The sequence below is a fragment of the Triturus cristatus genome, chromosome 5_2, assembly GCF_964204655.1.
Source record: "Triturus cristatus chromosome 5_2, aTriCri1.1, whole genome shotgun sequence".
Classification (NCBI taxonomy): domain Eukaryota; kingdom Metazoa; phylum Chordata; class Amphibia; order Caudata; family Salamandridae; genus Triturus; species Triturus cristatus.
Window position 1 is genome coordinate 1005612043 of NC_140588.1, and position 72089 is coordinate 1005684131.

Below are 72089 nucleotides of genomic sequence, written 5' to 3' on the forward strand. Positions count from 1 at the left end.
TCCATGCATTCGAGGTGAGGGTACGGGTCGTACTTACACTGTTGGGGTGGGGGTACGCTCTATGCTTTCGAGGTGAGGGTACGTGTCGTACTTACACTGTTGGGGTGGGGGTACGCTCCATACGTACGCGGCTGAGGGTACGTGTCGTACTTACACTGTTGGGGTGGGGGTACGCTCCATACGTACGCGCCTGAGGGTACGTGTCGTACTTACACTGTTGGGGTGGGGGTACGCTCCATACGTACGCGGCTGAGGGTACGTGTCATACTTACACTGTTGGGGTGGGGGTACGCTCCATGCATTCGAGGTGAGGGTACGTGTCGTACTTACACTGTTGGGGTGGGGGTACGCTCCATGCATACGGGGTGGGGGTACGGTCCGTACATGTCCGTCCCCACGCTATGTGATGCTTGTGCGGCCCGTACCCAGGCCTTTGCCACGTGGGTACGAGCCGTCCCGCCATTGTTGGGGTGACGTGGGTGTGGGCGTGGTACGACTCGTACCCACGCTCTTCAGGCGTGGGTATGGGACGTACATGTCTGGTTGTGTTGCCGGTTCGCGTCGTGACGGACTTCCGTAGTGGCGGTCGCTGGCTTAGCTGGACACGCCCCCACCCCCTCGTAGTGACCAGTGCCTTGGAGTCAGGTATGTCCAGGGCATGTGTGCTGTGTGACTTTGGTGGGGGGTTTGTGGCCTGCCCTGGTCCTGCCACCCCCCCCCACCCCCCTTTCCCCCCTCCCTTAGTTGTTCTGACCTTCTGCGGCGTCTGCGTCGGAACCTGTAGAGGAGGTCCAGTGCTATGAGGGCCGGGATGACACGTAGGTTCGGGTCCATGTCTGTCCGTCGCGTACGGGTCCTCCTTGTTCGCGTCGTCCTGTGTGTCCGTCGTGTACTGGTCCTCCTTGTTCGCGTCGTCCTGTGTGTCCGTCGCGTACTGGTCCTCCTTGTTCGCGTCGTCCTGTCTGTCCGTCGCGCACTGGTCCTCCTTGTTGGCGTCGTCCTGTCTGTCCGTCGCGTACTGGTGGTCCTTGTTCGCGTCGTCCTGATTTCCCTGCAGTTTTTGGCAGCCGGAAAATATTCACCGTGCGGGATGACGTCGGTGCGAATCGTAATTCCTGGTTCGTGAATGGCAGGCTGCGAGCGTCCCGACGTCAAGTTGGCGCTTTCCCGGATCGCATTTGTAGGTTTATTTTGTTCGGTGGGGGTTTTTTACGATTCGTACGGAAATGGTGTTTCCGTGCGAATCGTAATTCCAGGTTGGTAGATTTTGTCGACCGGGTACGCGTTGGACGGAGAATATGCTCCGTCCGACGGTTCGTACCCGGTTTTTACAGGATCGTAATTGGCACCTAGGTCTGTTCCCAGAATTTCTGTACACAGTCATTTAGCCAATCCCAGTGCCAGCTGCCTCATGGTAAGAGTTTCAAAAAGTGCATTCTAGATAAAGATTTGTTAGGGCCGTCCTAGTAATTCCTATATGCATTTGCAAACTACAAGTAAGCCGCAAAGTCAAGTTAAATTTTGAGAGAGAGTATGGAGGCTCGGGGATTGGTATTTGCTGGGCTTGAGAAACTTGGTTTTCTATGGATTTCTGTGCAGCAATCTCATCTGAGATCGAGGGGTTCTGACAGGACAGGAGATGGCATGCGCCCGGACAGGCGATGTGCACGCGCACCGCTGTCTCAGGGCTCGTAAGCAGCGCCCCTCCTATCGCAACTTGGCTGTTGTAGTCGTGAGGAGAGACTGCCTGTTGTTGGCTCGAGCCGTGCAGCTGACGTGACGTGCTGTCTATTCACTGCAGAGCAACACGTGTATTGTGGGCAAAACTCCTCAATTTGGCAAACCGACATTGGCTCCAAACTTTTAAACAGCATAATGGTAGGCTCAGATTGACTATTCTTTTAGGAGTACTCTAGCGCGACACAAAGCAGAACAAACACCAATTGTCAAACAAAAGAGAGGTTTTGCGCTGATAATTTGAAGCAAAATGTCTGGCTCTGTATTGCATAGCAGCAAGCCCCCTCTTAATGTAATGCAGTGGGGGCATATCAGGGCGGGAACAGCGTTTACATGCAGAGGCAGATCTACTAACCTAGCACAACGTGGCTTTGCGTGAAATCCTAGCAATAATAAAAAGCAGTTGCATAAAATGGCAAAAGAAAAATCCTAGAGGTTTTAAAAGCGCTTGACTGCTAAAGTAGCACAGAACGGGGGTGATGCCTTTGGTGTAAACAGCTTAGTTTAACAACAACAAACCAGCAACAGAGGAGCCCGCGAAAGTGAAAGTGATCGTGATTACGATCGCTACGGAGGAAAGACACATGGCGCTGCGCGCGTGCACGTTCACGTGCACTGTAGCTTTAGGCCACGGCAGCACTTTGAAAAGCCCAGATATAAAATGTCTCTTCGAGCCTTTGGCTCGTGAGACCTAAAAAATATAAATCCTACCAGAGGTACGATCACATAGTTTGATCAGCCGATGACCCTGGGATGAGTAGAAACAGATTCACCAAGAAAACGGGTCTTCAGCACACGACCCTGGGATGAGTAGAAACAGATCCACCAAGAAAACGGGTCTTCAGCACAACGCAAGCAAGCGCAAAATCTTGGTGAATGCTGCCTTCTTTTCACCTTCTCCCGCTCGTCGCCAAATTTATGTAGTGAACAGGAAGACAGCAGTGGATCCGATAAGTAGATTTATTGCAGGAAAAGAAGACAGCTTAAACAGCCACCAGCAGGACCAGACACCAAGGCATCCGTCTTCTTCAGCACAGTGTACAAACTCCCCAAGATTCCCCTCATGACAGCCCTACATTCTAACATTACATACTTACATTATAATATCACTACATACTAACATTGTACCATGACTTACATTGAAATAGTACACAGAGCACATCACTTTACAGCAATGAGCTCACGGTTTAATCCCCGAGTCTTCAGACCAGTAGGGGTGAGTAATTCGCTTCCCACTCCCTGTATAGTATAAACGCATACTAACACTACTTACAGTTATACTACAGCGGCCAGTATGCTACAGCGCCCACAGCCCGTCACTTTACAACAATCAACTCGGTTTGATCCCTGAGTCTTCACACAGGTAGGTGTAGTACTTCGCTTCCCACTTCCGGTATAGTATAAACGCAGGTAGAGCTCAGTAGTTCGCTTCCCACTCCCTGTATGGTATAAACGCCTACTAACAATACTTCCACAGGTATCCTACAAACACCATAGCACATCACTTTACAGCAATGACCTCCCGGTTTAGGCTCTAGGTTCCATACCCGACTGTAGCAGCATCTCATCTCAGCACCATGTCACTCTGAGCAACTCCGCACTTTCAGACCGGTAGGTGTGACTACTTCGCTTCGCACTCCCCCACAGATGTTACAGTGCTCCTATCCTTCTGTTTCCTACTTTTTTTTCCTTTTTTCCCCCTTACTCGCTTCAATGGAATCACAAAATGGCGGCCAACACTTCCCAGTGGCAACCGCTCGCAGCGCTCACAACCAATAAGCAGCAAGCTTGTGCTCGTAACGCCTCAGCCAATCAGATGGCAGAATTCCCAAACATCAATATCTGTTTCTCCAAAAACCACTGAATGGATTTACACCAAATAAACAAAAGCGTGCTTTCTGGACTAAGACCCTTCTCCCTGCCTCATTTGGAGCAATTCCGTTCACCTGTTCGTCCTGTAGCCTTGTCTAAAGTTTCCTATGGAAATTAACATGGAGAAAACACGTTTTGGGACCCCCCTTTTTTCTCGGCCCCCCCTTGACAAATCACCCGTAAACTTCCCACATAGGAGCTGATATGAACAAAGAATTAGTTTGGAAACTTTCATGTAGATTCATCAAACGACGCCAAAGTTAAAAGCAAAACAAACAATGCTCTTCCTATGGAAACTTGGCCCTAACTATAACTACCTACTGGCGACCGCCAGTAGGTGAAATATATATATATATACGTATATATATCCACACGTTAAGGTGTTATATCCGAAGATAACCATAATTTCGCTTGAACCTTTTATTCTTCCAATGATTATCTTTTTATTTTTATCATCTACAACATCCAAGAGCTCTTCCCTGCACCCAACTCTGTGGATCACCAACACACACAGTACACATCCTTCAGCCATGTACAGTGTGAGTAGCCAACACTCCGTGGGTGGTCAAGCCTCACTGCACATGGTTGATCACTTGACTGGGGGTGAATTTTTTGATTTGTTCTGCATTCCGTCCATCAATTGTGTGTCTTTTGCTTTCTTGCCCTAAGTGCACCGGGTATGCCCAGACGTGGGTCCCGGGCTCACTGTGCCACTGGATTCAAGCTATCCTGGCTGATGAGAGGTGAAACACCAAAACCAGTACTAAGATGCTTTTTCCGGTCCAGGGAGGACTTGGCTTGGCAGTTTGGACTGGACTGTTCCCATGAGGCACAGGGTCAAGACTGATTTGCATATGGCCAGGTCTAAAATGGGGTGGCATGGTGAGCAAAAGAATGATGGATTTAACCCAGATCTCTTGACTGGGGTGAATTTTTTGATTTGTTCTGCATTCCGTCCATCAGTTGTGTGTCTTTTGCTTCTTTGCAATAAGTGTGCCAGGTAGGCCCAGACGTGGGTCCCAGGCTCACTGTGCCACTGGAATTAAGCTATCCCAACTGATGAGAGGTGAAACACCAAAACCAGTACTAAGATGCTTTTTTCCGGTCAGGGAGGACTTGGCTTGGCAGTTTCGACTGGACTGTTCCCATGAGGCACAGGGTCAAAACTGAATTGCATATGGCTGGGTCTAAACTGGGGTGGCATGGTGAGCAAAAGAATGATGGATTTAACCCAGATCTCTTGACTGGGGGTGAATTATTTTATTTGTTCTGCATCCCGTCCATCAATTGTGTGTCTTTTGCACATGGTTGATGGCCATGTACTGCATGGTTGGCCATAGGACCTGCCCTCCAGGCCCTTTGAACCCACACTCCATAGACTGATACCTACAGCTGCACACATCCTTCTGCTATATGCAGAGGAATTGGCGAAGGACCAGGCCTGTGGCCAGTTCCTACACCAACTCCTTGTGGATGGTCAGTGCCTGCAGTGCACGGCTTTCAGTATTGTGCCGCTATGTTTGGTTACAGTACCTGAGCTCTGGCCAGGCCCTGTGCCCAACCATTTGTAAGTGGCGAACCTCAGCAGTTCATGGCCTTTAACCACATGCAGCAGGGATTGACAGTAGGCATTGGCCTCTGCCCAGGCCAGGTACCCAACACTCTGTGGGTAGCCAAACCTGCTGCTCATAGCCGTGTGCAGTGGGGCTGCCCACAGGGCTGACCTCAGACCTTTGGCTGTTTGCAGTGGGGTTAAGCACAGGGCCTGGCTTTTGGACTGGCCCTATACACAACCCTTCGGGGGAGGCCAACACCCACAGCCGACAGCTTTTGGCCATGCACAGCCTGAGTTTGCTGCAGGTCCTGGCGTCTGCCAGGCCCTGTGCCCTACCCTGTGTGGGTAGCCAATGCACACTGCACATCAGAGCGCTGGTAAAAGTTGACTGCAGGGCTTGAAATGTGGCTAGAGAAGTCTCCCACCTTGCCAATTGCAGCCAACCACAACAGGTACCTTCTGACCAAGTGCATCACTAGAGCTATAAACACATTTTTTTTTAAAGGTGTAGAGATTCTATGCTTGATTCACAAATCCTGAGGCCCAGAATGGTCCAGGGCCTAGGGAAAATCTGGGACCTAACGATCCATCAAAGGAATTGCACATTCTACAATAAATATCACTTTTTATTTTTATTTTAATACCAGGCGTCCCTTTGACATTGATGCCCACCCTTTCAAAGGAGGTGCCAGTGACTGGTAATGAGGTCAGGAGGCCCTTTGCTTTTTCCCTGATTTTCCACTGGCCTGGAAGGTGGGACAGTACCTACAGAATGTATCTGAAGCTGACTTCATTATGGGCCACTAGAAGTGGGAGACAAGCCTGGCGAAGGTCTAGTCTTACCCTAAATGTCCAGCCAGGGATGAGGCAAACCCAGCAGGAAGGTTGTGTAACACTAGGGGACGGCCAGTACACGGGCTTCCTTAGGCTCACCATATAGGAGTCTATTCTCCTAGTAGATTAGGTGATTCCCAGAGGCTTCACATTTAAAAATTGGGACACTCATTCTGCATCCTGCAGAATTCCTAACTGGTGGGCTCACCCTCAACTTGCCAGTCAACAAGTTCAGGTAGGTCACCTAGGGCAAAAATGTCTTCCCTGTTTGGCTCGGGGTCTCTTCCTCAAAGACCCTGTCAAGCTCCACAACTGGAACTTCAGAGGCTGGTTTCCCAAACCCCTTGCCCCTCTCCTTGGTTGTAGTCTGGGCTATTGTACCAGGCTCCAGACACCCTTGGCTCCATTCGAGGGCAGCCATAGACCGTTTGGTCATATAGACCCACTCAGGCAATCCCATCATGCGTGACAGGGCACACAGCAACTTTCAGAGAACCTGACCCCCACTCAAAGGGAAGCAGAGCCACCAGTAGATTGCTCTCTTGATTGTAGATGACTATAACTTGGTGGAATGTGTTTGGCAAGACCTGCTCTGCTGACATCAGCTAACACTTGACAGTTGTCATGCTGGTTCCTGTGTCACGCAGAGCCTCCACCCATTGATTTTTAGTGACCCACTGCCTATTCTTGGAAGTTAAGGAAGGCACGCGGCCTCTAAGCACCATTTCTCTATCCCCTAGGGAAACTAGTGTCATTTCCGTCTATTCCTCAAAACTTACTAGGTCCATCTCCTCCCCAAGCACTACACTCACCAACCCGAGTGCCCTCTTGGGGCATTTGGAGTAGCCCTGTACGCACTCAAATTTGTAGCACTCAGTACATTGGGGTACAAACCTCCCTGTCTTATGGTCGAAGAAACCCTTCTTTTGACACCCTCTCTTTATCCCCCAGGCAAACTAGGGTTACCTCTATCTGCTCCCCAAAGCTATCTGGGACTACCTATTCACAGAGAACTACACTCTCCAACCCAGGTGTCTTCCTACCAGTGGGGGGCTGTGCCTTCTTGGGGCACTTGGATTGGCCTTTGGAGTCCTCAAACTTGTAGCACTCCGTATATTGGGGAAAAAACCTCCCTGTCTTGTGTTCATAGAAGCCCTTGTTCTCAGGATCAGACTGGTAATTGTTACTACTGCTCCCTTGGGAATTATTTGGGGGGCATTTTGAGAACTCCTAACTTTTAAGTTTTTCTCCCCCCTCTTTCTTCTGTTGGGAACCATGTCCACCCTTGTGGGAGTTCCCCCAGATACCTTTTTGGACATGCTGGTGCTAGCCCAGAAGTCCTCTTCCTCAGCAAGGTTCCTGAGGTCAGGCAGCTTACTATCAACTAGGTGCTGGCGCAACCACTGTAATGCAAATACTGAGCATGTGCTCTCTTATGATTAAACCCAACATTATCATTTACTTTGCTGTCTGCACCCAGTCATTCAGTGCCTTGTTGGAGTAGATTCACAAAATCTACCCAGGATTGGTTGGGGAGCTTCTGGCTGTCACTGAATCTTTGGCGATACTTCTCAAGGGTCAGCCCAAATTTGGCAATTAAAATGGCCTTCATAGAGGTATACATTGTTTGTTTCCCAACCTCTAGTATAAGTGTGTCCCTTTCCAAAGAAGGCATGTGTTTCCACAGACCACCCCCAGTGAGCCCCTAGAACCTTCAGTGCAACTTCATAAGCAGAAAACCACTTATCAGTGTCATCTCATATCATTAGGTATGTAAACTCTTTTTTCACCTTCGAGTACTGCATGTATGCTGCCACCATCACTGCTGAAATCTGCCTGCCTTGATATCCTGCTCCTTCATACTCAGTTCATGACCCAGTAAGATTTTCCTTTTGTTAAGGCTCTCTCTGTCTCAGCCTTCTTTGCCTTCTTTGCCTCCAAAGCCCTTTCAGCCGTTTTCTACCCAGCGGCCATCTTTAATTTAGCCATCTGTAGCTTGACTTCCGTCTCCTCCCTCCTCTCGGCCAGATCCTCTGGGAAGAAGCTGAGGGAAGATACACTGCTCCCTGCCCTGATAGGGAGCTCAAATTCAGTGTTCTAACCCTCAACCACTGCAGGTAGTTCCTCAGAAGAGCCATTCTCAGTCTCCCCTAATCCATCATTCTCCTCAGGGCAGGCTTCTGCCCAGGCCCTCAGCGCCTCCTGTAATTACACCTTTTTGGTAGCACTCCTGTCAGGAAGTCCAGTCTCCTTGCAAAAGTCTTTAAGCTGAGCCACTGTGTAGGTTTCCAAGTTAGCAAGTTCAATTTCCATGGTTCCAGTTGTAGAACCTGCAGCCAGAGACATGACTACTAGGAAAAAAATGTAAATGCCAATCAGGAAACTTTAACATTTAAAATAGTCTTGGATGTGGATTGGTAGAGTACACCAAGTTACTGTATGGCACTGAACAAACACAAGCCCTATCCTCATCTCTGATCACTAATGTTAGAAATTGGGTTGTAGATTGACAGGGATATAAGCCGTAGTCAAGCAGCAACCACAATCCTGGTCAGAGTAAGAAGTAGGCAAACCCTAAATTAGCCTGGGCTCATTCTCTGTTAGCTTGGCACGGAGCAGTATGGCTTAACTTAGAGGCAATGTGTAAAGTATTTGTGCAACACTTCAAACAGTACAACAGTGAAGCACCACTCAAAGCATTCCACACCAGGTTAGAAAAATAGTACTTACCTTAATTAATAAAACAATAAGACTTTGAGATGTGAAATTTTAAAGAATAAACTGTAAAATAGTGTTTTATAGCAATAAGCTGCTTACGTGTGATATCTTGTTGTACCATACCGGGATGGAGCGCGGGCCGGATACATGGACAAAAGTACCTTGAACCTTCTGATCAAACAAGATGGCTGTTGGAACTGGTATTTTGTAGTTGGCTGAGGCGGTGCCCGAGCCAGGCAGAACCTACCACTCCTGTCACGGTTAGGTGATTACACTCACTGCACTGAGCAGTGAGGCATATCACAGAGGCACTGTGTAAAGCACTGGCATAGCACTCACACACTTTTGCTTGCAACACGCAAATTGCTTACTCAAATCGATCTGATAAATCAGTCCACGGCCTGAAGAGAATCCCATAAGCTACCCTGGGAATCGAAATGCGTCTGCATTACACAACACGGGGACTGTTGTATTTGATTACCATTTTTCTGCCGAGTTGAAATGTTTTTTGAATTGTCTCACTACTGGGTTTGATTGTTTTGTTCCCTGTGATAGCAGCTACTTAACTCAGTTACTCAAAGTGGATGTTAAAGGATATCCAAGTAGCTGCTTTGTTTGTGAATGAAGACTGGTGACATAATGTTTGTATAATTTGTTGTTCTGTATCACTTGTTTTTTACATCACACTACTTCACCACGAAGTTTGTATGTTTTTGTTTGGTGTAAATAAGTGTAATTTGTTCTAGACTGAAACGTACCCAACTTCTCTGACCCATGGTTCAAATGTGGAGTAAAGTACATAGAAATGAGCAGCAAATACAAGCCTCAAGCCAACATCAATTCAATTGTTTGTTCATAGTCTGTTAAATTAATGTAGCAGCATTTAAAAGGTGACAGCTAGGACACTTCTTGCTCTTAATTTTCTAGAAGTAGCATTTCTAAGCTATTAATGACATAGCTACCTTTACCACAAGGGAGGGTTTATCATTGTGTATCCATTGATAGGAAATACAATGAGGTTGCTCCACTGTAAACCACCACTGCAGCTTAAAGTAATCTCAGCCACTCCCCCATGTTAACCTAAAGTGAGAGCCAACCTCATAGGTAGAGAAAACACACATGGGGGTTATTCACTACCTGGGCACGGAACATACATGTGTACCTGCCCTGCCTTTCACCTATCACTTGCTCCACACCCCTATCCCCCACAGGGCTCACCCTCGGGGTGCCCTAGTGTTAGTGAAAGGCACCCTCAGCATTGACCAATGATTTAGAAAGGCCAACCTGAGCATAAGTGCAAATGCGCACACACAGGCCTGGAATGGCAGGCTGGAGATACGTTTGAAATAACCATGTAAGCACCACTTCCTAACATGTGTAGGAAGGACGTATGCACTTTCACACTGCATTACAGTCGGACAGTACACATAGTCCAAAGGCCACAAAAAGAGAATCAACGAAACTCATGAGGAAAAAGTACAAAATTTAGGGAAACGCTATCTCAAGAGTATCAGGTCTAACATGTCCCCCCCAGCCGAAAGTGGGGGGTCTACCCGGCTTCTAGGTAGTCCTACTCACCAAGGCAGAAAAATCATTATTGATTTTGTTCCACCTCTGTTCCTGGGGAGTAACCGCCGGGAGATGAAGGCTACAGGCTTGTCTAGGCCCTTCTCGTTCAGCTGAGACACTATTGAGACGGTGTTTGGAGGCATCCGTCCGAACTATGAAATCCTGAGAGAAGTCAGGTGCCCAGAGCACAGGAGCTGTGCACATGGCCTGTTTGAGCGAATCAAATGCAGTTTGGCATGCTTTTGTTCTTATTACCTTGCTAGGCTGCTTCTTGGAAGTCAGCAACCGTCAAGGGGGCCACAAAGGTGCTATATCCCTTAATGAATCTCTGGTAGTACCCGTTGATGCCCAAGAAAGCTCTGAGTCCCATTTGGGTTGTGGGGGCTCCCAGGCCAGGATGGCTTCAACATTGGCCTTTAGTGGTTGCACGTTACCCTGGCCCAACAGGTCTCAAATACACCACTGATCCTTGCCCTATCTAGCACTTACTGTCCTTGATAGTCAGGCCAGCTTACAGCAGGGCCTGAAGTACTTCCTGGAGGTGAAAGAGATGATCCTCCCAACTGTTACTGAAGACGGCAATATTGTCTTAATAAGCAACTGAGAAGGCCTCCATACCAGCAAGGACCTAGCTCACCAGCCTCTGGAAGGTGGCGGGGGCATTCTTGAGCCGGAAGGGCATGACCCTTATTTGGTAATGCCCTTCCGGAGTGGAGAAGGCAGTTTTCTCATTGGCACCCTCGTTGAGGGCAATCTGCCAGTACCCAGAGGCGAGGTCAAAGGTACTTAAATACTGCGCCGTGCCAAACCTGTTGATCAACTCATCCACCTGCAGAATTGGATGGGCATGTGTCCGGGTCACTGAGTTCAGCCCCCTATAGTCCACACAAAACCTTAGTTTAGGTGTGGTGCCCGTCGGAGCGGCTTTTGGTACCAGAAACACCGGACTGGTCATGGGGCTACTGGAGAGTTCTATGACCCCCAATTCTAGCATCTTAGACACCTCCGCCTTGATGCTAGGCCTCACCTTATCCGACAACCTGTAAGATTTGCTCTTTGCATGAAGGATGTCACCTGTGTCCACATCATGGGTACACAGGTGGGAAGGCCCTGGGATAAAAGAGAACAGGGAAGGAAACTGCCCCAACATTCAGTGACATTCTTTCTGCTGGTCGGAAGTTAGGATGGGGGACAGGATTTCTCCTTCCATCGACCCATCCAACTCCTTTGAGTCCAAGAGGTCCCGAAGAGGTTCACTCTCCTCTTCCTCCTCTCCTCCCATCACCAATAGCCTGGTGACCACGGACCTCTCAAAGTGTGGCTTGAGACGATTGATGTGTAGTATCCGGAGGGTCTGCCTCGGGGTCTCGAAATCCACCAGGTAGGTAGTCTCCCTTTTCCTCTCACAGTCAAACATGAAAACCTGATTGATTTTCTTGAATAAAGGATAGGGTGATAGGGCCTTGTCTTAAATTGGTTTGCTTGGTTCCTACATAATAGAAAGCAAAGAATCAAAGTCAACCATTTACTCGCTGAGAGTACGCCGCTCTAAATTGGAGTGCCTCAAGCTTCCACACTTTCTCCCATGCTTTTCAAATTGTTCATGGAACCCATCTCTGAAATTCTGAACCGCTCAAACATACAATATCACATGTACGCTGATGACACTCAATTGTCAAAGAAAATTACTTCACCAGATGACATCAAAAATCTTAACTGTGAGCTTCTGAAAAAGTAACAATAGTTAACTCACAATAAGCTTATGCTAAATACACTCAAGACGGCATTCCTCCTGATTGCCCCCCACCCCCACAATCATTCTGCACAGATTCAAGACTAGCTCAAACAACTTACGGCTCTCAACTGCACGCCACATGTTGTAGACTCCACAAGATCTTTAGGCATAACTCTTGACAAATACCTGAAAATGCCAGACCACATCAGTTCAACAACCAGGTGAGCCGATCACCATCTCAACACATTCTGGAAAACCAGGCCGTTGCTGCCTCCTGAGGACATGCAGTTAGCAGTCCAATACCTAGTTATCTCCCTCTTAGACTATGGATTATGGAATTGTGACCCTGGCAATGTTACCCAAAACTAGACTGACCCCTTTAATCCCTTCGCTGCTAGGCCTTCCCCCCTCCCCCCACTGGTGCTAAGCCTTTTTTGGCTATTTATTTTCTTTATTTATTTTAAAGGTTTTATATAGCGCTGGCTAGACCCGGAGGTATCAGAGCGCTTTACATGAGTATCAGATCATAATTGCAGGTTACATCGTTACAAAGGTTACACAGTTATTAGAGCCTGGTAACATAGTGACAAGTAAGGTCAAGACAAACAAAAAGGACATATACGTAAGGGAGAAAGCAGGCAAGGGGAGAGATTCAGGGAAGGGGGGGTGAGAGCAGGGGAAGTAGACAGAGAATGGAGGAGGGAAAGAGGAGGGGAGGGTGAGAGACACAGCATGGAAATAGGAGGGGGAGGGTGACGGGGACACAAACCGGTAGACGAGTCAGAACTGCGTCCAAAGTCCAGTAAGCTGTGATCCCAGGGGAAGTGGTATCATTTCCCCATCTCTGTTGCGAGAGTTTTCCTATACGCAGTGGACTCTCTCAGAGGGATCTCTGAGACTCCAAGGCCTATGTACTGGATCCTTCCCCAAAAAGGGGAGAGGGAGTGCTTTGGCAAGGGGTGCCATACCATACCTCAACTCTGAGTGGCTGCCTAGGCGCTGTGGACTCTCTCAGCGGGTTCGCTGAGACTCCAGAGTATAAATATTGGATCTTTCCCCAACAAGGGGAGAAGGAGTGCTTAGTCAAAGGGCACAAAAGGACAGGGGGCTAGGCGAAGTAGCGGGCAGGGGGAAAGATTTAGGTGAGGGAATAGGAGCAAAGGAAGTAAGACAAAGAAAGAAAGAGTGCTAAATGGGAACAGATAGATAGATAGATAGGAGACAAGGAAAAAGCAGAGTTACAGAAATACGATGGGGGGTGGGCGAGACAGGGAGACGGGGAGAAAAACTGTGCCCAAAGTCCGGCTGGGTAGGTGACGGTGAGTGGATGAATCAAGGCCGATCTATTCAATAACTGAACAAAGCGGCTAGATCCAAAGGTATCAGATCGCTTTACATAAGGTTCCACATAGTTGCAAACTTACATCAGTTACAAGTTACCAATGATACCAGTAAACACATTTAAGGAGCATAGAAGAAAAGGAAAGTGGAGTGAGAAGGGAAAGGGGGTAAGGGGAAAAAGGGGTAGGGTATAGATACGACGGAGAGACGAAGGGAAAGTCTGCCCAAGGTCCGGCTGGGTAGGTGACGGCCGAGGGGAAATCCGCCGCCCGTCTCCTCTTCAGCTATCAGGTAGCTCCACCGGGCATTGGTCAAATAGCTAGGTACTTCGCGTTTAGTCCCCTATAACTTTTTGACCACATAAGGTATCCATGCCAAATTTGCGCTCTTTTCTTCCAACATCATGGGGATTTTAAAGGTACCCAGGGTTTGTTGATTCCACTGGAGGGGATCCAGAAATTAGCCAAAATACAGCTACATTTTGAGTTTTTGGGGGGAAAATGGGGAAAAAGTACTACAGAAGAAAGCGTCTGTTATTTTCCCTGCAAATGGCATGTGGTGCATTTGTCAGAAAATCAAAACTTTTTTTACACAGTTTTGGCATTTTACTGGGACATAGCCTATTTTTGTTCTATTTTTTTGAGCTTTCACCCTCTTTACAGTTAGTGGTAGAAATGGGTATGAAAGCAATAATCGATCCTAGAAAACCTATACATTTTAGACAGGTAGACAAAACTCCAAATTCAGCAAGGAGTCAATTGTGTAGATCCATCAAGGTTTCTTTATAGAAACTAACAGTTGGAAATAAGAAAAATTGAAAATGAGTTGAAAAAAACCAGCCATTTGTGCTAACATTTTCACCTGTAACGTCTTCTAAGTATGACAGATATTTTAAAGCAATATACCGTTACATCCACTGGACCCTTCTGGTTGTGGGGATATAAAGGACTTGTAGGTTTACCAAGAACCCGAGGAACCCAGAGCCAGTAACTGAGCAGCGTCTTGCAATGGATTTTTATTGTGTACCATTTATATAGCAATTCATTTGGTAAAATATAAAGAGTGAAAAATAGGTATCAAAGACACCTATGTATTTCCGAAATGGGAAGAAAATATAGAGTTTAGAAACAGTAGCTATTTGCACATCTCTGAAATTGCGCGCACCCATACTAGCATGTGAATAATAGGACATTTTTGAAAATGACTTCTTTTTTAAACATTGTCTTTCATTTGGTAGGCATAAATGCATCGAAAGTCAATAGGTAATAACATTTGCTCTACAATTCTGTGCTCCCCAAAGCCTCGCTATAAAAATGGGACCTCAATTGTGTGGCAAGAAAAGGCCCAAAACACAACGTGGACACACCACATTTTTTACAGTGAAAACTGACCCTTTTTTTAAAGTGCCTAGCTGTGGATTTTGTACCCTAGCTCTGCCGACAACTAGGGAAACCTATATATTTTTGAAAACTAGACATCCAGAGGAATACAGGAGGGGTGACTTGTTTGGTCCTCACCAGGTTCTGTTACCCAGAATCCCTTGCAAATCTCAAACTTCGTCAAAAAACACAAATATTCCTCACATTTCTGTAATGGAAAGTTCTGCGTGGATCCACAAAATTCCACCCACCCAGCATTCCCCAAAGTCTTCCGATAAAAATGGTACCTTACTTCTGTGGGTAGGTGTTGTATTGACAAGTTGGCCTTGTTCCTTTAAGGACAACTTGTCAGTTCCTCACGCCGGCTCTCGGGCACAATTGTTATTTAATATGTCACTCATTCTGGAGTTCTCGCTCCAACTCTGCTGCTTCTTTAGGTTTGGCAGTTGCAGCGGGAACACCAGGATGAGCGGTAGTGGGTTTTTCTTTCTCCCACACAGGTTAACCAATAACGGTCTTCAAACTAAATCTTCGAATTAAGAATCCATCATTTCAACAGTAGGCCTAGTGCCCGCAACAGGAAGAGGCCCAAAACGCAAAGTGGACACACCTCATTTTTACAGTGAAAACTGACCCTTTTTTTGCAAAGTGCCTAGCTGTGGATTTTGAACACTAGCTCTGCCGGCACCTAGGGAAACCTGGCAAACCTACACATTTTTTAAAGCTAGACACCCCGGGAAATCCAGGATGGGGTGACTTGTGTGGCTTTCACTAGGTTCTGTTACCCACAATCCCTAGCAAACCTCAAACTTTGTAAAAATAAAAACTATTCCTCACGTTTCCGTGATGCAAAGTTCTGGAATCTGCATGGGTCCACAATATTCCACCCACCCTGCATTCCCCAAAGTCTTCCAATAACAATAGTACCTCACTTGTGTGGGTAGGCCTAGTGCCCACAACAGGTAACGGCCCAAACCGCAACGTGGACACACCACATTTTTACAGTAAAAACGGACCCTTTTTTGCAAAGTGCCTAGCTCTAGATTTTGAACCCCAGCTTTGCCGGCACCTAGTGAAACCTAGCAAACCTATACATTTTTTAAAACTAGACACTCAGAGGAATCTAGGAGGGGTGACTTGTCTGGCTCTCACCAGGTTCTGTTACCCAGAATCCCTTGCAGACCTCAAACTTTGTAAAGAAAACACATTTTCTTCACATTTCTGTGATGGAAAGTTCTGGAATCTGTGTGGATCCCAAAACTTCCACCCACCTCGCATTCCCCAAAGTCTTCCAATAAAAATGGTACCTCACTTGTGTGGGTAGGCCTAGTGCCCACAACAGGTAACGGCCCAAAACGCAACATGGACACACCACATTTTTACAGTAAAAACTGACCCTTTTTTGCAAAGTGTCTAGCTCTGGATTTTGAACCCTAGCTTTGCCGGCACCTAGGGAACGCTAGCAAACCTATACTTTTTTGAAAACTAGACACCAGGGGAAATCCAAGAGGGGGTGACTTGTCTGGCTCTCACCAGGTTTTGTTACCCAGAATCCCTTGCAGACCTCAACCTTTGTGGGGAAAAAACACATTTTCCCACATTTCTGTGATGGAAGGTTCAGGAATCTGCCTGGGTCCACAAACTTCCATGCACCCCGCATTCTGCAAAATCTCCCGATAAAAATGGTACCTCGCTCGTGTGGGTGGGTCAAGTACCCGCGACAGGCAAGGGCCCAAAACGTATTGTGGAGACTTCAAAATTACCTATCAAAGCGACCTGCTTTTGCAAGGGAGCAACTGGTTTTTGGGCCTGGGATTGTTGCCATCTAGGGAAACCTACCAAACCGACACATTTCTGAAAACTAGACACCCGGAGGAGTCCTGGGAGGTGTGGCTTGCGTGGACTCCCCAACGTTTTCCTACCCAGAATCCCCTGCAAACCTCAAATTTAGCTGAAACAAAATAACTTTTTTTCTCATATTTCTGTGTGGGAAAGTTGTGGGATCACCGGGCTGACACAAATTTCCTACCACCCAGCGTTTCCCCAGATCTCCCGATAAAAATGGTGCCTCACTCATGTAGGTGGGTCAAATACTCGCGACAGGCAAAGGCCCAAAACGTATTGTGGAGACTTCAAAATGACCTATCATAAAACAACCTGTTTTTGCTGTGGTGGGCACCTGTGTTTTTTAATGATTGGCACACATTGACTATTTGGCTGCTTTTCAAAGCAACAAAACAAAACAGAAATTAGACAATTCACCCAAAGTTCTCATAAAGATCAACCACTATATGCAAAGCATCGGGGGGATACCAGTGCCCACAGAAGGACAGACGCCAGAGTTTGTGCTGCGGCCAACGCCATTTAAACCATTGTATAAAGTGATGGTTACTCTTTATTCATATTGATTTCTACACTTGGGATGCATTTAAAACTGGCAGACCAGATGCAACTTGTGGTAGTTCTCACTTCTTTCACCTAAAGCTATGCTGCCATCATATTTTACTGCTGATGCTCACACTTCCAAACTTATTCCATGGGAGAAAGCAAGTTTGCAAAAAGAATACAAAATGAATGTGGAGACCCACCTCCAAAACAACAGCTCTGCATACAGAGTCGAAAACAAGATAAAGAAACTGAAAACTAAGTACATTGGAAATATCTCAGCATGACTTATTGGTATATAGACACCCATATTGTCCATTCTTGATCAATAATGAGATCATTATAGTGGCAATTTAATTCTGGTTAATCCAAGAGCCATTTATATACATGTTCAAGGGGTGTCGAGTAGCGGCTGATTACATGTGGGTCTTATATTTAGATCCTGGTAGTCCAAGTATGAGTGACGTTTGAATGAGTTATGTGTTTTAATTGGTCAGTGGGGGTGAAAAGAGTATTTATGTCTTTATTGACTTGTATGATTAAATCATGATGTTCTAAATTTGTTAATGTCAGTTAACCAATAAATAAAACAGAGATATTTCTAATGTACTCAGTTTTTGGTTGAATATCTCATTTTCGAGTCTGTTGTTTTGGAGGTGGGTTTCTACATTCTTTTTCTGTTCAAGTTCCCCATCCCGCTCCAATATCTGCTTTTTTAGGGTACCCCGCTTTTCAGTTGAAAAGCCAGTTTGCAACAATATTTTTAATTTTGGTTTCACAAACATTTTCCTGGGAGCTGCAAAGTTTGGTCTATGGTGTGACCGAGGGCCGTACTGATGCCAGCGGGGGGTGTATAGTGGCTGTAGGGGAAGCAAAGCATGTATATCTAGTGGCTGTCTTTAAAAATGAAGGTGTTAGTTAAGGGCCTAGTTACTTCCTTTCCCTAACTGCAATTAACCTTTAAATGAGTGCTTGCTGTATATTTAACATTTTTTTCATGTTAGTGCTGAGTCAAGTAAATAACAGCCCAGTGCTGCTGCTGCCCAGGGGACCGCATGTAAAGGTCAAGAGGGCCGCATGCAGCCCCCGGGCCGTACTTTGAGTATCACTGGTACTGGGTAACAAACCGTCCGTAAATTTCACGGACTGTCCGTAATATGGACCTCACGTCCGTTGTCCATGAGGATCCCTTTTACGGACGCCTTTTGTTTGTAATTATGGCCATTACAGGGAGCAGCACTGCTCCCCTGCAAGAAGCCTTAGCACCTCGCTAAGGCTTCTCGCACTCCTCCTCGAGCACAAGAGCAGCCCCCACCCCCCCCCCCCATTGTCATTCTGTATGCTGGCTAATTGCCACATACAGAATGACAATGGGGCTGTCTGGGCTGTTAAAGCACGTGGTGGCCTCCTCCTGCCTCAGTGTACAGCAGGGCATTCTTTTAGCTGGATACAAGGTAAACCGCCCATGCTGCAACGCGAGAATGCAGTTTATATAAAGAAGCCTGTGAATCAAGTTAAAAAGAACGGATTATAGCTCTTTCACTGCCTCATCATTTTAGAACTGACGCATTTTCAATATTATATTCAACAGCCATGGTTGCTGCTTTTTTATTTTAAGCAACTAACCACCATTGACAAAGCCAATAGTTCTGGCTTGTTGTTGGTGTAATGATACTTCCTGTATTATATATCTGCATGCAATGACAGAAACAACATAATACCAGTTGGGCGGAACACTATGCTAAGCACATATCTTTAGCCTAGGTGTTTTAAGCCACACCCTTAATTACATCGAACACCCCCTTTGAAGAGACCCCCCAGTTTTTTTACCCCACTTAAGGCCCTGGAAACAACACCATGTCACAGTCACGTCACGTCCTGGCACTGTGCATCATGCATGACTCATGACTTCTACGTTTTCAGATTTCCTATGTGCAGGGGCATAGTGAACCCTCCCCCACCCCACCCCTTGCTTTAGGAACTACAGCGAGGTGAAGTTCTTGATGGGCCTCTTCTGTCTGCAACTCTGCAGACAAAGGCTCAGCTCATAATGTGAAAAGGTGGGTGAGTAAATAAGTGAAGGAATGTGTGAATGGCTGGAGGGATTAGTGAAAGGATGAATGAATGAATGAAAGGGTGAACGGATAGATAATGAAAGAAAGGATGGATGAGTGAGTGAGTGAGTGAGTGAGTGAGTGAGTGAGTGGAAGGATGGATGAGAGAAAAGGTAAATTGATGGATGGATGAGTGAAAGGATGGATGGATGAGTGAAAGGGTAGAAGATGGGCGATTGAATTGGTGGATGGATGAGTGAAAGGACGGATGGATTGATGAATTGATAAGTGAAAGGGTGAATGGATGGATGAGTGAAAGGGTGAATGTAAGTGAAAGGGGGGTAGTGGATGGATAGATGAGTGAAGAAGTGAAAGGGTGGATGGATCAGAGAATGGATGGATGGATGAGTGAAAGGATGGATGAGTAATAGGGTCAATGGATGGATTCATGAATGGATGAGTAGAAGGGTGGGTGGTAGGATGGATGGATAAGTGAAAGGGGATGAAGAGAGGGAAAGGGAGGATGAATGACTGAAATGGTGAATGGGTTGAAGGATAAGTGACTGGGTGGATGGATGAGTAAGTGAAAGGATGGCTGGATGGGTGAAAGGGTAAATGGCTGGATGGATGAGTGAATAGAAGGATGGGTGTAAGAGTGGATAGATGAGTGTACGGATGGATGGGGTGAAATGATGGATGGAATGATACTTGGTGGATAGGTTTGCAAATGGTTGAATATGTTTGGATATAGATGGGCACACAGATGGAAGGACAGAATGAATGGTGAAAGATGAATGATAGATAAAAGAATGATTACACCTTGTAGCACCCATTATCTTAAGTAATATTTCCTATACATTAACTTTCACGTTTATTTGAGTCATTTTCTCTATATGATGTGTGTGTGATGTAATGCACTGACACCCTGCCCTACATACTTGGGATGAGTAGCACTATAAAAAAAATTAAATACACATTTGAGACAATCTATGTGAAGATGAGGGGCACCATTGCAGGGTGGTAGCAAGGCCGGACTGACATCGGGTGTTTCCCTGGGAGGATGGAAAGGGGGGAGGTGGGGGATTTGTGACTGGGGGCTGGCACTGCAAAGTTCCTTGTATATCCAGTAGTTTTCAATCAACAATAAAAGCAAAAAATCAAACTCAGACCTATTTATTTATTTATTTATTTTTAGAGTTTTCTATAGCGCGGACCAGACGCAGGGAAGGGTATCAGAGCGCTTTACACTGAGGGCAGAATACGAATAAAACAATTTGCAAGAAAAGAATAGCATACATAAGATCAACTTTTTTACAGAGTTCGTAAGTTCGCAGGCGTGAGAGTGTTTCTAAGCAACAGGTCGAGAGCAGCGAAGGTGTCTTTCGGGGGACAGCAGGGGCAAGTTTAGGGTGTACATCTGGAATGGTCCATGAGATAGTTTACGGGAGGAATTTGCACATAAGGAATGATTTTGCTTCTTTTTTGAACAGAAGAGTAGAGGAGATTTTTCTGATGTAGGGAGGAAGCGAGTTCCATATTCTTGGTGCTGCTCCGGAGAATGCTCTGTCAGAAGTTTTTTTCTTTCTAAAGCATGAGGGTTTCAGGAGTATATTATCAGCACTCCTTGAATGTCTGATTCCTCCAGATAAGGTCAGTTTTTGGGATAGGTACTGGGGAGTATTGTGGTGAAGCACTTTGTGAGTGATGCATGCCATTTTTAGGTGGATTCGAGCTTCAAAAGGAAGCCAGTCAAGCGCTTTCAGGTGTGGCGATATGTGGTCAAATTTCCTGGATCCTGTTAGGAGTCTTGCTGCGGCGTTGAGACAGGCTTTTAATGGGGCGGTTGAGATTTTGGGCAGTCCCGCGAGGGTGGTGCATCCGTACTCCAGCCTTGAGATGACTAAGGATTGAACTGCAGTTTTGAGGTCCTGGTTATCGATGAAAGGTTTCATTTTCCTGAGATAGCTGAGGTGAAAGCGTGCGTTTTTAGCAAGCAGGTTGATGTGTGTTTGCATGTTAAGGTTCTTATCTAGAGTAATTCCAAGAAACAAGCCGAAGTTATTCCCATTTTTAAGAAAGGTGACCGCCAAGTTCCTGCCAACTACAGGCCTATCAGCCTTGTAGATTTTATGCAAAAAGTGGTAGGACATACTCTTCTTAACAGAATTCACCTTTGGATGGAGGAAGGGGAAATTTTATCCAAATGTCAAGCGGGTTTCAGGAAAGCTACTAGTACTATAGACCAAGTTTTCCGACTATTACTACTATATTGGAAAGTGGTTGTTATTGCAAAGGGGAGTTTATATCTCGCTTTTATCGACCTCAAGACGGCATTTGACCTAGTTCCACGTGCTAAGCTGTGGGCCATCTTGCAGGAATTGGGTTTACCCCCCTATATTTTATCCCTTTTAGTTTGCCTCCATGACGGTACCTCCGCAAGAATTAGATGGGGAGACCAAGGTCAGACTACTGAGAGTATTCCAGTGAAGAGAGGGGTCCGCCAGGGCTGTGTTCTGGCTCCCACACTTTTCTCGCTCTATGTGAATGGTGTGGTGGACTTTTTGAGCCACTTTCCAGCTGACGCACCAGCCCTGGCGGGGGGAAAAATAGCTACACTTCCCTTTGCTGACGATACTCTCTTGATCTCCAAATCCCCCATGGGTCTCCAATTACTACTTACCCGTTTCCAGGAGTTTTGTACTCAAAGGGGCCTTATTATTAACATTACTAAAACAAAATTTATGGCCTTTAACCCTGGAAAACAGTTTAGACCGAAACTCATCTTTAATGGTTCTTATCTTGAGCAAGTTCATTGCTTTGATTACTTGGGGATGAGGCTATCGGACCAATTGTCATGGAGGCCACACTTGAATAAAATGCTACTAAGTCATAAAAGGGCAGCAGGGGCAATTGTAAGAGAACAACGTCTGTCTATTTCTAGACTAGTCTCCCCTGCATTGGTCGTTTACGAGGGCAAGGCAGTTAGCGCGGCAACTTATGGAGCAGAACTTTGGGGGTTCGAAAAAATAGATGAAATACAAAAGTCAGAGAATAAGTTTTTAAGAGATATCCTCTCTGTCCCCCAATGTACTCCATTAACTCCCTTATTCCTCGATACAGGGAAGCGCAGGGTGAGCGATACTATTAGACTACGCCCCCTTTTATACTGGGCAAGATTAAGACCCACCCCGGAATTATCGCATTATGCGGCAGGTCTCAGTGAACTGATTTCTCTGGATATGGGTAAAAGGGTAAAATGGCTCACTGATCTGAAGGAACTCCTGGTCTCGTTGGGCTTAGCTGACGCATGGAGGAACCAAGCCCAGCCCTCCAAGGCCAAGTTAAAAAAGATCTACTGGAATTGGATACTCCACCGTCACCTATCCTATCTGAGGCACGGGAAACTCACAGAAGAATTTCTATTGTTTAAACATGTTGGCCATCTGGAACCCTATCTTGATTTCATACGAGTCCCTATGGATAGAAAGCTATATATACTTTTCCGGTTTGGGTCACTGTATCTTAATGTTTCAGCTGCTCAGAGGTATCCAGCAAAAAATCTCTCCCCTAGTTGCCAGTGTTGCGAAGCTCCCCACGAAACAATAGCTCATTGCCTATTTGCATGCCCGGCCTATCAGCAGGCCAGGAATAAATGGCTAAAACCTATTTGTGTTCAGCTAGGAACAAGGAACCATCTAGCTGCACTACGCATCTTGAGATCAGATGCGTCTAGGCCAGTAATTGTGTGCGGAGTTGCAAAATTCCTGGGTCGGGCTTGGATCATTCGCACGAAAGCCATTTCCAAAGCCACTAAATTAGCCAATGCTGCCATTGATTAAATTCTGAACCCACTTTTTAGTGTAAAGAGGTCTAAAGGAATGAATTGTGATTTTGAGACCCCTTGTTGATTGTAGCAAGTTGTTTTCAAAGGGAATTTTTATGAATCGCCATTTACTTTTATTGTTGTCATACCATGTTCTCTTAAACATTTTATCTTTTTTAACCATTACAAAATTTGATGTATATAGTATTGACTGTACTGTATGAAAGCTTTTATGATATGAATTATCGAATAAAGCGAACAAGAAAGAAAGAAAGAATTCCAAGTGATTTGGTGGAGTCCACCAGAGTTGGCGTGCAGTTAAGTGCAGTGATCAAGTTGGACCATTCCTTTGTCTCCTGGGAGTTATTAGGGGGGGAGACCTATTTCCAACCTTCTGTTCCTAGCGAAAACATTAGAGAAGTGTGTTCTCCAACAACTCAACAAACATATTGATGACTTCAACCTCCTTGACACCCTTCAATCGGGTTTCAGGAAAGGTTGTAGCACTGAAACTGCGATGGTCAATATGATATCCACAGAGCCTTAGATGAAGGTGAGGCCTGTCTCCTCATCCTTATTGACTTATCAGCGGCATTCGACATAATACACCATCCAGCTCTACTTGAGACTCTGAAGAGGCGCTCTGGCATTAATGACACAGTACAATAGAGGTCTTCAAACTTTATTGCTCTGAGCCCCCCTAAGCAAAATGTTTTCAGGTCAGGGCCCCCCTCCAAATCTTAATGGCAAAGATTGGGGGAGTAGGAGGGAGATGGTTGTATGCAAGTGGCAGGCCTTATGAGTTGATTTAAGGAGTACTTTTTGTATAGCTTATAAACTGCACTAAATATGAGACTTATAAAACAGCAAATGCATCAAACAAAAACATGCTTTACCCCAAACATACATATCCCCATAATTGGGGTGGTGTGAGCCTCTCACACTCTTGGACCCCAAAGCAACTACACCTGCTGTGCTAATGATAACTGTAGTCCTGAGTAGCAGGCTACTCCTCTGCATCTTTTACCTCTTCCCCACCATGACAGACCATCACCTCGGTCCTAATACTAGAAAGGAAAATAAGCTGCCATGCCCCTTTTTTATAGGTAGACAGTCATAATTGTGATGCTGTGGGCCCCCCAAACCCCTGGGCCCAGTCCTGCAGCATCTGCTTCCTTAATGATAATGACCAGTGGCCTCTTACACTCCTGGCAGCAGCGTCCAGCTTCACTAATGAATGAACCTTTAAAAAAAAAAATTTAAATACACTTATATTGTCCCCTTCTTTGGGGTATCTCTCTGAAAATCATGTCTCTGGCCATTTTTAACATAAAAATGAGTCCCCATACAGTGCTCCCTATTCTGTGCCTTCTCTTTGACAATATCTATGAATCTCACTCCTTTCATCTGTCTCTTAGACCATTACTGTGAGGCCCCAGGGGTCAAGAGGATTAGGGCTCTGCATCTGAATGTAATACTGCTGGCCTTCTACCTTCCACCCCATGGACTCAGTTTTCACACAATAACTGCCCCTGAATGGTTAATGCTGAATATGAGGTGCCTCTGCCTGAAAGCGAAGGGTGCGGAGGTAGTGCAGAAAGTTAAAAAAGAAACCAGCCGTTAATTGATTGAGTCGCTTAAAGCCAGGGCCACTGGAATTATGAGTTTCTGCAGCAGCAGCATTTTCCCCATAATTCAGTTTACCGCATTTGCTACATAATCCATAATCTGCAGATTCCAACAAAAGAAACTTGATTCTACCTCACACGGAACACAATTTACGTAAAACGTGGCAAAGTGATCCAGAGCAGTGGAAGGCCCTTTGCAAAGATTGACTGGTAATCTTGTAGTTGCTTACTGCTGTATTTAGGTGTTTAATATATTTGACACATAATCCACCATCTGCTGCTTCATCTGCTGATATTACCAAAAACAAAAAAATGGTTCTCGGTCAAACGGTACCAAAGTTAGTAAAAATGCTATGACACATGGTGCCGTGTGGTGGAAGGCACTTTGCAAAGCTGGCCTGGTCTTCTTTCTGGTGCTTATAGTTATATTTCGGTATTAAACTGGTCCTAATGAGGTGCAATCAATGCCCAGACAGTGTTACCAAGTTTTAAAATGGAAAAATAATGAAGCAATATTATTTCAAAAAGAGCCGCATAATTTGCATATTCTTGCCGCATCATTTACTCAACTCTGTCTCATAATTTGTCCCTCTTCTGTCACATAATTCCAGTGGCCTTGCTTATACCCTCGACCTCAAGCTAAGCATTCTAGGTTCCTGTGAGGTACAGGCGCTCACTAAGTCTAGAACTAAGCCCGGTAGCTCTCATGCACCTATGACATGCCTACCGCATGTTAGAACTACCCACTCTTTGATGTGAGCATTTTAAATGTTAATAAAGTTTTGGAAACAAAAAATTATTAACTCTTCATCCCATAATATAATATGACAACCGTGAACCGAGACAAGTGAAAGCAGCAATCCCTCCTCGTGCTCAAAACCAAGACACTGACCAGCAAGACTCATCCTCGTGAAACACAACCAAAAGCATCAAAAAATTAACGATGGAAAATGCAAAGTACAAAAGTTGTATTTATTACTGCACAGTTAAAACGCATATTCAAACAAACTCTCAAACAAATATAGTTTTCACCAGGACAAACACACCACGAACTGATTTCACATTAAGTATTTGTGCAGCCTTTACTTATTGAAACATAGAGAAAATACATGTTTCAGACAAAATAAGTCTGTCCATTCATAATTACAAACAACGCAAAATTGGTTCCTCTGTTTTTGTTGAGGGTTGCTCATTGACCAGAGCTTCTTTGATAATAGATCTATAACTCACTTAAAATTATGTACAGGGGTCAATAAACACGCTCATGCGGTTTCAGACCCGTTTCTTTATTTCTCCCTGGCGCAAAAACCTTTATGTAACATGGACTTATGAATACCTTTTCCTCTATGCAGCATTAGAGGAGCAGAAAGATGAACAACGGTGGAGGTAGATTTGACATGTTTCTGCACCAGTGAAAATGTTCCGTGTCCCAGCCCCTGTTGGGTTTCACTTGTGTTGTGCTTAATACAATGATATTCCAATTGGGGACATTTATGTGCACCCGAGAGTTATTCTACCATGTCTGTTTAATAAAACACATGCATTATTTCAAGGGAGTTTCAAAGTCTATTCACTAACAGTCTTTAAAGGCAAATTGTTAACATTAAGCGCTGCAACGCCCAGGTTTCCTGGCGACACCCTCCATTGCAGCATACATTTTAGCACCCCCCCCAACCAAGTAACTGCATTTTTAAGTAAACCTTAATTGAAATTAGTGCCGTGAATAATAGAGGAAATCTCAACGTGAAGAAATAACGAGCAGTTGCAATGCACTAGGTCTCGCATTTATGCGAGTTTGAGTACTGGCATTGTAAATGGCAATGCCTTTTATTTATGTTTTGGTTTTTAAAACATAAATAAAAGGCATTGTCATTCACAATGCCAGTAGCTTAAATTCCGGCAAATGCAACACCTATTGCATTCCAAATGCTTGTTAGTAATCTCTTTGACCCTGCCAGCCACACTCAGTGCCCCCTGCCCCCAGGGCACTCAAATCACAGCTCGGAATAAATGAAAACAGCCTGGAAATGGAGCAAATAAACATTGCTCGCACTTCCAGGCCATCTTCATTTACATATACTTGCAGAGGCATTCGTGCCCCCCTGGTAACCCATCCACGCCCCCCCAGGGGGGCGCGTCCCACAGTTTGAAGACCTCTGCAGTACAACAATGGTTCACTTCCTTCCTTCAGCACCGTTCGCAAAAAATTAAAATCAACTCCTGCCTCTCAGTACCAACACGAGTCAAACTTGGAGTCTCGCAAGGATCGATCCTCTCACCTTCCCTCTTCAATCTCTTCATGGAACCCCTTGCAATTATTCTGAAACAAGCAGGGGTTTAATACCACCTTTATGCAGATGACACACAAATATACTACAAAATCAAATCACCCAGTGACGTCCAACACCTCGATTCCACGCTAACCAAGATCCAAACCTGGTTTGACGCAAACCACTTAAAACTGAACCAGGACAAAACGGAATTAATACTGTTCTCTCCGAAAAGTAACCACCGACCTATTCAAGACTGGCTCAAGAATCTTGATGCTCTAAACTGCTCCCTCGTCCTGTCCGACTCGGTAAAGTCACTAGGCATTTCCCTGGATAAGAACCTGTCAATGAAAGACCACATCAAGAACTCTGCAAAAGGTGCGCTTTACTCTCTAAAACACCTCAAGAAAATTAAACCTTTCATTCCCCAGGATGATCTCAAGACAATTGTACAATCCCTAGTCCTTTCTAAACTAGACTACGGTAACGCCATCCTAACAGGTTCAGCAAAATCTCACATAGCACCACTAAGGTCAGTCCTTAACATGGTAGCTCGACTCATAACTGGTGTAAAAAGATTTGAACACATCTCACCAACCCTCAGCTCACTCAACTGGCTTCCCATAGAAGGTAGATGTATTTACAAACTGGCCGGCATCACACACAAGGCCCTTCACGCCCAATCCCCCAACTACCTATACAGCAAACTGGTAAAAGCAGGAAAATCCAGAACTCTGAGAAGCACCAACTCACTTCTTCTCATCCCCCGAAACTGAAAAGGAAAACATCCCAATGCCGATCCTTCTCTGGCTACGTTCCCAGGATGTGGAACGCACTCCCTATTGACCTCAGATGCAACCCCTCCTTTTTTTGCTTCAAAAAGGACCTGAAACTCCTGCTCCTTAACCAATACGTTACTGACCAAGTCAACCAACCTAGGCATCAATAACCTAATGGACTCCCCTCTCAGTCTGACCTTCAAGGATGATGGTTATCTGACTGTTTCACCCACCTGCGTTTTCTCCCCTTCACTGTATACATAAGTATGATGTCTTTGCTTATATCTTTATGCATCCTCATGTCCTGCGATGTAGTGCAATGTTTCTTTTCCTTTGTGTATGTAAAGCACTCTGATACCCACGGGTCTAGAAGCGCTATATAAAACTTTATAAATAAAAAGCGGCCCCACTTGTCTTTAGGTGTGGTTCACCATTGTCTGGTAACCAATACCTGCTGGAGCGAGATGCGCGTTTTGAATCGTCTAAGGTAGCAAGCTGCGAGCATACTGAAAAACTGTGAAGTGCACGATTGTCTCAACCTAATATAAACTTATTTTGACTTATACTTAAGTGGTTGTCGATTTGCTTAACTTTATACTATTGTGCGACCTCCTCTGATGTCTCTGTAAAACTTACCTTTTGTACCGAAGTTTGTCCTGAATTTTGACCTCCTGTCCTGAATTTTTGTTCTGAATTTTGACCCTTTGTCCTGAATTTTTACACTCACCGTACTGAAATTGCACCCATGCCAGTTGGCCACCCTACCTCAGTAATAAAAACCAGAAGCCGTAGCACATGGTATGCAGCGCTTCTATATTGAAATGCGGTGCTCATTTGCATGGGGGTCAGCCCACCCCACCATGAATTAGTTTATCCTGGAATGTTAGGAGTACTTTAGGCCCTTTCTTCACTTGTGAGGTGAGGCTGCAAAATACAACTCTTTTCATTAAATGCATAGGATCATAGAATGGTATTTCTAGTCTCCCTCCCACACTTTAAAATGGAGGCATAGAAATGCAGCTAAGCACACAAATATGGTACTCAACACTATTCTGTGCCTCCCCTTGAATCATAAAATATGGCTGTTGGAAAACGAGGCAGCATCTGTGAGGCCTGCACAAATAACATGACTACATTTGTCCTTCACTGGGAACCAAACACCCAATTGTAGCGCCTTACTCTCAGAGGGTAGCGTTGCAGAGCAGTCTGAGGCTTACTCAAGGGAGGTGGTGTGGGCTAGTAATCGCCGAAATAACACTCAATAATTGATTGTCCAGTCTGTACTTTGCTTTATAAAAGTAAGAGTACATTTATTAAACACACACACCACTCAATACTATGCACCAATTTACAAATATACATAAGCTGTTGGAATTACTTTGTGACATTGCATAACATCTCCACCCCTCCCGCAGGGGGGGGTGGGGTCTAGTGCCACCACTCCCATGTATGCACATCAACTTGCCCCCAATGCAGTTAGTTGAACATAACCTGGAGCAAGGGCCCTGCGCACTGGCACCATCCCAGTGGCGACCCACCCCATTACCTCAACAAGCATTAAAAAGGGGTAATCCTGCCTTGGTGACACATGACCCTGACTGAGCATCTCCTACTGACCATAAAGTATGCACCTCTATATCTTAAGGGCTAGCAGACTGGGGTCTTCACCTAAGCGCAGCAGCAAGAATCCATGTTTACGCACACTTTAGAATGACAGTACTCATAACCTTGGTTGATCATTTGAATGCATTGCAATTACAGCCCCTAAAGGCATCACAGATGAAATTACTGGATTGCGCATATACAGCCAGACACCCAAGCAGGACTGTCTGGCAACATAGCCCCACTTGGCTTATGACATCTCCTTACACATGTGACTTACAGTCCCTTCCAAAGAAGTACTCCTGGCAACTACACTTCTCCTGCAGTGTGCCTCTTCACTTTAAAAGGAATCACAGGTAAAAGCATGGGATTACGTAAATACAGCCAGACCCCCTAGCAGGAAGGTCCAGCAACATAACTCCATTTAGCTTAACATCACCTTACACAGGTACTTCACTTTACACATGTGAATTTCAGTCCACCTAAAAAGAAATAACCAATAGTAAATGCATTTCGGTGCAATTACACCACTTCACCTCCAGGGGATGCCCTTCTCCAGACATCCCCCAACTCAGCCCTTCACTCCGTGATGCACTTCATAGTACACCCTCAGCTGTAGAACATAAGTTCCAGCCTAGAAGGTGTTAAAGGCTGGCTGAGCCCTTGAGAGGTTATTCTTTCAGATGCCCCGTGACACTTAGGGGTGGACTGTTCTTCTTTATGCTGGGGGAGACTGCGGTGCTCCTGCAGCCCCCCTGCACCTCTTTTCACACGTGAGGGTGACCCCCTCCCCTGGGGGCCACCAGGCACCAAAATGGCAGATTTCTTCGTGCTGGGGGGGGGGGAGACTGGGCCTCTCCAGCAGCTCCCCCAGCACCTTTTCACCAGTGAGGGTGACCCCCCTCCTCTGGGGGCCACAAAGCACCAAAATAGTAGATTTCCAAATGCCTGGCGACGCATTATGGGGCGCTTCATGCTCCTCTTTACCAGCTCCCGCCACTGGGAACACTCTCCTCTGCCCTCTGAGAGCGTAGATTCAGCAGTGTGCTGTCTTCACTGGCTCCCTGCGCCAGCCTTTCGCCAGGATCTCTTTCTGGGCCCCTCTTGTCCCTGTGCAGAGACCCCTGTTTCTGTGCACCAGTCCTGGGCTCTTCTTCTGGTGCTGATAGGGTCCTGGGGGCAGTCAGGGGGTCTCTCCTTCCAACTGCCCATTGCGCCAGGCTCCAGCACCTTCAGCCTCAGCCGAGCACACACCCCAGAGAGCTTCTCTTCCTGTGCAGGCACTTTTTAAAAGTTGAGTAGGGGGCTGGCAGGAAGTCTCTGTTGGTCCTATCAAACAGCGACACATCACGTCCCTGCCCCTGCTGCCTCCTTCTTGTCCAGCCTCTGGGTATGTTAAAAATGGTGTCATCCAGTGTCTCTGAAACCCCTTTCGCCCACGCTGCCTTCCCTCCTTGGTGCAGCCTGGTGCCTGGCACCCAGTGACAGCTGCTGATGGATGAGCCTGTAGCCCCTCCCATCTTCTCTTCCTGGAGAGGAGGCCCTCGCTTGTGGAAGAAAGGTTATCAATCCATCCAGCTGAGGTCAGCCCTCAGCCTGGGTCTGGTCCTGGCTGGCTCACAGAAATATGACAGTTCTGGATGACCCAAAAGCAGTACAAATATGACTTTGGACTCTGCAGAATACTTATTTTCACATTTGCTACATTAAGTGCGTGTCTGGAATCTGTGGGCCTAATTGAAGTTAATCTAGCCCCTGGCTCCACATTCCCATAGGGGAATAATGAAGTAAAAAAACAGTAAGACACACTGACTTTCCCTGGCATGTTTCCAGTGTATATTCCACCCAATACTGCATAATTCCTGCCACACCATTCACTTTGTAGCTGCTCCTGGAGTGCACACGCTAGGAATCTCCCCTGAGCTGCCCGTACACGTGTGCACACGCATGTACACATGTGTCTGCATGTAACCAGCCCGGTGTCCCTTACTCCAGCTGCTGCGCAGTGGCCTGGTCAAGCCAGGAGAACACCAGTAAAATCCCCATGCAGTCTCTTACATCCTGAGTTCACTGTGGGTGAGTCCCAACTTATGAGGCTCCCCCACAGTAAAAGCTCCACAATTAGGTGCTCAAAAAGCGAAACATCTGGGCGGGCCATAGTGTCAGAACCACCTTCTAACAATGGCATACAACGGTATTTCTTTGCTTCCTCCTCAACACTAGAAGGAGCAAAAATACAAGTAAGGCGACCACCTCACTCCATACCTTTAATGACCCTCCCTCCAGTCACAACCTTTTCAACTACAAAAAAAAAGATTCCAGTTGTGTAGTCCAATTAGTTGAATGGAAGAAAAAGCAGGACTACAGCACCCAGAATGCATTAGGTTTGGTTATCACCCTAAGTCTGGGCCTGAAAACCGTGTCCAGAGTGACCTGGTAGGAGGAGGACCCCTAAATATAAGGGATCTCAAACTCTTTTAAAAATCAGAGGCCCCTTACCAGTCCGCTGCACGTTCTGTAGGGCGGTTTCAAAGTTGTGCTGCCGGACCCGGGTAGTGGATGGGGCCAGGGTTCTGTAGTAGCTTGGTAGGTCTATGCCCCCAGTGTTTGGTGCCACAGTGTGTTGCATGAATACTTTATCCAGCTGTCTTTAGTTTGATACACATACTTTTTTGCCTTGAGGGGCACCCTCCAGGAACCACTTGCCCTGATACAAATGTGCAACTTGTCAACCCTTTCTTAAAAATACTTGGGGATTTTTTCAACTTTCCCAAACATAGTCTAGACTGGAGTTAGAATAGTAAATAAGCCTCGTGCACTGTTTTGGCGGAAACCAGCACTTTCCATTCCAGGACTGGAGTTAGAAAAGTAAACTAGCCTTTCCATCGTCCATAAAGACCAATCAATTCTGGAACTAGTGGTTCAGTTTTACATCCTTGCCTTCAAGAAACGAACGTGCTGAGAAAAACAAACAACCGCAGGAGCAAGTTGTAAACGGTGTGTAATAAAAACGAGGGACAGACCTTTAAAACACCGACGTGTTGCCAGCTTGAAAAGACTACACGGCGTAGTAACATGTGCATGCGTGTTTCTACCCAAAACGCGCCATTCAGCCCGCGCCCCTCTGCACCCCATGCATTCTCCGCGCCCAGCGTGGAATATTTTTCGCCCATTCACTCGCCACAATGCCAGGCTGGCTTGCAGTGTCACTCAGCACATGCACAATTACACGCCCAGGCGCGTAAACGGCTGCCCCTTTTCACTCCGAGCAGCCAATTAAAGGATTACGCAGAAATTGTGCAAGGTTGTGGCAAAGCGCAACACAATGCGGAGAGAAGCCCCCTGAATGCAAACAGGGATGTGTTTTTAATTGGGCGGGGAGCTGGCTGTGCTCATTAGCAGGGGCCTATCCCGGTGAGCAGAGGGTGGGGGGCTGTGAGGGGATTTAGGCAGGGCAGTGGGGGCGGGTCCACGTGGAGTTCTGCGTCTCATTCAATCCTCTGGACTTTCCTGAGACAGTGGCCGGTTTGTCCGGAGTCTTTCCCGAGCAGCCCAGGGACCGGAGCAGGACTGGGGGGGAAGAGAGGCTTGGCTCCCCAACACTTTGGAATCTTTGTTCACGGAAAACTGCAGAGCCCGTCTTTTTCCCCCCTCAAGAGTTTGTGTTTTGCATCAGCTCTACGCTTTTTCTGTATATGGAGTAGATTTTTTTTGGTTTTTTGTAAACTCTAGTTTCTTTTTTCAGCTACTCCTCTGATTTAACCCTTCTCGTTTTTTTTTCTTCTAATTTACCTTTAACCAGTCTTTTAGTGGGTTTCCATTTAGGTTAGTTTAATAGTCACTTTGAATTGTGTTACACTTTGTTATTGTTGAAGTTACTTTTTGCGTTGTTTACCACCGGTCCTTTTAAACTCGCCCCGGGTACTGTTAGTTTTAAACTTTTAGTCCCATCACTTGAGAGGGGAGATTAAAGCAAGTTTTAGTTTTGCCTGGGGCTTTGTTCTGCGGTGCCCTCATGGAGGGAACCCTCCTGCTTCTGCTCCCCCTACTGCGGCTTGTCGCCGGGGAGTACTGCCACCCCTGGGCGGACGGGGGCCCGCAGGGGGAGCGGCGCGGGGGCTTCCAGTGCCCCGAGAGGTACGACGCGCCCGAGGCCTCCTTCTGCTGTGGGACCTGCGGCCTGCGCTACTGCTGCTCGGCCCCGGAGGCCCGGTTGGACCAGGGCCTGTGCAGCAACGACTACTCCGAGGGCCCCCCCGAGGACCTGGAGGAGATTGGGAGCACCTACCCGCCCGCAGGTGAGTGCGCAGTGGCGTCATGGTCGCGGGGGAGGGGCGGAGGTAGCGCTTCAGAGAGGGTACATACTTGAGACGGAGGGGTGTTAGTAAATGTGGGGTGACGGATATAGAGATTTGGGGCACTGTGGGAGCGAGCATTGACTTGAGATATGGGGTCAGTGAGGGAGATGCGCCCAGAAGGGTCCAGGTGGGGGCAGTGAGTGAGAGGGGTACAGAAGGGTCCAGGTGGGGCAGTGAGTGAGAGGGGTACAGAAGGGTCCAGGTGGGGCAGTGAGTGAGAGGGGTTCAGAAGGGTCCAGGTGGGGCAGTGAGTGAGAGGGGTTCAGAAGGGTCTAGGTGGTGCAGTGAGGAAAACGGGTTCAGAAGGGTCTAGGTGGTGCAGTGAGGGAAACGGGTGCAGAAGGGTCCAGGTGGGGGCAGTGAGGGAGAGGGGTTCAGAAGGGTCCAGGTGGGGGCAGTGAGGGAGAGGGGTGCAGAAGGGTCCAGGTGGGGGCAGTGAGGGAGAGGGGTGCAGAAGGGTCCAGGTGGGGGCAGTGAGGGAGAGGGGTGCAGAAGGGTCCAGGTGGGGGCAGTGAGGGAGAGGGGTGCAGAAGGGTCCAGGTGGGGGCAGTGAGGGAGAGGGGTACAGGAGGGTCCAGGTGGGGGCAGTGAGGGAGAGGGGCACAGGAGGGTCCAATTGGAAGTGAGGAAGAGGTACAAATGGCGTTTATTAATTAATAACACACTGGAGGAGGGAAGGCGGGCATCAGAACAGATGATAGACGCAGGTGGGACGCTGGTGACGGTTTCTGATGAGATGTGTTAAGTGAGGGCTTTGAGGGGTAGGACCCAAGTGAGGCTGTGATGAATACATTATTTGGGGGGGGTTGATGGATTAAAGGTATATATGAGGCAGGGTAAGATAGTGTGTAACTGAGCACCCCCTTCAAAAAATATTGTGATGGGCAATGAGACCATTACAAAACGCGTAGTTATTGTAACGCAGGAGAAGCCCACAGGTGGGCCGCCGTACTCCGGCGTGGCGCCATTAAAATGTTCTGTTGTAAGAAATGTGGGCGACCCTGAGCAACATGGCATCGCCCACGAGTTTGAAGGGGCCTACAGGGGTTAAGATGCGGGCACTTGGAGGAGTATGCGGAATGCATTAGTAGTACTTGTTCCTGAAAGTGTGTAGGGGGGTGCAGCTCTGGTGGCTGCTGGGAGTGTGTTGGGGGGATGCAGCGTCTGCTGGGAGCTTAGCAGCTGTGCCTGCTTGGAGTGTGTGGGGAGTGCATTAGCAGTGCCGTAAGTGTGAGTATGGTTGCCCTGGTATCTGTAAGTGTGTGGGGAATGGGAGTCTGGTGGCTGCTGGGAGTGTGGTGGGGATACAGCAGGGGAGTGAGCACATGGCCTATGTGGTAAATACATTAGCAGTGCTGGGACTGTGGGAATGGTTACACTGGTATCTGGAATGTGTGAGAAATGTAGCTCCGGTGGCTGCTGGGAGTCTGGTGAGAAATATAGCTCTGATGGCTGCTAGGAGAGCATGGGGCAGCGCTGCGCTGGTGCCTTCTGAGATGCTGGGAATGTGGTGGGTATGCAGCTCTGGTGGCTGCTAGGAGGGGGCAGCGATGCCTGCATGGAGTTATGTGGTGAATGCATTAGTGGGGCTGGTTGCTCTGGTATCCGGAAGTGTGTGAGGGCTGTTGAGAGCCTAGTGGGAATGGAGCTGGTGGCTGCTGGGATAGCAGTGTGAATGAAGCTCTGGGGGCTACACGCTGTTGGCTACTAGAGTGAGTGTTGGGGTACATTTCTGGAGCTTTATTGGGGAATGCGTCACTGGTGCCCACTACCAGCCAGTGGGATGAGGCCATGCGGCTCTGGTGTCTGGAGGTGGCGCGCCACTGTTGCATACTGGGGGTCTGCAATAGCACGTTTTTGTGACACCATCTGTTTGGTCCTATGAGAAGGAGATGGTTGGGGGGAGGGGTGGAAGGGGGGTGTCGCCCCCACCCACTCTTCCTCCGTTGAAGCATCCTGGGTTGACAGTCTCACGAAGTTGGTTGAAAACGAGCTGCTTTATCTCAGAGGACCTCGGGTGTACGATTTCATGTCCGTGTTTTCCTTTGGGGGGGTTCAGTCGTGGTAGACATTCCAGACTTGGATGGCGCTTGGTGCTCCCTTTGATGGAGGTGTCTCTCGCCAAGGGTCGGGCAGTAGGTTATCTACCCAGGTGCGGGGGTACTTGGGTTTCCTTGTGGCCCCTAGGGTCAGTTGTTGAGACACTCGACGTCTCTTGTGCTGTGAAGGCCGATATCCGGAGGGCAAGTTCCCCCCCGGTGCCGGTGCTTCCCACCTGTTCGTGTACTCTCAGTGCACGTGTCGTTTGTGCATGGCTCGAATCACACACAAACTTCCGTTTTGGGTCTAAAAATAGACACCCGTATGCCATGGCTGTATCTTATTAACATTTACTTACCTTTGGAATTCCCAAAAAATGCTATTCCCAGGCGTGTTTAGGGGAACCAGCATGTATGCATCCAGAAGTGTGGCCATCCTACAATGCCCGTGCCTGGTTGTAACAATTTCCGCCAGCCCTGTGGATAATATTTGAATATGTGGTGAAATCCCCCCCCCCCCCCCCCGCGCAACTTTTTTTGTGCGTGATATTCTGCATTCCACTGAAGTCGGATTTACTCCTGCCCTTCAGGTGTACATGTACACCAGTTTCTGGGGGGAAACCTGCACAAGTTTGTCGAGTACCAGTAAAAGGATGTAAGCACCCTCACATTTACTAATGTTAATTATTTTCGGTGCCCGCCCTCCACGTTTGTGAGCAGGCTTGCTCACAAGTAAAACAAAATCACTCTGTGAATACTCTCAGTGAGTAGATCTATTTATTCACAACTGAGAGAATGCGAGCACCCTAAATAAATGAGTTAATTAATTTTTTTTTTCTTTTCTTTTTTTCTTATACGAGGGCTGGGTCACTGTTGAGGTACAGCACGCACAATGCACACAGGTGGGCTGCAAAAGTTCTGTACATGTGATGTAATGTGTGAAAAACGTCTGATTTTATGTCTTTAAAATTCACATTGATACGGCCCGTGTCTCGTATGACTGATTTTTATCCGAGTAACACTGCTCGTTAAACCACGGATGGTGGGTTATTATTTAAAAAGAATACTGATATAGTGTGAACTGTCACCTTGGAAGGCATCCTGGCGCCAGCTATCGATAGCAAAACACACAAGATGATGGACGGAATGTTGCACATTGGCAAAACATTCACCCCCAGTCACAGATCTGGGTTTAATCCATCGTTAATTTGCTCACCACGCCACACAGATCAGACATGGCCATATTCAAATCAGTCTTGACCCTGTGCCTCTTGGGAACAGTCCAGCCCGAACTGCCAAACCAGGTCTTCCCTGGACCGGAATCAAGCATCCTAGGACCGGTTTCGGGGTTTCACCCCTCTTCAGCCAGGATAGCTTGACTCCAGTGGCATAGTGAGCATGGGATCCACGTCTGGGCATACCCTTCCCACATAGGGCGAACAGCAAAACACACAAGATGATGGACGGAATGTTGCACATTGCCAAAACATTCACCCCCGGTCACAGATCTGGGTTTAATCCATCGTTATTTTGCTCATCACACCACCCCAGTTCAGACATGGCCATATGCAAATCAGTCTTGACCCTGCGCCTCATGGGAACTGCCATGCCATGTCTTCCCAGCTATCAATAACCACACCCACACACATGCAGAAACCTGGAGAGAATAACGCCAGGGTTTTCAGGCTTTCCTGAAGGCTTAAGGTTGCTGGTGGAATGGGGTGAGATGCAGACTTCTCCAGAGACTGGTCGCATGCACAGAACATGGTCCGGCCCTACATTTGGGAAGCAACCAGGATCCGCATTAGCTGAACCTGGAGCTCTAGGCACAGTGCAGCCTTGTAGTTTGTGTCTGAGCTGGTGAGGCCCAATGAGATGACGGCCCTATGATCGGCGATTTTGAGCTGAATCCTATTGGCTGCCAGGAGTCAACAGTCCAGAGAAGTGGAAGTAGAGGGCTAGCCTGGCGAATGAAGCTCACATTTTTGTTGCCTTGGTCTGCGTATGATACAGGGTAGCCTGCTGCACCTACAAACAAGGCAGTGCCTTCATCCAGTCTGCTCAGAATGATGCTTTGCCCCAAGGGAGGGTGAAAACGAGTTGGCAGCAAAGGTAATATTTGCGACGTGCCCACGTTCAGTCAAGGCAAATGGTAAGAGACCATAAATACATAAAGTGGTCACAAATTCCATTTCTCAGGGTAGTGGAAACTAATCCCGGATCTACCGTATCTAAACACTATGCTGTCATCCAAGATTTGGTATTTCACAGTAGTTGATACATTTGTATTTACTAAAATCTGCATGCAGCATATATAATTATAATAATTTCAGCCTTGAAGAAGCCCAGACTGTCGAGCCTCAGGGGGTGAAACGCATGGTGGGTGTTCCTGGCGGAAATGATGTCCTTGTTGGTAGGAACACGTTCTGCATAAACAGAATGCGACGGAGAACAGTACAAGTGCCTTCACATCCTGATGGCACGCTGAAAGAAAGGGGACATTGTTGCACATCATGTTGTGACCTTCACTGTTTCTTTGTGGTGTTTGCAATCTATCATTTTGTGTATTTGCATGCATCCAGATGGGGCAAAGGGTCCTACCCTGGACCATACCCTCCTGCAAGCTAACCTGGTTCGCCCCAGGCAGGCCCTGTCCACCCACTGCCCGGAAACCCCACCATGTGGACTAGGAGTAGTAGCTTTTGTGGTGAATAAATACACAAAAGCAATACCTGAGAAAATTGAAGCAAACTCTCGCTCTTCTAGCTGGTCTGCATTGATGATACGCTTTACTCCTCCTAATGAGGACTGTAGTCAGCCCTGTTGACTATTAGAAGCCTCCTCTGGGAAAGCACGAGAGTTAGTCAGCGAAGCGTGCCACTAGGGCCCGGCCCCCGGGATCCTCGCCACGCCCAACCAGCATGGCCGGGGTAGCCCCATTGGCGGCCGGCCGGAGTAGGAAGTACTTCTGGGTCACAGCTCCGTGATGTATTTCCGGCCTGGGGCTCGGTGCAGGAAAGAGGGAGGAGCAACGGTAAAGAGGCCACAGAGCATTGACTCGCAAGGTTCTTAAAGGGAGTCCTCCTTACGTACTCCCTAGGCCAGCACTGAAGGGAGGGACGTTAAGCTCTCCGCTGGGAGAATGGTGTCACCGGCTGGGGATGCAAGGGCGCCAGTTCACGAATTAGGGCAGGGGGCAATATCCCCTGGTTATCCCCTTCTAGCCTCCTTGGCAGCCTGGTGGTAGAGGGGTGGGCCACAGAAAATGGCGGACAATGTCCAGTGGGCTGGGGCCTACCTCTCAAGGACGCAGGTGGTCGTGCTTTGCATGGTTCTCAATTGGGAGAGCTGAGCCAGAGGGCCACTTGGTGCTGGGGGCAAGTAATATGTGAAGTATGAAGATACGATTGTGATTTGATTGTAGATGTCACAAATTGTCAATATTGGTTTATAAAAGTATGAGATGTTATTAATATGTATTATTAATTGTCATGTGTGTGTTATGAAAGTTAAACATGGCAGTTTATACCCACACTCTAAAAGTATTAAGTGGTGTTTGTGGGTAACTAGGGGGCGGGGATCATACTAGGGGTCCGGGTCCTATAGGCTCAGGCCTGGACCCCTTGCAACCACACATACCCTTAATCCTCGGCAATAAAGCCCCTACCCATGTTCCCAATAAAAAGGAGATGTGGTTAGAGGGGAGAACATCTTGTGGCCCTTCAGGTTTCGGTCTGGGGGTTGAAAGAGTTGTGGTGAGAAGGGGGGGGGGCAATCCGGAATTCTTGACACCTCTTCCTCTGAAGGTTTATTCTAAGTGTCTGGATTCTTTCCAGTGGTGGTGTTCAGCCCTTTCTTCAATTGGTTGGGCTTCTTTGCTGCCCGTCAGGTCCTTTGCAAAGGGTTTGAGCAAAGGTTATCTTTGCATATGTCATGCTCAATGGGCAGAAATCGAGGTGTTGGGTGAGCCCTGGAGAAGTTTTGGTGGCAGTTAATTGCTTTCGTTTCCCTCCTGAAAAACTTTTCTGTATTCCTTCTCACTGTTCATTCACTCACTTCTTGAAATTTAAAACTGGGGCCAAAAGCTCAGAACTTTATCATGCAGCCACCTGGACTTCCTCACATACGTCCACCCATTATTACTGCCCATAGAACTTTGTCTCTTAAGCTTTCTCGGTCTCTGTTCTCCATTACATTTCACCTAGATCTGTGTTGTCATGAATAGCCACTTAGTGTTCGTGGCTTTCTGTGAGCTTCTGTTTGTGCTAAAGGTCTGGATGTAACTTTTGTGTTTCTCACCCAGTAACAACTGGGGTGGGGCACGTAGAAGTTGTCGTGATAGTTAACTGGTAACTTTCATTACCCTTAGTTCTACTCTTCCATATCCAAGTAGTTGACTTTCAATGGTTTGGATAGGCCTGGGCGAGGACGAAGGTGCTTGCCTGGTTCTAGCGTCCAGCAGGGTGGGCACAGCTAGCATTCCACCATGCTTACAGGTTTTTTCTTTCTTTTCCAATAAGTTAACCTAATTTCTATTTTATTTTATGGTTCTCTATAGCATGAACCAGACTCATAAGGTAGCTGCACCAGGAGCAGGCAGTAAAAAAACGAAAAATATCAAACCGTGCGGCTACACATGAAAGCTAAAAGCCAGAACCTTGTGTCGGACAAGGGTAGATGAGTCGGAGTGAGTTGGCAAATACAGGGGTGTAAAAGCATGCCTAGGATTAGCACTCTGGTGAGCAGTCGTGCATATATTGAGTTGAAATAGTTAAGGTGGAGTCTTGCATACGTATTGGAATCATGTTGATGGTCTTCTCTGCTTCACTTGGAGGTGGACATATTTGGGAGTGGCAGTGATATGGCAGATCCTCCTCATAGGAGGGATTCATGCTTGTAGCAAGGGAATGGAGTTCGCTCTCTTCACTGCTGTTGCTGGGACAGGGCTCACTGGTTCAAGTGAGCAAGAAAGCATCGCTGTAGTGGGTTACTCACACTAAGACTAGCTCACACATTTTAAATCTTACATTGGAGTGAGCTGGAATCACAATCTAGTTTGGAGATCTTCCTTTATTGTTTGGTGGACAGCACTGACCATCTTGGAAAAGCTTCTAACTTCAATTAGCAGCCAGCTGAGGATGGGTGCTGGGCAGTCTGATATTGGGCCACTGCTTCTTAGTCCGGCTGCCACTTGGAAGGCAGTTTTTAGCTGGGCCCTGTGGGTCTTACAAATGTCAGGCTGTAGGGAGTTACCGTAATCCAGCCTTGATGGTAAGACATTGTACAAGTGATTTGAACTCTAACGTAGGGAGAAGGAATTTGTTTCTCTGGAGTAGTCCAATTTGGTGCTGGTCGTCTTCACTAGTTCATCGATGTGGCCAGGCATGTTCAGGTTTTTGTCTCTGATAAATCTTAAAGGCTGATGCTTTTGATAATGAATGGCCTGCAGGCGAGCCATTCTTGTACCGTGGTGGGGTAAGTCGCAGGGTTTCTTGGGAGTTTAGCTTGAAGTGGTGCAGGGGCTTCACAGCTGAAGCCCCTACAATCTCCCCAAGGGAGGCATGTCAATGGAGAAGACCATTGAGTGCTGGTGGGTGACGTCAGTATACAGATGGCATGAGAGATTAGACTGTTTGGGAGGCATGATTGACATTGCCCACTATTGCAGCTGAGCGGCAGAGGAGAGCAAGGAGGGAACTGTCCAGTTAGCTACTATATATAGTGCATCCTCTACTACTAACCTAAAACCTGCTTGGAGTTAGTGGGTTTTTTTCAACTAAGAGGCGGCTAAAGCTTCTTCACTGCTCATCTTTCCAGGTTGTTCCAAAATAGAGTAGATATTTCACACCACGTGGAATTTGTTCGTGTCCGTGGACTGCCTCTGGTTTCTTTAAGCATAATCTTGAGAAACTTTAGGGATTACCCCGATGTCAACGAAGCGTCTACGGTCTCCAGCATTGGCAGGAGTACTGTGACTAGAATTAGTAGTAATGAAGATTACCAGTAATTAGTGGGGCCTTCCTTCTGAGGTCTCTTGCACTAGAGAGATGGATTCTACCTGTTGAGGAGAAGACCTTCTCTATTGTAGTATGGAATGTGCAACTGCTTCTTTTTCCATTTGGAGTGGTTATGGTACCTGTGAGAAGTTGGCCTGATATGTAGTGCTCACTATTCTAGTGATCACTGTGTATCATTCCAAACGACCCTTATTGATGATTGGTTGTAAGTCAACCTTATAGACCAGCTATCCTAGTAGCGTGGATACGAGCAGTCTTTAGGCTAAACTCTAGAGGGCGTGTTAAGCCAGCTGTTTACCATCACATATACCCCTTGAACACCAAGTGAAAGGACACCACACAAGTTATGAAAATAAAAGGATATTTATTTATAACAAGACTACCCTGGCTCTTTATGAGTCAGGGAGCTAAGCACACTACAAAACTCTTAGGAAAATACTTCAGTTGCACAATTTACACAAATGCCCGAGGGGCACGAGAAACCATCTACACTAACAGTGAAATGCGAATGGTTAGAGTCTGGAGGTACTGATTCCGGAGTGATCCGATCAGTGGGACTAAACGAAAAAAGGAACTGGACACTTGTAGAGCGAACCTGCGATGGAGCACCGAGATGCTCGAGTTACCTAGCCCGGAGGCTGCGGCTGCGTGAAGTTCGGCAAGATGTCGGGAGTCCTCGTGTAGTCTCAGGAGCCTGAAAGAAGAAGTTGCTGGCAGGCGACCAGTGACGATGTTCAGAGCGATCCAAGCCTGGATCGGTGATGAAGGAAACCTGAAAGCAGAGGGGACTCAGTTCTCAACCGCTAGCCAGCGATCGTGTGGGTACCAGGAGGGTACCGGCTGAAGTCACCTCGACCAGGTGAGTGGGTGACGTCGGACTCGGCTGTTCCTCGGACCAGGAGGCGCGGCGGCGACCAGGATGGAGGGCGAGCTGTCCCACGAAGGTGTCTGCGGTCGATGGTGCTGGGCCCAGGAAGGGGCAGCGGATCTTGGCAGAGGCAACCCAAGCGGGGGAGTCAAGATGGCGTCGGGAGTGGACCAGGTGGGTCCGTGGTACTCCTCTGTTGAAGGGGAGCAAGAGCCAGTCTGGAGCAACCAGACTAGTGATGAAACAATCGTGGTGCGTCGTGAAGAGGGCCACAAGCCGGTCGGCAAGTGGTCGAACAACGCGGTGAACAACAAGGAGCGGAAGGGCCCCCACGCAGATCTCGGGGATGCTGGGGAGGCAGACTTCGATGCTGGAGCTGCTCAGGGTTAGGGCTTCTCAAACCCTAGGTGCACTCACTCGAGGGTCCCTCGGTGGGCGTGCTAGATAAGCGTCGTGCAGGTTCTGAAGATGGCCGGTCCCGCAGGTCTCGTCACACCTACGTCCCTCAGCTGGGCTGATGAGGTAGGTAAAAGGTCAGAGATGGCAGGGACTCGGGTCTCGTCGAGCTGGGCAGTCTTGATCCGTAGGAGAGACTTACAGCAAACCGCAAGCGCTTAGGTGGTGCCTGCTGGTGCAGGGTGGCTACTCCTTAGCCACAAGGGAGAGTCTTCAGAAATAGTCAAGAGTTCCTTTCGTGGAAAGTGGTTCGTGATTCGGAGTTATCCGATTATCTGATTATCCAATTTGGGAAGGACTCGCTCCTACCTTTATTCTAAGAAAAGGGGATGGCCCGTGACTAGGTTCTACCTATGGGTGGAGCCAGGAGGGGGGTGGTTACACCCCTAACCTTTGTCCGGCTTCGCGCCAGCTCAGGGGCTGGTGTGCCCCCGAAACTGGTTTGAGCCGGGCTATGCACAGTGAGCACCGGGGTGCCACTTGCAGTCCCCTTCTTTTCAGCCCTGCCTACCTGGGATACACAAACCCTGTCTGGGACGGTGCTAACACCGCCCTCGACAGGAAACCCTTTGTCCAAGCTCCCCTTGCTGGAAGGTCCCCCAGCAGCAGGAGGTCAGACTTGTGTCTGGTGGCAGCATCCATTTTGTGATGCTGAGGCTTGAGTCAACTTTAACCGGGGTTCAAGGTTACGTCCATGTCGTGTCCCTCTAAAAGGGGGGAATGCTAACCCCGTCACCAGAACTGGCGAGGGGTTCGGATTCCCATTCGTATGACACCTTACTCGACATGTATAGGTGATGTGAGGCCAAAGTTAGCAAATGCATTAAAAGTAGTTGGCCCGCGTCACCATGGAACGGCTATTTAGGACTTGGTTCCGCAAGCCGCCGACGGGCTCAGCTCGCGCCAGAGCACCATCCCACATGACTCCCTGCACTCTGCCTTCAGGATTGATAAGGCCTGCCATAGGAGTGACTGATAGGAATCCATGTGTCCATTTTAGGGTTTAGGTGTAGGAATACTACACCTACAGCAACGGGTGACTACACCACGTGGCCCCAGCTGTCGTGCAGCCAGTTGTGTCAGATTTGGGGCGGCCATTCCAGGGGTGGCATAATACATGCTTCAGCCCCTGGTAGGCCCTGGGTACACCGATGCCCTGGATACCTGTGGCATGCTGAGACAGGGACTGACAAGGCGACCCAGTTCCAATTAGTGGATGCACCTAACGTACATGTGTGTTAATTTCGAGAGAGAACAGCTAGGCTGTGGGTCTGATTGGCAGGCCCACAGCCGGAGAAAGTCGTAAACCAATGAAGCAAAAGCAAAAAATCTGGGTGATCATAGGATTGCAGACCCTACTCTCCTACAGTACCTCCTTTGTTCTTCGCTTTGTCTAGCTTCTGGTATGTCACTACTTTACTGGGGAGCAGGCCGTTATGTAATAAAGTGGCAATTGTTGGCCGTACCTGCTAGCTGGGTTCATCGGTATGCCATAGGGGGGAACTCATAATTGCAGAATGGAATAGTAATTCCCTGTTTTTAGTTACAAATGGAAGACCACTCTTAAGCTACACTATCACTCCAAAGCCTGATAAAGTGAATGTGTGGAGCACTTTCTGAAAATAAACTGGCCTAGCTTACTCTTTACGGGGGTGCTTCTGGGGTAGCCCATAGAGCATGAGGATGGAGGTCATTGAGTCATTGATTCGGCCCAGGCCCCAGTTTCAGCACTCGATTCGACTTGGGTCGACAAGTGTATCTTTTTCTCTATTTTTTAATGAAAGAACTTCTGGGCGTGTAGTAGGAAGTGATTTGGGGATAAGGCAATCTGTGACTGTGCTGTTCACTTCTTTCTGTGGATATGATGACAATGAACAATTCTTGCAGTCACAAGTTATACTGTAAATATTTGCGCACTACACTTTATGGGCGCAAACTTGTTTACTGTGGCGCATGAATTTGCCTTGTTTTGCTTGATTATAATTTCTAACTCTCTCTCCTTTTTGCTTCCAGTGCCCATGTACCTGCCCTTCCTGCTAGTGGGCAGTGTCTTTGTCACGTTCATCATCGTTGGCTCGCTCGTGGGCATCTGCTGCTGCAAGTGCATCAAAGCGGATGAAGAGGGACTGCAGAGCGGGCCTCCGCCCATACAGAGCCGCCTACTGGAAGCGGACCCTCCCTCAGACCGGACCCCGTCCCGACACTCCAGCTCGAGCTCCAGCTCTGTGTTGCGCCCTCCAATGGATACGCGGCCTCCTCAGAACAACATGTGTCATCCAGGACCTGAGAACATCAACATGTACATGCCGGCGGCGGCCCAGTTCTCCTTGGTGGGATGTCCACAAGGTGCCCAGTTCCTGCACCCTCCGTCAACTGGCCAGCCTTATATGCAGTCACCATACTTAAACTATATGCCAGGGGGTGAGCATGCAATCTTGATGACCTCTGCACCATTCACGGATGGCAGAACTATATATGGTCAAGTGGCATCCAACTACCCCGCTGGCTCCATGCACTGTGAGCAGAGGATGTACCCCGGAGTTGCTCTTTGAGCCTTATGGCAGTCAATGACTTGCAATCTAATCAAGGATACATTTTGGTTATCTTTGGCATGTGCAGGTTAGGGTAAACTGGTAGAATTCAGCTGGTACCCCCATTTTGTAGAAAGCACAATTAAGCGGTTTATATTGGGGCAGACACTGGACGCCCGCGCCCTGACATTGGACCAAAAGCTACATGTGAGCCTCCTGACGTTGTTGCAAGACTTTTGAGTCTGAAATATTGTTTTAATACTTTGTATGAACTTGTAGCATATTTTTAAAGATTCTTTTAACCATGGACTACTGGACAAAAGGCATCTGTTGGATTGCTTCTGCAAAGGAGCTCTAGGCTTGCATTACTCTTTATTTTTTCTTTATTTTAAAATACCATTTTTGTAAAATGCACCTTCAATGTTTGTAACATGCACTTTGTTTACCAAATATTTTTTTAGCTGAAAAAATTAAAAATGTGATTGGTTGATGTTTTGTGCCTTTCACCCTAACTGGAATGGGTCCGTTCAATGCTACCAGTGAACCTAGAATGTCTAGATGGCGTGTTTTAGGGTCATCGCTCCCCTCCACCCACCAACCTACTGAAACCCCACAGTGTGATGGGTAATTCTTGATTATAGCCTGCTCTTGCTGTGCTGCATCGGACGAGGATACAGTTCTCACATAGTTTTCATCACTTGACAACTGAGTCCAACCGGGAAAGACCCCATCAGAGCTAGGCAATCTCTTGGGCTTTTTCTAGAGTTGGCCAGACTTTTGAGAAAATAATAACAAACATTAAAAAAAAAAAAAAGTGATCTGAAAGGGGTCTGCTTTCTACAACTGTTGCCTGTTCGGAAGTGTAATTTGTATTTTCGATCATGCGCACCACAGTTATGCGGCGAGGGCCTTTCACTGGCTGCAGCATGGCTTTCATTGGTCGGCCCATGCATCTGCTGATGGATGAATGAGAGTCTCTAAGTGGGGTATGCACGGTGCTTTAAAGTAGCGGCACTCCTTGAATTTGGACGTAATGGCACTGGCACTTAATAGAGTACTGCACTCCTCAGCACAAAGGCACTCTGGGATCGGGAGTACCTGCATTTCCATATTTCCATTTCTGGCACTGACTGAACCTACTGTTTCTTTGTGCTGGGTAGATGAAAGGAGCACATGAAGTTAACCCATGCCTCTCCGCTGAAGCCTGTGCCGGGGGTGATTGTGGGGTGCTCCTGGGCTGTCCCCTTTGTGTTTAGTTAAATGAAGTCTAACTGCAGGCAGTCCCTGACAGAGGGAACCGAGTTGTCCTGTCGGGAGTTCATATGGCACGTTTTATATTAATGAACATGGCCAGCACGTGGCAAATTCCATGAAGGTGGAGTTCATGGTATAAAGCTTGATTAAGTTACAGAAGATGGCCAACACGCAACCGAGGTCGTCAACGTGGTGATCACAGCATCCTCCTTTTTTTCCCTAGTTTTATTCTTTGCGACTAGGCCGATATGTTCTGCATAGTAATACGAAGGGATTAAGGATATGCAGGTGGCCAGAGAAATTTGCTGTCTTATCAATGTATAAAGTGCATGGATACACCACCGGTGTGTCCCCGCGCTGGCGGAAACTCTCCGTAAAGTTGGCAGTAAACTATTTAAGAGTGTCCAGAAACATAAGGCGGCAGTCAAAGCTCACGGTACTAGTTTGAAGGTGGAACCAGCCATGTCTTTAATCTCTTGGGGAAAGTTTTTTTGCAAGGTTCCGTTAGTCCCACTGGCAAAATATTCCAGATCTTGGCTGCGAGTTATCCAATGGAGCGCGCTCCCATCCTAGCTTCCTGTATTCTCGGTACAGTGACCAGTGCAATGCCTTTAGATCTTCGATTACGTGCCGGTGTGTCAACAGTTATCATAGACTGGAGATATCGTGGTCCTTTTTTTCCACAGAATTCTGTGGCAATAACGCAGGGCCTTGAAGGTGATCCTCTTCTCCACAGGCCACCAATGCAGAGCTGCCGCTGCTTTTTTCAGGAAGGTTCAAAACTAGCAAAAAGTCTTCTGGCTTGAATTTGTTTAATGGCAGGGTGTTGCTGCTTGCCAAGAAAGGCTTTGCTTTGTATTTCATCTATTGTGATATTCGAAGACTGGCCGCTCCCCTTGATTCATGAGTTCGGGCCAGATTACTTTTTTTTTTTGACTGTTGCCATTTATTGGTTAAAATCGTTCTTGGCTCATGAATGAGGTGCTGCAACACACACCCCTAATTTGGTTTGTACTGATATTGGCTGTAGCCATTTAGTTCAATAAGTGGCCCAGTTTTAAATCCTTGTGAACTTTACACATTTTGTACATGATTGGGTTCTGAGCATCTTGTTATGCAATGACTTGACTACCAGCAGCTTTGTATGCTAAGCGTTCTCTTCATTGGGTAGAAGAGGGGGGGGGGGGGGCATGTGTTTCTTCGCCCGGGGCATATCTTAAACATTTAAATTTTTGTAGCGCAACTACTGATTGCGGGATGCCCAGTGGTGCATGGTTGTGTGAGGGTGTGGTTCTTCCCCCTCCCCTGCCCCCCTCCCCCGGCTCCTTGAGGGAGCCAGTGTCAATAGATTGGACATCCATGTGCCTTGGTGAGGCTGCTCTCCGGGTGAGTACCAGGGTAGCTGGTTGGTTAGTGGTGCTCAGACGTTTGTAGGAGTTATTTTGCTCCTCTCCTCGCGTCAGCATTTGATGGATTGATTTTTAGGAAGTTATTGTCATATTTGTCCCATGGGCGGGTCCAGTGGAAGCTGTAGGGCATTTCTTGTTTAAGCTCCTAGAATTGAATCGTCCTCAAGCAGTATTAGGAGGGTCTTTAGGTATCAGAGGGGTGCCTTTGGAAGCTTTCTGAGATTGTGTACAAATTAAACAGAAGTGGGCCAGGATGCAGCCCTGACATATATTTAATTTTAGTGAGCCGTTTCATCCTTTAGCATACCCTGACTTGGGCTCTATAGTCCGTGTATAAACTGTCCATAATTGTCAAAAAATCGGGGGGCGCGAGAGGGGGCTGTTTGGAATGTGTGGGGTGTTTTTTTTTTTTTTTTTTTTATTTAAGCTTCGGAGTAATTTTGTGATTAACCAAGTCGAATGTCTGGGTAAGTCTAAGAATGCGAACAGTGGCATCTGCTTTTCTATGGCAAATGTTGTATCCATTGTGCTACAGATTAAACCATGGGTTTATTCATGAAACCTGCCCTGCCAATAGGTCTCCTATGGTATAAGGCTTGACCCTAACCACTCCACATAATTTCTTGTTTGTAGAAATGATGTGGATTTGTAAGCCGTGTAACCTGTACAGTGGGATACTTTTTGGTGAGACACGTTTAGATGGAAGAAAAGATCCTCGTTTTTGCCTCTCATCCCCTTAGCATTGCATTGACCTGCAGAAACCGCTGTGTATGGGGTTACAGATCTGCTCTTCGCCCAAATATTCAGATGTTGGAAAATTAATCTTAAAAATAATACTCAATCTGTTGGGCTTCTCAGCCTACAGGAGTTTGGTTTTGATAGTTTACCACTTTTTTTCAATACACTGGAACCATCGAGCTTGTTTTAACACGGGTCTGGGAAAAGTGGACCTTCCGTGCACCTGTGTAGGGTTTCCATGCACTGACTGGGGCACAAACTGGGAATCGCACCTGTGCGTGGGTGGACCAGACATCTTGGAGTTTGTCACGATGAGCATCTGCGGTGGTAGCGGGTCTGCCTCCAGCACCACTGGTGCAGTCTCCCTCTGCGCTGTCCTTGCACGTGCTCCCCTACTCTTAGACCTCTGCGCCTCCTTCCTGTAGGGCCAGCTGCTGGCAAGCACACCCCCACGATGGCCATGTCTTCTAACCAGTCGTTTAAGGAACACGGTTGTGCAAGTCAAAGAGCTCCCACGACCCTAAAGCCCATTCCTTTCCATGCATCCCAAACCCACAACCGACCCAGAACTTATGAACCCACAGAGGTGCCGTCCCCCCTGCAACTCCAAGAGTCCCGAACGCTTACATCATGGCTGTGGCAGCCCAAGAGAACCTAGCACTAAACCAACCCTGCCTGTAAAGAACATACTTGTTATGGCGTTAAAACTTAAAGATTTTAAGATGATCAGAAGAATCAAAATGTGTGAAGGTGTAGACAATAGGGTGGTAATGAAGGAAACTGGTTCTGAGCGACGAAAGTGCATGGATCATGGCCTCTTAAGGAGGCCCCCTGGGGTTCTCTCCTCTCTTGCAGGCCCTGCCAGGCCCACCGAGGAAGGGAGTTCTGGGTCCATCTCTCCACTTACATTCCAGTCGTGGGGTAACGTGTGCGATTTACTCCTGTAGGGGCTCTACTGCAGGGAGGCTGTGTACGGTTTTGTGTGCTGCACTGTGCCTAGCCTAGGGTCAGTTTAAAGGTGCCCTGTGCACAGGCGGTTGGTGCTGCGTTGTGTTGACTGTTTCCTAATTGTGCGTCCTGAGCGCTGCCTTGCCACTGGCTCTTATGTGTGGATGCGAAGCAGATGTGCACCATTTTATCTGGATTGCCGTACTCCAGCAGATTGAAGTCCTAATCTGTTGAATTTGGTTGTTTTGCATTGTTTAAAGGCGAGTCACATTGGATACTAGCCGGCAAGGTTAGCCTAGACTTTTGTAGAGGATTGTGTTTGTGCATGTGTGCGCAAGAGAACACAACAATGTGTTATCATTTTGATGGGGGTGCGCTCTTGTCTTTTGCTTGGTTTATGTGGCTGTTAAGTTTGGATGCATTTTTAGGTCTTGCCTACCAGATAATGCAAGTTGTCTAGTTGTGAAAGGTTTATTGCGAACTATAGGGAGCTTACAGCCAGCGCATTGTTTGACATTGGTTGGCCTTAATGTCACTTTGCTTGTTTTCCAGTGGCTTGCTTTCCTCTTGTGTTTGCCACTTGCCTGTAGCATAGCCTCATTATACACCTTCTGATTGGCTGACTAGTATCCTCACTGCTCAGCACTCCATGAGAGGGCATGTGTTTCTAGCTCTCTTCCTTCTGTGCAGCTTTCATCGTCAGTTGCAATCAAACCCGATGTCTTCTTTCTCCCCTCCGCCCCCCCCCCCCCCCCCTCCCATCTTAAACCTAAGCATGCCCCCATGTTTGTTGCTGCTGGGCTGGAGGTGTGATATTAGTAGTGTTGATACAGCATAGTTTTGGACCAAGTAATGAGTCTGCTGCCTGGCCCATCCGGTCTGCTGCTCCCTCGCTGGCGAGCATGCTTGTGTGTTGCGTTCAGCTTCCTTTTGTCCACCAGATGCGGAGTAGTGCAGTTTTTTTTAATGGAAGGTTTGAAATGGGTTGTGCCTGCTGTGAAGACAGGAAATGGTGTACTATCTTATTGTACTAAATACTAATATGGTCTGTCTTTTAAAAAAAATATATATATTTATATATATTCTCCCATAAAGTTAGGTAGGCGCACCCTCAGGATACAGCACAAGAAGTCAGTGTTGCAGGAAATTGTTTATTCACATAATGTGTTTCGACTGCCCGGCAGCCTTGGTCCCATGTGGGGGCGAGGAGAAAGTGTGTGTGTGTGTGTGTGTATAAATAGATCTCCTCTATACGAGCAGTGTGGGAACCCCTAGGAAGACCACATCATTCTGCTTTGCGGACACTGTAGCTAATCCAGCCTTTTGTGTGCAAATGTTTGTTTCTGAATGTCCTAACCTTGATTTGCGTCCATTCACCTAATTCGACTAAATCACTTGTTAGCAGTTATTTGAAGGTGAAAATCCTGGGACTATAAATGCAATCTTTAATGACGTTGAGTGGGGCGCGCCTCCTAGGCGTGTTCTGGGCCCAACCTTGGTAGAGGGGCTCGCTAGTTTGACACACACGGAACGTGATGCTTGCAATTTGTCTAACCACTGGCAACCTGCTCCGGTAGCGTCACAACCCATCGTGTTCACCCCCTGTGCTACCCCAGAGGCCTTTGTTATGCAGTCGACCCAGCTCCTCATGGGAACCGTGTATCCGGAACTGTTAGGCGCCCCAGACCAAAAGCGGCCTGACTGGTGTCGGCCTAGCCAATGAGGTAGTTTGCATTATGTCCGAGGCATGACGGGCAACAATGAAAGTATGGGTTGGCCGTCGACAGTCGCTCGCTGTGGTAGAACAGAGTTTGCAAGCATTGCTCCCCTCACCTCTGCCGGCCTCTTCCCTGTGTTAAGTTCCTGCAGAACTGACCGTATAAAATTTAACAAGCGGTGCGAAGCTCCCTGCACCTGGCGGATGTGGTAAAATCCCGCCACTTGTATTTGTAATCCCTGTATAAACACCTTGCCCATGGATTTCAGTTAAACGGGCCACCTGTAAACAGGAATGAGCAGCTGTTAATTTCTGTCCGGCATCTTTGCAGCCTCTAGGGTTTTACATCCAAATGTACGAGATATTGGCCGCTCTCCGCCGTATGTCGAGGTTCACTGAGGACTTGGCCCCACAGATGTTCAGCACCTCTGCCGGGACCTGGGGGTAACATGTGGCCTGCTTCCAAGCAGGTCTTCTGCGCCCCCTGCTTTGCTTCCTCCTCAGGATACCATTCCAGCGCTTGCCAACATTCCCCTGCGCCCCTCCCCCCCCCCCCCCCCCCTTCTAGCCGGAGCGCTTCCCAAGGCCCTTCCTTGGTCCCTCTTCTCTGTCTACAACATCTTTCCTGTTGACCGTTTTCTTCAGCCATCTCCTTGCTGTTGACTCCAAATCTTCCCATCCCAACAGCAAGGACCAGCAGCGGCCTCACGCCGAATGTGACGAGGGAGTCGAGTCTCCCACCCGTATCTCACGAATGCTTGGCATTGGGCTGAATAAGGACCCCTGAATAGTTGGAATCCCCCCCCCCCCCCCCCCATCTTGCAGTGGCACATGTTAGGCCTCCGGCGACCAGATACCTTATCGCTTCCTGCCACCTGTTACCGGACACAGCTACAGGATAGTGAGGAGTCCTTGCACGGGAAAACACCTCAATCTTCCCGGCCATCTAAATCCACAAACCAGCAAGAGGCTGTGGCATAACAACCAGAGCTGCCGACTTTGGAGCTGGGGAACCAGGTTCGATTGTGGGTGGGGTATCAACTTCCTGTGATGTCACTTAATCTCCCTGTGCCCACTAAAAAAAATGAATGCGTCCTTGTGTAGTGTAACTGATGCTCATGTAAAGCGCTCCAATACCTTCGGGTCGAGTTCGCGCTATATAAATCTGCAAAAATAATACTCGTGGTCCGTTCAACAGCTTTAGCACTGTCGCCAGCTCGAGGGACCCCCTTCTGCGTTACTTTCTCAACATCTGCGACCATTCGAATCCGATCCTGCTCTCCACGTTTCACCGGGGTGCCTTCCCACAATGCACCTTACCACTTCTGAGAGGGTGGCAACCCAAAGTAAATAAAAAAAAAAAAAAAAAAAAAAACCTTTCTGGCCGGGGTGCCATTTCCTGGCTACACTTAAATGTTGGCTTCGACTGGTTTAAAAACAAAATTCTGATTTAGGATGTAAAATGCAGGTCCTGCTGAACAATTCATGATTTCGAGGTACATGCATTGACGAGTTTCATTCATTGTGGCGTAAAGGCCCCAGCGGCCGACTTTGGAACACTAGTTTCGAGTCTCTGCGTCAGCTCCTGTGATTCTGGGCAAATCATTTAATCTCGCCCTGCCCACAGAAAATGAACCTGACTCCCCCGCCGTAATATAACTGGCGCGCATGTAAAGCGCTCTAGTACCTTCGAGTTGAGTTCCCGCTATTAAAGCAGCAAAAATCATTTGAACCCGCAGCGTAACTGCAATCCTCTGAAAACATGTACAAATTCAAGCCATCTTTACACGATGCACGTAGCCTCTTGGCTGCGACTGGGTGCCCACTGCACACGTGGCTTTGCCGTTCGGTCCTGTTTTATTTGGCCCTTGTAGCTTGTAAACCCCCCAAGGCAGGGCCCACTTTTAAAATAATTTCTGTGGGGTTTAACAGATGTCCTGCACCAGGTTCTGTTTACTGTGGGGCCTCACAGTGAGGATGGCAGGGGGCGGGGTTAGCAGCAGGGACTCTGGAGGGGGAAATGACTCCGAGGCGCCGGTGCTCCGCTCCTAATCGGGGGGCAGCAGTGAAATACTGTAACCAGACACTGAGCCCCCGGAGGCCCTTTCTATGCCGAGTGCCCCTGCCCCTCTCTGATTGTCTGGGATCAGCAGGGTTAAAGCGGCCCACAGGTGAAGATTTAGGGCAAAATAATTAACTTTTCCAGCTTGGGAAGCGTTAACATATCTACATAATAAAACCCGCGTCAATTCTAAACTCTGCAAGGTCTATTCAAAGAGAAGCTTGCCTCCTGCTTGTTAATTACCTGGTACAAAACGTGCACCCGCCCCCGCCTCGCTTCAACTGCTGTTCAGTGATGTTTTTCATTTTTAAAGTTATGAATATATTACTAATTACAAAGCCCCGGCTTTACGTTAAATATTTGTTAATTTCCCTTAAATGCAGGGGACCAGGAGGCGGTTCTTGGAGGTTTAGAAGCGCATTTGCTTTTATGCAGCAAAGTGTTATTGTTCCAAGCGGGAGTCGGTGCTGTGCGATCGGATGTTGTGGTTCGCCCGTCTGGCTGTCACTCAACAAGTCCCTCAATGAGGGGATTGTCCATGCAAGCCTTGCGAGGCCCGTGAATCGGGTTACAGAGGAAGCCATTCATGGCATTGTTTGCTGTACTGCAGGGTCCAATAACTAGCTCCGCCCCGCCCCCACCCAATGATTACAAGTTGTCGTGATTTTTAGGCGTGATGAGTGAGATTACTGCGGAGCTGGGTGTAATGCGGCACGCACTAATCCGAACTCTCAACTCTTCTCCTCCCCCCCCCCCCCCCCCCCCCCCATTCCCCCTCCGCTCCACTGTACTCCATATGCAGACAACACCTGACCAAAAATTGGGTCCCCAATAGGCCACATTTAGCGGTTGGCCCAATATCTCCATGACCAATGAGCTTCATTTAACTTTTGGATGAAGAGACTGGTGACCAATGGACTTCATTTGACGGTTTAACAAAGATTTGGATGACCATTGGATGCATTTAATTTCTGGACAGAAAGCTCGATAACCAATGGGCTTCATTTAAGTGTTGGACCAAGAGTTTGGTGACCAATTGCTTTATACCACTGGCTGTTTTTAATTGGGCAGTATATGCTGGACGCCACTTTCCTTTCTTTCTGTGGAGCATGGACCAAGCACAGATTGATTCAACTTGGTGTCTGTCGGCTACTCGTGCTGTGATTGATCGGCACATTTCAGGACTCTTCCTCTGCTTCCAGTTCATGTGCTGCTTTCTCTGTTTGTTCTGTTTTCAAACACATTTTTTGCCACTGTTGGATTCTTCTAATGTATAAATGCCACACTAACAACACATGCTTGCGGTAGTACACCCTTTTTGTTGCCTTTTAACTAGTCATTCCTCCCCTTTATGCCTCATACCTTTGCGTTGATTTTAATGTTTGTTTGTTACACCCACAATTGTGCTGCTCTATGCCAGTGCACTCCACTCTGAGTCACTCCAAGCATTGCCTCTACGCCATTCCATGCCACTCTATTCCACACAATGCTACTTTACGACATGACGCACTGCTCTACACCACTCCAGGCCATTCCACTTGAGCCACTCCATGCCACTGCACTCTATGCCACCCCACTAACTTTTAGCTATGCTGAACAGCATCTCTGCTGCTGTACAACAGGACTAAAAGAAATTGACAAAACCAATAGCTCTCACATGGGTGAAACCTATTTGCTTTGCCACAGCTTGTTGAACACAGAGTTTGGGTGATCAATGGGCTGCACTAAACCTTTAAGTAAAAACACGGGTGACCAGTGCACTGCATGTAACGTGTGAGGCTGTCACATGCATTGGGTAAACCTGCGGCAATGAACTGCGTTTGTGTGTCTTCTGCACCTCCTGTAAAGTTGCACCATTTAGGAGGCTACTCTCTGCAGAAAAAGCAGGGAGGCTTCAAAAGCTCTTTAGACTGGGAATGTGGGGTGTGTGAAAGGTGCATTTCTGTACCGTCGCTGTAGGAAGCCCTCTTCCTGTACCAAGCACTTCCCCCACACCATAAAGTCCTCAGACAAACTGCCCTAGTTGGTGCTCCCCGAGTGCAGAATTGACCCTTGGTTCTACACTCAAACTCGGTGACCTGCAAATTTAACACTGCCTAACACTGCTTTTTCTTCCATTGGGTTGCAGGGTATGTTTTTGTCTGAAAAATGTTCTAAAGTGTTGACTCGGTCTTGTACTGCAACACAAGTAACTTGGTGTCTTAAAATGAGGTGACCTGCTTGTTGATGTACCTCATTACCCAACCTCTGATTAGTTTGTTCTGCAGAAAGTTAGAAAAGTAATTACAAGCATTCTAAAGAGTTCACAAAACTAGTGTACACCATACTTTGAAAAGTATCATTTTATTGAAAGTATCACTTAGCTGCTAATAAGTAAATCTTGGTTCTAGTAATAAAAAAAACAAAGTAACCTTTTATGCAAACAATTGGTTGGATTCAGTCTTTCAGTGTGTAACATCATTTCTTGCTTGAGTATGTACAACACATGCTTAATACTACCCTCTGATAAGCCTGACTGCTCAACCACACTACCACAAAAGTGGATAAGGTATTAACTATTTTAGCCTCTGCTATGCCTCTGGGGATCCACTGGACTCTGCACACCATAACTTACTTTGGTATAGTATATACTTAGCCAGCTTCTGACAGACTGAGTCTGCACGTCATCAGAATATGTTACCCCATTTGGGCCCCTAAACTAACAGGGCATCAAATGGTGTCTGGAACCTCAGAACATGAGCACTCTAATTTTACCAAGGAAATTGTGGACACGGTTTCTACCCCTCTATTAGTAACTCAGGTATGCCCAAAGGGAGACCCAATAAGTGCACACATTGGCACTGCAAGCATGTCTTGAAGCAATTGTACTCTTGTGTGTAAAATACTTGTGCTGCAATGATTAATAGGATGGAGCAAAACAATGTTACCAGCGTTACAATAATGGTGAACAGAATGAATAATTTAACCATCGTGCCTTTGCATTATATTATATGCATGCATATAATTGTACTCCTACCTAGAGCTGCCTATCCTATAAAGCATACGGTGTGCGGGTCTGCCAGAATAACTTAGTGGTCTAACTCCCCATTTACCTGCAGGCGTGTCCTCTGGCATCCATCCTTGGTATAGGATAGGCAGCTGTCCTCTTGAGAATGTTGTTGGACTTTAGCTGGGCTAGAATTCGGGCATGGGTCGACCTTTGACAATCCATCAAGATGATCCTCTCCTTAAACAGAGGTGCTTTCTCAATTATATAATCAACTGCATTGACTTGTTCTGTGCCTTAGTCCTGTTGCCGTTCTATCCATCAAGAGCAGACACTGAACCGACAACAAACAATGACAGTTTGCTCAGTGTCTACGTCCTTGTACCGGTTGTTCTAACGCCTGATAATGTGCCCACGTAACTGTGAGCAAAACCATTTCTAAGTATTTTAACTCATGAGGCCACACAAGTAAATGTGTGTTAAAAGCCATTGCTTAAAGAGATGTACACTTTAAACGTGAGCATACAAAATGCAAGTGTGTGTATCTGGTGCCCACGTAACCACACAACAGGACATTCCAAAACGAAGGTTTTGTCAGTCATTAATCCAGCATGGACCACACTGGTGGAACCACCTTTATCTATGAGGGACGGCTCCAACTCCCTGTACCCTTGTCTGCATCCCATGGTCCCGCCCCTTCTAACACCAGACTGACTGATGAGCTGCAATTTGTGTGACCAGGAGCTATAGGCCAGTGCTGACAAATCATAAGCCCACATCCTCTATACACATCCGGATTGCTGCACCTTGCCCTCCCTGTTGCTTGGGGAAGTCTGAAATGGCGATTCTCCTCTGCTGTTTAGAGGTAGAGTTGGCAGTAGGTTTCACAGTATGATATGGAAGACTGAAAATGAGGGTTGGCTGGACGGGTTAACCCCGCTGCCCCATCGTGTACTCGGTCTGCCTCTGTGTTGCTTTAATGAAGGGAAGAGGCCAAGGACAGACCAATTAAATACACCAGGCCATTGCAGCAGCAGAGGATGGAAGTGATGCACCATAGTGACACGCCCGTCTTCCTGCTGCATTCCTAGAGATGGACGACAGGAAGCAGTTCTCTCCAAGATGATTCCAGAGCATCCTGTGAGAACCTGAGAGGGCGCGGCCCACATTGGCCCCGGGTCCCAACGCCACCGCTCTGCAAGGTGGTGCTCCGTGAGCACAGGGCCTACATCTAGTCACACTCGTTGCACGTGGGGAATCACACTGAGGAAACAAAAACTGACAGGTGGAAGACTTGAATTTATATCCGTCTCTGGTAATTTCTTGGGCCGCATTCCAGTCCATCCTTTATTATTATTTTTTTTTGTGCCAACTATGGCATTCTTGCAGTGGCGGCTGGCGAATGTTCTGAGTAGTGAGGCATAAATCGCTACCTCACAATTCAAGTGCACCAAGAGAGTGGAACGGGCATGGCTGACAGCGCACCCTGCCTCGTCAAACACCCACCCACCCTCCCCAGTGGCTACTATGGAGGTTTGCCAACATAACACATTTCCCAACTGAAGGAAGTAGGAGGCATTTTTGCTACGAAGCTACAAACCCCAAAGCTACCTGTGAAAAAACTATGTGCAGCTTAAAATGTAGAATATTAATTATGATGCCATACAAGTGTCTGCTTAATAAAACAAGCTACCTCTGTAGTTTATTGAATCTTAACAAAAGCCTCCGGTGTACATTTTTTGCATTAGTCATCTTTTTCCAATTTTTTCTTTCCATGTTTTTAAAATGACAGTGCAAAGTTTGCAGAGCGTATAACTCTGCGTTCTACAGCACCTCGTGCACGCGTATTGACATGCACACGATCTGCAGGAAGCAGTCCTGTTTTCAGTGAAGTAGTGAGGGTTCCATGGACCCCAGTGCAAAGCAGGAAAATGGGCCCTTTGCTGCTGTATGTGTAGTAAAAAAATATACTTGGTCACAGTTCAGTGGATGTTAAGGGATGTGCACCCGGTGCCACTGCACCTGCAGCACCATTGATCGCTATACCCTTGTCTGATTTCTGCTTCCTCTCCTCTTCAGGGTGCAATGGGGTGGATGGAACATGGTCTGTGTGTGTCTCTGTAGCAGTTTAAATTTGCGCCCACGCCCCCCAACATTAGCAGGTGAACTGAGCAAGCTTCTCGCTTGACATGTGATAATCTCCTTTGAAGGTGTGATGAAATGCCCCAGAGTCTTCTATTAAGCCCCTGCTGCATCCCCCCCTCTTCCTGCAAAACCCTCCCTCTGTGAGATAGCTGTCACAGTGCCCTAACATGGCACCTACATGCACGATATATGTGATCGACTTAAGTGTCGTTGCTTAAATGTAGTGCACACGGGGAGTTGTCCCCAGGAAATGAATGAATGAATTAATCTTTATTGTTCAATAATTAAAATTGTTACAATATTCTATCAATAGACAAAAGCTTGTTTAAAATCACATACAATTAGATAGGAATGAAAAGACGTTTAAAACGATTAAAATAGTTAAAAGGACTATTACCAGAACTATTGTCCTATCTAGCAATAAGGTGCTGTACATGGGACTTGAGGAAAAGTTTTAACATAGTCTCTCTTGCTTGATGCCCGACTGAATGCTTTTATGTCTGTTTCCAGTTTCAGTGTGGCCCAGATTATGTCTGTGAATTTCCCTAGTCGAGCCGCAATTTGAGGTGTTTTAGCGGAGAAGCACAGGTCTGAAACTTCTCTGCAACTTTGTAGGCCAAGCAACCTGCAGATAGGAAGAACCAAGCGCTGCCGCTCACTGACTAACTTTGGGCAGCAGCACAACAGAAGGAGCCAAGATTCACGGTGGTAGTTGCAGAGACGGCAAGCCACTGAATTGTCCTGCCGGGCCCAAGTTGAGTTAAAATCTGTGATGGACAGAGCGAGAAGTCTCATGTAGGAGATTCTTCCCCGAGCCTTTTAAATTTTTTTTTTTAGGAATGAATATTGTTCAATTGAATAAAATTGTTACAATATTCTATCAATAGACAAAAGCTTGTTTAAAATCACACACAATTAGATAGGAATGCTTTTTGGAAGGAGAGGGAGGCATGTGGTCCTAATTGGTGGGGAGTAGAATGAACGACCCATTACTGCTTTCTAGACCGAGACCAGTGATATGCAAATCAGTCATGGTCCTGCTTCAACAGGAACAGTCTAGCCTGATGCCAGATCAGGTCCCCTCCATATGAAAACACAGCTGGTTGTAAAAGACCTACTGTCAGTTTACCAAGATTTTGACCCAAAACCATGCCAGAGGCACACCGGTGGGGGTCACCTGACACCAAATCCATGCCTTAAGCTTCCTGGTGTGGGCACCTGATACCCAAAACCACGTAGGGACCACTTGACACCCTTCTGGGAGATGTGCCAGGGCAACTAGGCCATAACTTGATCTACTGGTGCAAGCCCCATTTCCCCTCCAATTTACTTGGCATAAATGTGAACGGTCTGCAATGGCCTAAAGACAGTTGTTAGTGCCCCCGCCCCCCTCTGTCACCATTTCCCACATTTATGGTAAAACAACCACTTCTAGCCTCTTCAGTGCCCATGACGAGATAGTCTCGTCATGGAGCACGGTTGCGCTGTGCCCATGACGAGACTATCTCGTCATGAACCCGCCCGTTAATGTAACGCCCGGCACAGGGCGGGGAAAGGGCGGGGCACTGAAGGGGTTAAAGAATTGCACTAAAAATTTGTCGTAGAATGCCAAGGTGTCTAAATCTATGAGCCTGCCCCACCACTAGCCAACACTGTTCACCAACCATTTGGCCTCCTGCTCCCTACATGTGGCTAAAATGCTGTGCCACCAGCAATGAAACCTGAGAAATGAAAAATGTTGATTACCAAAATGGGAAAATTGCACAGCTTCTTCATGAACGAATCACCCCTCAGTGAGCCAGGCAGATTGGTCTTTAAATAACCAGCGCTGAGATGGTTAGCCATTTAGCTGTTGTCAGAAATTGGGTCTCTAGTTGGCAGAGGCCTGCACCCTGTCCAAGTAGGGACCACAATCCTAGTCAGGTAAAGTCAGATACACACCCTAAATTAACCTGTGCTCACCCTCTGGTAGCTTGGCAGAGAGCGGTCAGGCTTCTCTCGAGAGACCGGGTGTAAAGTATTTGTGCTACACTTCATACAGTAACAAAGTGAAAACACTGCAAAATGGCTTCACACCAGTTTAGAAAAATAGATTATGATTTGATAAATAAAACAAGATCAAAACGACAAAAATCCAATGAGTAGAAGTCGAGTTATGAATTTTTAAAGATTAAATGCAAAAATAACGCTTAGAAGCAAATAACGCGCAAAGATTTAATTGGTCGCACTGAACCAGGACAAAGTCAAGAGTTCAGGCCACCCACGATGGAGCACGTGCCGGCTACAGGGCCTGCTGAGCAAAAGTACCTCAATGCTTGTCGAAGCACAAAATGCGTCTATGATCCCTACACAGTTGGGGTGTTGCACTGGGGTTCTCCATGCAATTGCGGCAATATGTCAGCTGCGATGAGCAAAGCGCTGATTCCGTTGAGCAAAGTGTCGGTTTTGAGTGCAGCGGTCTGAAGGCGATGCAATGGGTTACTCCACGCTGGAGGGGCGATGCATCAATCTTATCCACGCTCTGGCAACGATGCTGTGGTTCTGGAGGTGATGCAGCGGTACGAGTGCGCTGTGCAGATTGTGTTCCCGCTACAATGCGTCAGTTCTGCTTACTGCAGATCGGAGAAGCGTCGGTTTGACTGGAGCAAGCATCTGGGTCCACTTCCACTGCACCAGACAAAGGAGCAGGAGGTGAGACTTTGATATCACTGAGTCTCAGAAAATCAGAAGGCCAACCAACAAGTCCTTGAGGTTCAAGATGGAAGTACAGTTCTTCCTCAGCAGGGGCACAGAGTACCAGGACAGCACACCAGAAAAGCAGTTCTTTCAGAGCAGTAGTCCAGCAGAGAGTCCTTGTAGCAGCACAGCAGTCTTTCCTAACATAGTTTCTTTACAGCTCCAGAAGTGTCTGATTTGTTGGGGTCAGAGACCCAGTACCTATACCCAGTTGTGCCTTTAAAGCTGGGGTGACTTCAAAGAGGGGTCTTTGAAGTGCACAGAGGTCCTTTCTTCCTAGTTCTAGCTCCAGACTCCCTACAGGGGTGTAATCAACCCTTTGTGTGGGTACAGGACACTGCCTATTTGGGTATGTAAGCTCCTTCCTCCCATCCTGCCCAGGACGCGCCATCAGGTTGCAAATCGGCTCTCAGACACACCTAACCTTCCTTTGCATCTGGCTTTCTAGGTGGAATGCACAAAGCCAAACTGTCACCCACCCCATCCATGTATTGGAGACGGGTTTCAGCACACAAATCTTTAAGAGTCGAGAAATGCCATTTCTAAAATAGTAATGCTAAATCCGACGTAACCAGTAAAGAGGATTTATCATTACTATTCCAATGTTATGAAACATGACAGGGCGGCTCCTTCTCAATCAGGAATTACAGCTTAAAAGTGTAATTGGGAATTCCCAATGTTAACCTGTGAGAGAAGACCTCACAGTAGTGAAAACATAATTTAGGTGTTTTCCACTACCAGGACATGCCAAACTTAAAAGTACATGTCCCACCTTTTACTTACATAGCATCCTGCCCTATGGGCTACCTAGGGCCTATCTTGGGGGTGACATGTGTAATGAAAGGGGAGTTTAAGGCTTGGCAAAGGGTTTTAAATGGCAGTATAACTGCACATGCAGTCTCCGCAAAGGCAGGCAAGCGGCATGTTTAAACGGCTACTTGTGTGGGTGGCACAATCAGTGCTGCCTACCCACTAGACCCTGGGCACAGTTAGTGTACTCTACTAAGGACTTACAGATAAATTAAATATTCCAATTGTGGATAAACTAATGTTACCATGTTTATGGGAGAAGCACATGCACTTCAGCACAGGTCAGCAGTGGTAAAGTGCTCAGAGTCCTATGGCCAACCAAAAAGAATCAGCAAAATGAGGATTTAAGCAGGCAAAACGTTTGGGGAAAGACCACCTCAAGGCTGACCGATCTAACAAATGTTAAGGCACTTTGCCAAATTATTGAGACCCTTCATAAAGATTCTACTGGAGCTGGCCCTTTTTGGCATGGTTTCCCTCAGACCTTTGCCTTTTGTTGCTGAATTTGTTATTGTTGGCATTAGGAATCTGTGCACTTTTTCCCTGCTAACCAGTGGTAAAGTGCTTTGCTCGTTCCCAAAAACATGATACAATTGGCATCTACCTCATGGGTTAATCTCATTTACTTGTATACCCCTTCTGAATGGTACTATTTGTGCCCAGGGCCTATAAATGAAATGGTATTAGTGGGGATATAGCCCTCACTGTGCCACCCACAAAAGTAGCTTTTTAAGACATGCCTGCCACTGCAGTGTGTGTGTATAGTTGTGATCTGCCATTTTGCCAAGGCAAAATAAACCTTTTGCCAAACCCAAACCTTCCTTTTTTATTTAGTACCTATATGTCACCCCCAAGGTAGGCCCTAAAGGCTCATGGGACAGGGTGCATTGTATTTATTAGCTATCACAGGTGCACTGAAGTTTTTCATATCCTTGCAGTGAAAAACTCCTAACGTCGTTTTCATGGTCAGGGCTTTTGTCTCTTCCCACATGTGGGGAGCCAGGAGTACATCTTCTGATTGGGCAGAAGTGTGCTTCACAACAACAGGGAGAGGGAGAGTTTCACTCTTGTTCCCCCTGGTATACTTTAATAAACAACGAAAGAGTGAATATGGATTAAAACAACAGCGTGGGCAAGAACCAAAAGGATTTATTAGAAGAACCCTCACTCACCAACCTGGTTGGTGACATGCTTCATCATCGGGTTCCCACCAGGGAAGCCGAGTACTTCCCTGGTATGCTCATGTACATTCGGGCCGAGCAGGACTGAGCCAGGTCTACTGCGGGAGTGTGCGAGCATGGAAATACTATAGCTCACTACCCCCCTCTCGGACCCATGATGTTTGTCGTACTTTGCATACGAAATGTAGTAGTCCTGGAATAACAAGGAGGCTTATCGGTAGAACCGTAAGTTTTACCACTTCCATTCCACAGGTTAGGGTGCGCCTTAGCGTGCGCATACCGCCGTGGAATTTCAACTGGTCCTGAAGAATGCTTAGCTAATTTGGCATTAAAAGCAGAAACATGTCGACCACTTCCTTTTCACTGACCTAAACCAGACGATCTTTGGTTATCCTAACCAACCAGTTCTAGTCCGTCTCACTTGATTTTAATGGTCCTTGGTTTGCCTTGATTAAAATTGTTATCGGTTAAAACCATTAACCTTTTAAATTCACATCCACCTATTCATCAAAAACCAGCTCCGCTGTAGCTCAGGCGTCGCAGCACACCAGGGAAGTACTCTGCTTCCCTGGTGGGAACCCGATGATGAAGCATGTCACCAACCAGGTTGGTGAGTGAGGGTTCTTCTAATAAATCCTTTTGGTTCTTGCCCACGCTGTTGTTTTAATCCATATTCACTCTTTCGTCAGAAGTGTGCTTCTACAAAAAAGTATTTTCCTCCGCACAGCTGTGATCATTTTGTTGATTTATCCAGCTGCCTAAGATTGAACTTAAAGAGGCACATAAATGCTATTGGAATGCTATTGAAGTGTCTTAGACAACACGATAATTTATGTTGTTTATCTCTGGCAGGAAGACAGATGGGAAGAGGGCAATCATTCACCTACATGGATTTTTAGGTCTGGCTTGACAGTACACATGTCACTATCTTTTAACCCACACCAATATTATCCTATAGTTCTTTGCTTCCAAAATAATACACATGTATTCCCATGCTTTCTACTTGTAAAGTTTCACTTTACCATGCAACATTCCTTTAAAGTCAGACTTAATGGAATTGCCAATGCTTGTTCACTGTTGGTAGGCCTATCTCTCCCATTGACTAACACAGAGTTAGCTTATTACATTTAGTAAGTGATAAGTTGGGCCCAGTCACTCCAGGACCTAGCTAGTCAAACAAAGTCCTTCTGCCCTGGACGAGCCTAGGTAGACTCTGAGGAATCCTATAGCCGGTTAGAAGGAAAAGCCTTAAGTTCAGTCTCAGTCAGACACAGCCTCGACCCGACCCCAAGTGAGCCGTTACCCCCAGCAAACGAAAACCAGGTCGTAGTCGCAGTCTCCCCTTCCTTACAAGACACATCACTCCCTGGATGCAATGAGGACCCGGCAGACACTATGTCGGGAGGTGTTAACCTTGGTTGCTCAGTTACTCTCTCATCTAGCGGACAGCTCAGATAAACCCTCTGCTAACTCATCCCTGACCTCCCCATGGCCTCTTCCAGCACAATTCTATCTGCTGTGGCAAACTTGGAGGAAACAGGTCAACGCCATTGCAGCAGTGGGCGAATGAGTGGGGAAAAGACAACAGAAGGAGGCAGAGAATGTACCACATGCAAATATGGAATCCACAGCAAGAAACTCGGGTAAAAAGGCTGAGGGTGCGGTTGCAGCTTTGAAAGGGATTGGTGAGCAGGAAATCTTGCTCTCTAAGCCGGGAAAGCTGGCATTGCATGTGCCAGTGGAAGAGAAAGTGAAGATATGGAGGGGTGATTTCATAGATGTGTTTTCCCTTACTCGTGCAGAAAGGAGGAAATGTGAGACAAAAGAAAAGGATGGGAATGAGTCTTCTAAGGAGGAAAGGCCTAAGGTGGATGAGAATGTTATCAATTAGTTATTTGGCTTTAATGTATACATGATGGTGTTGTTAAAAACAAATAAGTTCCTTAAGGCTCATCAAGTATATGGGTGTAGGAAGGTAGCATGGTTATCCCCACTTTTTTCCTGGCGTCAGTGTGGTTTTGACTAGTCTGACTGGGATCCTGCTAATCAAGACCAAAGTCACTGTGCTTTCTCCCTAAATTGACCATGGTAAGTACTTCGATATCTCCACAATTGACTATTGGTGTACCCTTGTAAGTCTATAGTAATTGGCACAAAGGTACCCAGGGCATAGGTACACCAGTTCTTTCCCATGGGCTGCAGCATGTATTCTGCCACCCATGTGAGTCCACTTAGACTGGACTACATGCCTGTCATTGCAGGTGCTTGCACCTCTCACGGAAGATATAAGTTTCCTTATATCTGGGGTCACCGCACTTAAAACTTAAGGCACTCATATGGCAGGCTCTTCACTCCTGATGGTGGGGTACTTGGTTACAAGTGTGATAATGCCCCTGCATGAGCAGGACACCCCTATAAACCCCTGAGTCAATTCTCCAGGCATTGTAAGTTCAGGCAGCCATTTTAATACATACAGTAGACATCAGTTATTACAAGATGTCTAACAATATAGTGGCTGCACTGAACCTGGTCATGGTATCAAACAAGTTGTAACCACACCCCGACTCCAGTGTTGGAATTATGATCCCATGTACCGGTGGCTACCTTGGGGCACACTCCTGTACTACCGGTAACAGCCTTTCAGGGTTTGACAGCAAGCTAGTGCTGCTGCTGACCACAGACATGATTCTGCCCTCCTGCTGCTGAGCCAAGCTCGAGCAGAGGAAGGTAGAACAATAGGTTTCCTGTCACAGGGAGGTGTAACCACCTCCTAGACAGGACTTAGTGTATTGGGCTGGGGTGAGGGCGCTTGCCTGCACCACCAGACTGCTTTGAAAGGCACATTTGTTGCCTTCCTTGCGTACTCCATTTTGAGGCAGTTCAGGGAGCCCTTGGCTCCCGGTCTGGTGGGAAACTGGACAAAAGACATGGGAGTATCCTCTTCTCTGTCCAGCCCCTCCTCCGGGAGGGACCCCCTGAGTAGTTCTAACCTTTTCTCTAGAGAACTTAAGGACTTACCTGTGGGTGGCTCTTTAGATTTGTCGTGGGACAAGAGTCGAGCCTGAAACCACGTCACTATTCCACCGTCTGGACACTTGTACTTCGCTGGACTTCTCCTGGAACCGAGACTGCATCAAGGAAAACTCCTACTGATCTCGCTGTTCTGCAAGTCTTCTTCATCATCTATGTCTGTGCTTCTTCTAGAACCTTCAACAGACTTGTGGGCATCAAGGACACCCGAAGTAATCTTCCTTGGAGTGAAGGAGTCACTCCCCTGCATCTGCAGGCACCGCAACGAAGCTGACCAGTCTGCTACTCCTGATGTCCCACAGACTTTGTAAGGCTCAGCAACACTGGTGGTGGTTCTGCAACTCCCTCGAGGCCTGATGTCCTCTCTGCAATTTTGAGACCAGTATCCTTTGTCGGAACTGCTGGTCCGAACCCCTGTGCACTGAGTCGACTTGTTGTTTCTGCAGTCCAGAGATCTATGGGCTACATGAAGCTCCAGCCTCCAGCATCTTTTCCTTCCAAGTACAGAGTCCTCACTGCATCCTCTGCACCGTGGGCCATCCTTCTTAGTGAGCTGCTCGAGGTCTTCTTGCAACTCCTGTGCCTTTGGCCTGTTGGTCCTCCGGCGGGTCTTCTTCTGCTCCAATGGGCTCCCCTACTTGCTCAGGGCCTACTCTGACTCTCCTGCTTGTGTAGAGTCCCTTGGACCATGCTGGTTCCAAAATTGCTCCTTCATTCTCCACCCCAGTTGCAGCTGCCAAGGCTTGTTGGTGCTCCTGCTGGACACTGACTCCCTGGTTCTCGGCTTCCGACGTGGGACAGCACATGCATGGCTCCTGGTCTACCTCAGCATAGCCTGGTCCTCACAGCTGCAGCGACAAGGCCACCGTCAACACTTCTGAACGGTCCGACATTGGTGGGCATTGCTCTTCCGTGCCTCCTGGTCACCTCTGAGTGACCTAGACTCTGTCCCCTCTGCTTACAGGTTCTCCTCTTCAAGACACCACCCTTGGATTCCACCGGACTCTTGCACAGTCTTCTCCAGCTGCATCTTCTTCGAAGTCCTCCATTGTGGTCTATGGCGGTTTCTGACGTCAATTCCCACCTATGTGCCCGGGTTCCCTGGTTCCTGGGGTATCCATGGGTGGGGTGACTCTCCAACCTTCTGTCTTCCACAGTGTTTTTTCGGGGTTTACAGAGAAGGGCCTTTCTTCTTAAAAACTGCAACCACAACTTTCCCATTGACTTCTATTGGGCATGCAGCTGTGTTTCCACTCTGCACACAGCCTCCTTGGGGTTCGTGGGTACTTGCCATTGTGGTTCCTTGTGTCCCCAGCTCCTCAGAGTCTCCCGGTCCAAGTCCCAACTTTGGTCGCAGTTCGCATTCCACTTTTATAGTATATGGTTTGGTCTCCCCCGGAGACCACTGTATTTTGCACTACTTACCTTATTGCATTTGAAGAATTGTTGTGTATTTGTGTAAATATCTCCGGGTAGGAGATATACCAATGTGTTAGTCAGTGTTATGTATATATACACTGTGCATTTCTTTTTCGTTTACCCTACACTACATGATTAGACCTGGTAAAGCAAGCTGCTTAACACTCCTTCAAGATATGCCGGACGGCTGCTCTCCACACCACTTTGAGAGCTTTCAAAGGTTATCAAAGACCACTAAAATCACCATAAGGGTTGCTTGGATTAGTGCAAGGGGCATCATTAAATAAGTGTGCACCATATACTAAGCCAGCCTCCTACAATGGGACATTGTATGGTCAGATTACAATCATGATTTCAGATGGGTCGAGGTTGAGGACCCTGACATTTGTCACGGTCATGTGGTCAAGAGGGAACATTTTTTATGATATGGAGCTGCCCTGCACTCCAAGGATATTGGGAGGCTGTTATTGATTGTCTTAATAATGTTTGTGGGTGTGACTTGGCGCCATCAGAGAAATGGTGCCTCCTAAATATTTGGGAAAAACAGATCTCGCCCGCATGAACTGCCTTTGGCTCACACTGGGGTTGATGGTAGCTAAACGTAATGTAGCACGACTGTGGGGAGCTGAGTAACACCGTGACTAAGCAATTGGCAGAAAGATATGGACTGGTGTATGCAGGTGGAGAGAGTGATGTATTAGAGTTGGGGCTGTCCGAACGTATGGACTAAAATATGGGGAAAATGGAATGCATATTGGGGAGAGCTATGTGCTCCTATGGCTGATACCAACAGTGACGTTTGAGGCCGAAGACGTCTGGATTTTGTTACCACCTTGTGAATGGTTGCAGGTGTCTGTGAAAGGATTTCGGGGACCAGATGGGAATTTTCCACTGTATGCTTATCTTTTACCATTGCACTATATGCTCCTGATTGTCACCATGTTAGCCTTTGATTTATGTGCAATATAAATAACTTATAACAAAAATTAAGACCCTCCTAAAACAGCCTTTTTGTTTGGAAAATGCCACTGGGGACAAAAAAAGAACTTACTAAGCCTCCAATAAAAAGCTGTTAATCATTAACAGTTAATGTGTCCAGCTTTGTTGTTTAAATTCAAACATGTTTGTCACTTTTGCAGCCACACATCTCACCCAGGGTTTAAATACACCAAGAAGTCCAAATAAAAAGGAAAAGTTTCCATTAAGCCCTTAAAAATAGTCAGGCCCTACCCACACCAGTACGGTTCGATACGTTGCAGCCTAGGCTTAACTTGTACCCATACAGAGAGGCTGCACAGATGTTGTATTCTGGTTTTTGTTTTGGTTTTAGGATCCTAACCCAGAGGGTAGTGCCCATTTCTCACTGTGCCTGCCAAGTTTCAGTGTGGACTCCCGAAACTAATTGCAAAAAAGCTACTGAAGGATAGCTCTTTGGGAAGAATTGCGGGTCCATTTCGCCCCCTTGCCCCACCACTGCCCCTTGAGGCCTTTATACGCTCCCTGCAGGAGCGGTCCCCAAGAAAGAGCCTGGTCAGTTTACATTGATCCATAATCTCTCTCCCCAAAGGGGGCTTCGGTCATTGATGCAATAGACCTTCAGACCTCCTCAGTGAGGTAATCATCCTTTTACAAGATTTGGTCAAGTTAAGGAAGCTAGGACCTGGGACCCTGCTGGCCAAAAAGGATATTGATTCTGCCATTAGGCTCCTCCCAGTACACCCAGATGACTACCACCTGCTAGGCTTCCAATTCAGAGACCGGTCCTACTACAGCGTGTGCATGCCTATGGGCTGTGCAGTCTCCTGCACCTGTTTTGAGGGGTTCAGCTCAGCATTGCAATGGATATTGCCAAAGAAAACTGGGCACCAAGTCGTCATCCACTACTTCAGATGTCTTCAAACATGGGGGGGGCGTGGATGGGTTCCCAGGGGGGCGCAAAGGCCATGCAAATGAAGATGGCCTGGAAGTGCGGCAATGTTTATTTGCTGCATTTCCAGGATCTCTTCATTTACATGGGGCCGGAGGTCAGTGAGTGAGCTGCTCGGGGTTGGGCTGGGCAGTGTTTGGAGTTTTATCTCCGGCACGGTCGAGTTTTTCACAGGTCTTTAAAGACCATTTGCATACCTTTGTAAACTAGTTACTGAGGCTTTGTATTTTTCTGTTTCCAGTACCCCCTGGGCCCCCACTCTGCCTATTCGTTACATTTGTATTTTACATTTACTGCTGTAGTGTGAAGATGCATTTCATGAAAAGGAATATAAAGTAGGGTTGCCAATAGAAACAATGCCAGTCATGTATGTTTAAATAGCCTGCAAAGACATTGTCTTGACACTAAATAGAGTTATAAATAAAAAAAGTATTTGTTCATTTGTAATGTGACTTTTCTGTCTGTTCCCTTTAATTATCAGTCATGAATCCATTCAGGCCACCCTAGAACACAATTAAAAGTGCTTTCTATTTATATTTGCTGTTCGAAGTATGCACAGATAAATGCTGAAAATACGGCTTTAGGTGACTGTTTATTTTTGTACCGTCTGCGACATCAAAATAATGAGCTGGCAATCTTAAACAAAAAGACTGGAAGCTTGCTGCAGGATCAGCACATTATTTATTCCCTTCACCCTCGATCCCTGATTAATGCCATAATAGCAATATTTTAACTTATATCTGAAACCCTACGCCACCATCAATAACATGCTGATTTACTTTAAGTGTCTGGGAATGCACCCTGCATTCAGACAACTCACTCTTCATTATCACCCCTCACTTTCACACTCACCCTGCACTCACAGTGCATAGTTATGGATTTTCCCTCATTTGCCACATAATCCATCATCTGCTGCATAGTCAGAAACAATTGTTTCTGGCTCAAACGGTTCAAAAGTCACTGAAAATGCAGCAACACGTTATCTCACAGTGGAAGGTCCTTTCTAAAGGTTGACTGGTCACCTTTCTGTTGCTTATTGCTATATGTGGGTGTTAATGTGGTACTTATGAGGGGCAATAAAAGCCAGGACAGTGTTAACAAGTGTACAAATAGTAAAATAATGCAGTAATGCTATCACAAACTATGCAGCAGTCATTATTTTAAAACAGTATTTACTTACTCTAAGCTAGGCTGCTGCAAAATGATGCAGTGATTGAGATAAAACAAGTTCTTACAAAATATACGTTTTAGTAATAAGTAAACAAACTGTATCTAATGCAGACATTTTTGAAAGTGTCTCCACTATTCCAGATCTCAGCTGATAACACCCTTACATTACATCTCAAAAAGAATAGATCTTTGCCACCATGAAGCTTTAAACAGAGCCACCTTAATTATTCAGCAGAAGGCGGCAGGTTTGACTAAATTATGCAGCAAGAACAGGTAAATTATGCGGCACAATGCACCACATTTTGTGGTTAGCGTTACTTCATTATTTTGTGATTTTAACTCAAGGTAAAGCTGTCAGGGGAAATATTTCACCTCATTATTACCAGTTTAACACCCAAATACAGCAGTAAGCAACTACAAGATTACCAGTTAATCTTTGCAAAGGGCCTTCCACTGCTCTGGAACACTTTGTCACGCTTTAAGTAACTTTTGTTTCGTTTGAGCTAGAATCAAGTTTCTTTGGTTGAAATCTGCAGTTTATGTAGCAAATGCAGTAAACTTATAATTATGTGGAAAACACTGCTGCTGCAGAAACTCATAATTCCAGTGGCCCTGGCTTTAAGTGACTCAAGCAATTAATGGCTGGTAAGAAGGCTGGTTTCTTTTTTAACTTTCTGCACTACCACCACACCCTTCAATTTCAGGCAGAGGCACCTCAAAGTCAGTATTAACCATTGAGGGGCAGTTTTTATGTGAAAGCTGAGTCCATGGGGTGGCAGGTAGAGGGCCAACAGGGTTGCACTCAGATGCAGAGCCCTAACCCTATCGATCCCTGGGGCCTCACAGTAATGGTCTAGGAGACAGAGGAAAGGAGCGAGATTCATAGATATTGTCAAAGAGAAGGTCCAGAATAGGGAGCACTGTATGGGGACTCATTTTCGTATTTACAAATGGCCAGAGACAGCTTCTTCAGAGAGATACCGCTAAGAAGGGGACAATATAAGTGT

The 72089-nt window shown here is 47.0% G+C and overlaps 1 protein-coding gene across 1 annotated transcript; it reads left to right on the forward strand.

Annotated features, from left to right (window-relative positions):
* The first annotated feature begins 32746 nt into the window (after positions 1-32746).
* LOC146829580 (protein shisa-1-like) lies at positions 32747-46040 on the forward strand. The gene is made up of 2 exons (XM_085608283.1): positions 32747-33579; positions 45033-46040. Exons 1-2 carry the CDS (start codon positions 33297-33299, stop codon positions 45569-45571), a joined length of 822 nt encoding a protein of 273 aa, XP_085464409.1. The 5' UTR covers positions 32747-33296; the 3' UTR covers positions 45572-46040.
* The last annotated feature ends 26049 nt before the right edge of the window (positions 46041-72089 follow it).

What these genes read in the sequence shown, in the direction of transcription:
- LOC146829580 (XM_085608283.1), top strand. Translation starts at nt 33,297, where the DNA reads ATGGAGGGAACCCTCCTGCTTCTGCTCCCCCTACTGCGGCTTGTCGCC. An exon ending in GAGCACCTACCCGCCCGCAG is followed by an intron (nt 33,580 to 45,032) that starts GTGAGTGCGCAG and finishes TTTTGCTTCCAG; the next exon opens with TGCCCATGTACCTGCCCTTC.